This window comes from Rhea americana, unplaced genomic scaffold, assembly GCF_003343005.1.
Source record: "Rhea americana isolate MKP2758 unplaced genomic scaffold, rheAme1 scaffold_645, whole genome shotgun sequence".
NCBI lineage: Eukaryota > Metazoa > Chordata > Aves > Rheiformes > Rheidae > Rhea > Rhea americana.
Window position 1 is genome coordinate 1 of NW_028186807.1, and position 60826 is coordinate 60826.

General features: G+C 48.2%; 3 protein-coding genes across 4 annotated transcripts; 2 read left to right on the forward strand and 1 right to left on the reverse strand.

The window, feature by feature from the left end:
* Positions 1-2987: 2987 nt before the first annotated feature.
* MYRF (myelin regulatory factor) lies at positions 2988-38293 on the forward strand. 2 transcript variants are annotated; one of them, XM_085320623.1, is made up of 23 exons: positions 2988-3277; positions 3794-3966; positions 4294-4417; positions 15980-16175; positions 17059-17135; positions 17439-17549; positions 17914-18004; positions 19822-20022; positions 20675-20783; positions 22709-22818; positions 23936-24096; positions 24564-24636; positions 24966-25054; positions 25709-25777; positions 28667-28752; positions 28983-29144; positions 30028-30133; positions 30233-30321; positions 31444-31531; positions 31905-31979; positions 32477-32579; positions 33702-33776; positions 34151-38293. In XM_085320623.1, the coding sequence occupies exons 1-23, from the start codon at positions 3003-3005 to the stop codon at positions 34235-34237; spliced, it is 2730 nt and encodes a 909-aa protein (XP_085176749.1). In that variant the 5' UTR covers positions 2988-3002; the 3' UTR covers positions 34238-38293. The 2 variants fall into 2 exon arrangements, with proteins under 2 accessions (XP_085176749.1, XP_085176748.1); XM_085320622.1 differs by having other exon boundaries at positions 30028-30321.
* Positions 38294-40215: 1922 nt separating this feature from the next.
* On the reverse strand, positions 40216-41758 carry TMEM258 (transmembrane protein 258). Its single transcript, XM_085320621.1, has 4 exons — positions 41650-41758; positions 41303-41412; positions 41045-41192; positions 40216-40348 (listed from the first exon to the last, which is right to left on the reverse strand). Exons 1-3 carry the CDS (start codon positions 41650-41652, stop codon positions 41066-41068), a joined length of 240 nt encoding a protein of 79 aa, XP_085176747.1. The 5' UTR covers positions 41653-41758; the 3' UTR covers positions 40216-40348; positions 41045-41065.
* Positions 41758-43348, forward strand: FEN1 (flap structure-specific endonuclease 1). Its single transcript, XM_085320620.1, has 2 exons — positions 41758-41860; positions 42018-43348. The coding sequence occupies exon 2, from the start codon at positions 42064-42066 to the stop codon at positions 43210-43212; it is 1149 nt and encodes a 382-aa protein (XP_085176746.1). The 5' UTR covers positions 41758-41860; positions 42018-42063; the 3' UTR covers positions 43213-43348.
* Positions 43349-60826: the final 17478 nt, after the last annotated feature.

Consider the following 60826-nt stretch of genomic DNA (forward strand, 5'->3'; position numbering starts at 1 on the left):
GAGTGTAGAGATACTTGAGGCTGAGTGGAGTAATGGATATGAGAGAGAAGCTTCTGTAGAGCCCATCATTAGTCATGGGGTTTAGTGATTGCAAGGAATGTTGTGGTCAGAAGAGGAGGATCTGGTAGATTCAAAGCCTTCCTCTGTCCCAGGCTTCCTGTGTGAGCTTGCATGAGTCATTGATAGGAGGGTTCACCTCACCTAACATTCACTCTCTAGCAGTGAAATGTTGACACCAAAGACATTTTCTGAGGCCTCCTTCATAGTCGCTGCAGAGAAGGATCTCTTCCACCTGTCTTAGGACTGTCTTCCACCAGTCACCCTGCAGAGATGTCCATCTCCCTGGAAGGCCTATAGAGATTAGGCAACTCACTGGGATAAAACACCAAACTTTCAGCTGGCCAGTGCTGAGATTAATTCCACTGTTAATTTCTTAAAGCTTTTTTGACAGGGGAGAGTCTTTATTTCATGGCAGGATGTTGTGTCTCATAGTTGTGAGGCGCTCTGGCATCATGAAATGGAGAGTCCCTTTAGGCATCCCTGGCTTGTGGTAAGCCTATTCTTGACTGTGTCAGTGGTCTGTCATCAGGGCTAGTAGGGCTTAGCTATAGACACAGAGCAGGATGGAGCTATGGGCATAGCATCTCAGATACAAAAACAAATTCTCCCACATGCTTTCTGGCAGGATGTCCTGTGAGCCACAAATAGTGGAGAGGTACTGAGCAGATAGGCCACTGGTTGCACTCTCAAACCCTCACTCACTGCTCTGCATCCTGATACCCACCTCTTGCATCCGCAGGGGCTTGTATCATGTTAGGCCGTATCACATATTTGTATAGTGCCTGGTAGGACTTCAAGAAAGTCAGGGCCTGGGTTGTGTCTAGGACATGAGAATCAATATTCACAGTAGTGCATCCTGGCATTCAGCGAAGCCTGTCAGTTAGATGCTTGGCTGTTCTCCTTGAAGAGACCAGCTTCCCTGTGCCATACCTAGAATCAGTAAAGTCAGGCAAAGATCAGGTGCTTCCTCTCTAGCTCTGCATTTTCCTAGCATGGTCTCAGAAGATGTACAGTAAAACACCCCTGGTTTCTTAGAGCATCCCTTTATCTGCTGACCAGCCAGGGCCCTGCTAAGTCTATGCTCTGTAGATGCTATGTGGATACATGCTTGCATGGACAGACTATGTCTGAAGTTGGTAGACAATCTACTGCACAATTTACAAAGGAAATCATGGATTAATGGTCCTCCTGGAGATCAGTTTCCATTAACGCCTCTTCAAATGATGGATGCAGAATGAGAATAGGAAGGGTATAGAACAGTCAAACAACTATTAGACTGCAAGACAAAATAGTGGTTTCATATAAACACATATTGATGACCCAAGACATTAGCAGGGCTTTGTTCGTAATCTTAAACCATGGAATTATTGTACTTGCCAAGACATCTACCATAAAGGGATGGTGGGAGTTACCTACCACCACAATTATCTACTGATAAATTGGCCCCATAGCCATATCTACTGATAAATTGGCCCCATAGCCCCCATTCCTGCTCATGATAGAAGTAACCAAATCCTTTACTTTGAGCTGTTTATTCAACTTATTCATCAGTGATGTGGATGAAGGGACAGAGTGCACCCTCAGCAAGTGTGCTGATGGTATGAAAAAACCAGGAGGAGTGGCTGATACACCAGAAGGCTATACTGCCATTCAGAGAGACCTTGACAGGCTGGGGAGATGGACAGACAGAAATATCATGAAGTTCAACAAAGGGAAGTGCAGAGTCCCTCACCTAGGGAGGAATAACCCCCATGCACCAGGACAGGCTGGGGGCTGACCTGCTGGAAAGCAGCTCTGTGGAGAAGGATCTAGGAATCCTGGTGGACAACAGGTTGGCCATGAGCCAGCAGTGTGCCCCTGTGGCCAAGAAGGCCAATGGTATCCTGGGCTGCATTAGGCAGAGCATTTCCATCAGGTTGAGGGAGGTAATCCTCTCCCTCTACTCAGCCCTAGTGAGGCCACACCTGGAGTGTTGGGTCCAGTGCTGGGCTCCTCAGCGCAAAAGAGACATGGAGCTACTGGAGTGAGTCTAGCAGAGGGCTTCTAAGATGATGAAGGGACTGGAGCATCTCTCATCTGAAGAAAGACTGAAAGAGCTGGGCCTCTTCAGCCTGGAAAAGAGAAGACTGAGGGGGGATCTTATTGATGCATTTAAGTATCTGAAGGGAGGGTGTAGATGGGGCCAGACTCTTTTCAGTGCTGCTCAGTGCTAGGATCAGAGTCAACGGACACAAACTGAAACACAGGAAGAATATAAGGAAAAAACTTCTTTACTGTGAGGGTGACTGAGCACTAGAGCAGGTTGCCCAGAGATGTTGTGGAGCCTCCCTCCTTGGAGACATTCAAAAGCTGTCTGGACACAACCCTGTGCAACGTGCTTTAGGTGGCCCGGCTTGAGCAAGGCAGGGGTGGACTAGATGATCTTCAAAGGTCTCTCCTAAGCTCAAMCATTCTGTGATTCTGTTCTTTGGGAGCCTGACTGGAGTGTTTTCTCCTTCCGGGTCCCTCAGCCCTTTTGCTGATGAATGGTTTGTGGTGAAGTCCTGTGATACTGATGATGTGATAAAGGATAGTTACAGTTTCCTTGCTGGGAATCCCTGGAGGTCCATATGAGATGCTGGGGCTGTTGAATAACCTAGGAGGAGAAGTCAGCTCAGAGCAAGGTGGCCATTGCAAGGAAGATAAAGTGGCTGAAGGGGCACAGCCTTGCTGAGGCTAGCCAGAATAGGCAAGTAGGTATGGATTCATGAAGCTAACCAATACTGGAACAGTTCGGGGGAGAGAGGAATGCTTGAAAGAAATTTCCAGTGGTAGATTGGGAGTAAGGGTTATGTCTGTGCTGGACCTGGGCTTAGGACATGCAGAGCATTGTCCTACCTGTTGGTCTAACAGAACCATCATTCATTCTTTCTCTCTCTCTAGATCCCCACCTTCTTCGGACCATGACCCCTGAGAATATGTGCCACATGACTCCCCCTTCCCGCCTGGAGCACCCTCCTCCACCTCCTCCACCTCCCCACCTCCAGGGTCCTCCCCCACCTCACCCTCACCAGCAGCAGCTCAACACTCATTACCCGACTCTGCAGCGGGACATGTACATGAAGGCTGAGCCACTGATGCCACCATACGGCATTGGGCAGGGCATGTCGCCAGGTGACCTCCACCATGCCCAGCAGTCACAGATGCTGCACCAGCTACTCCAGCAACATGGAGCAGAGTAAGACCTTAGAGCACTGGGTCCCCTCAGAGTTATTTGCATGATTTGGAGCAGTGGGAATGAGGGGCAATGGGAGCTTGAGGCTTGCAGAGCGTATGAGCAAAGTTACTGGTTAGGGAACGTGCCCTCTTTCTGTGCAAACAAGCTTAGGACACATCAAGGTGGAGATGAGATGACACAGTGTGGGGCAGGGATAGCAGTGCATAGCTTGGAATTGAACGATGGGGATAGACAGGAGGAAAGCAAAGATATGGCTCAGTATGCTGACACAAATGGCACCATGTTTGGCAGTCACAGAGTAGGTGGGCAGAGGCTGGTGGGAGAAGGTGGTGCTCTGAAAGAGCCTGTGGCACCCTAAATAGAAGTTCTGTTTTTTTATGTGAGATCCCAGACTTTTCCTGGTCACTTGCAATAGGCATATTACAACTTCCCCCTCTATTCCCCTGCCTTGCTGTGCTTTGGCATCAGCTCATTCTTTTGCTAGCTCAGTCTTTGCTTTTCTGTTGGTCTCTCTAGCCTCCCAATGCACCCCACCAAGAAGAGGAAACACTCCGAGTCACCCCCCAACACCCTCAATGCACAGATGCTCAACGGGCTAATAAAGCAGGAGCCAGGTATGGGGTCCGTGCCACTCAACCCTGACAGAGTCCAAACGCCTCCCTGGCACCAGCCGGGGGCGCTTTCACCAGGTATGTGGTTTTTGCCCCTCTCTTCCCCCCCCCATGCATGCAAACCTCTGTGGCCAATCCAGATGCCTTGCTGGGCCAGGGTGCCTGGGAGGAGGGCAGATGGGCACCACAGGGTGCCAGCCAGCAATGCTTACGCCAGCTGGGCCACCAGGAGAGCATGATGTTGTACTTCTCCTGGCCTAGATCTAGTGCTCACAGTGGTACCCTGGCAGTCAGGAGGCAGGCTTCAGGCTGGCCATGTGGGCACTGCCAGTAGCTTCCTTGTGCTCTTGCCCACCTATATGCCTTGTTGGAGTGATTTAAGTGCATATTTCCATCTCGCCACAGGCCTAATTCAAGATAATGACAGCTTGAATGGCTCCTACCTGGATCCCAACTACCAGTCTATAAAGTGGCAGCCACATCAGCAAAACAAGTGGGCAACTCTGTATGATGCCAACTACAAAGAACTGTGAGTAATTCATTCACCTTTGGAGAAAGTCAGATTCACCTTCTTTTGTCATCAGTGGCAAGGGGCTAGGTTTGCAGCGAGCCACTCACAGGATGGGGCAAAGGTCATCTTGGGCTCCCCTTTGTCCTCTCCTAGCACCTGAGTATCTTTGCTTGCCTACACTGTGATGGAGATGCTCTTCCTCCTTTAACTTTGCTCTTGGGAAAGTTACTTCTCTACACTTCTGAAAGGCTGGTGAAGGATTAAGAAATGGGGTTGTCTGTGTAGGTCAAGGCAGTGGAAAGCAATTTGGAAGCTTTGGTGGAAGCTCTTCTAAATGCCACTCAGACCTTGATCTGCTATGCTTAATAGGTGTCTTTTTCTGGCAAACAGAGCCTTGCCTGAGGATGGTTTGCACTAGCAGGACCCTTTTCTCCTGCCCAGGCTGACCCAAGTCATGGATTTTAAAATGGATTTTAGGATTCACCAGACAATGTATGGCATGGGTGGCTGTGAGGGGTAGTCCAGAGCCACTTCAGCATAGCCTGGGAGCAGTCTAGAAAGGAGCCTGATGAGGAATGGGAATGGCTGATGGGTAGAAGAGGAAAAAAGGAGAGAAAGAAAGCAAGAGGGAGAGAGGAAGAGTGCTAGGTGAAACTAGGGAAGCTGGGAGGGTCAGGGAAGTGGCAGAGAGGCAAAGATAGTGGGTGGGGAGGAAAGCTGGGGTGGCTGAAGCACACGGGGAAGCAGAGAGAAAAGCTGAGTGGCAAGAAGCTGCAGTGAAGGGCAAGGCAAAAGTGGGAGGGTGGGTTGGCAGGGTCTGAGCTGGACTGAGAGTTGGAAGGAAAGGCTGGGGCAGAGGGAGGATGAAGGCAGTGCATGGACGCAACCCGTTAGGGGAAAGATGAGTGCTCAGGAAGAAACCACTCTGAATCCTCCCTGCATTCCTCAGAGGTGACAGAGAACTGGCAAGCAGCAGGCTGGCTTCCAGGAACCGCTTGCCGAGTAAACACTGCTGTTTCCTCTCCTCATGTTTCTACACAGCCAGTATCTAACATGGGCCCTCCTGTGAGGCGTGGAGGAGGAGGATGCTCTGTTTGCCATACAAAAACCACAGTTATTATCATAACTTGCCTAGATGGTGTTCTAAGAAGCTAAGGACAGCTGACCAGTCTTGGAGGCAGAAAAGGATCTGTGACATGTAGGGAAGCTGCCATTGCAAGGCCCAAGCCTCCTGTTCAGGGATCTCCCGGTCAGCCCAGCGGTAGTCCCTGTATCATCTTTAACTGTGTCTGCTGTTACAGCTGGTGGTGACTTGGGCGTATTGTAGGTTATTCCCCTGCGGAGCAAAAGTGGCTGATGGCTGATTTACTTTGATGACATCCTGTCATTTGCAAAGGCTATGTGTGTAGCTGTTTCCCTGACTACAGCAAAAGAGGGGATATTTTTTTTGTCATAGTTACATCTGTTTTACTGAAGTATTACCATAAAGGAACTTAGATCCTTACAGCTGTGTTAGTGAGGGATAGCTGTTATACTGATTGTTGTTCCCTATCTCAGCATCTTCCACCTTCAGGTGGAATAACAACACTCTTACTGACCTGTCCCTGGCAGGGCAAAGGAGAAGAGGGGAAGTGAATGACATGACAGTGTGCAATTTCTGCAGTCCTTACCTGGAACAATAGGCTGTTTCCTTCACGAACAGCAACAAACTCCATGCTACCCTGCTATCGCTCCTCTATCTTCCACCGATGGTTTACTTCACTGCTTTCTACATCTGCACTGTATTTCACCTTGTAAAAATTTATGAAGGTCTCTCTCCATCTGGATGTTTTAAATCCATCATATAACCTTAAATCCTCCTTTTCAGGGTATTTAGTAGTCTGCTGAAGCGTCTCCTCTGGAAAACTTTATTTCAAACTCGTGTTTTCTCTGTGGCCTGAAAGTTTTTTCTTAGCATATTATGGCTTGGCACCTTCCCAATGGGCTCCATTTGCCAAACTATTTTCCCATTACGTGTTGAATTGATATGAGGGCTACTTCTGGGAACTTCCGAGTAGCTCCAAAGTCCAGTCTTGTAGCCCTGCCTCTGTTCTCCATGATCAATTTGCTTTTGTGGGAAGGGGGGACCTGGCCATCTCTCCCTGAGTGTGCACACACGGGAATCACTGTTTCCTTGTTCCTGCTTTCCTGCATAAAGTAGTGTTTGCATTTGAGTCCCTCATTCCCCCCTCCCTGGAGTACTGTCTGGACATGTCATCTCTGTTGTTTGAGTCTGAACCAGGGCCTGGGCATCATTGGGAAGTTATGAATCTGCAGTTTTTCTACCTAGCAAGGTGCCTCTCAGAATTACTGAGTGTGAAGAGCTCTTACGGGAACATGTGGCCTGCTTTGACTAGGACTCCTCATATTTGAGTGCAGAAAACACTGGATGGCGCTGTCATTAGGAGGTCCTTTCAGTCAGTGCCATTGTTCTCTCAGTCCATCTTTTTTTCTTTTTTCTTTTTTCTTTTTCTTTTCTTCTTTTTTTTTTTTTGTCCATCAATTTTTGCTGCTAACCATGCTCCTCCTAGACTCTTACCTTTTTGCATCAGTACTGCCTTTGGCTGTGACCATTAGTATTTTTGCCCAAAGTCAAAGGGACTCTGGAAGGTAGAGGAGTCAAGAGAGAAGCAAAACCCTTTTCAAACTCAAGCAATGCTTGATCACAGTCTCTCAGTGCCTGAAGTGGCCTCTCTTCTGTTTTCAATCTCAACAGTGCTTTCACCATATGGCAGAAGTGTAAGTTTACCTTTAGTAGTAAGAGTAGGAGCAGACCTTTTGCATGGCCTTGCTTTTCTCTTTGATGTAATGAATTCCCCTTTTTCTTCCATCTTACTTTTTACATGTCCTGGGTAAATGCTCTCTCATTTAAAACATGTCACAGCTCCCTGGCTCAGTTTCTTATTGGCAGATTTCAACTTGTCACGGATCATTTGCCAGATGTTACAGTTCCTATACCACAGTGTAAAATAAGCAGTGCTGGTAGTCTATATATTTTACTAGACATAGAAAAGCTGCTGGAGTACTGTAAGTCATAGCTTCAAAATCCCACAAACCTAGCCCCCCACTGCCATTTTCTTTGGATCTATGTCTACTTGCTAATATCTGCTTTTAGGATTTAGTGTGAAAGCCCAGGTAAACTCGCTTTTCCAGCATTTAGGTCATCATTCAGTTGTGTAATTGATATAGTTGTAGACTTGACTAGAATTAAGGGTTACAGTCAAGAGCTGACGGACAATTTTTTGTTATCATAGAATCACAGAATGGTTGAGATTGGAAGGGACCTCTGGAGATCATCTAGTCCAAGACCCCTGCTCAGGAAAGGTCACCCCAAACATGTTGCACAAGATCTATGCCCAGGCGGGTTTCGAATATCTCCAGAGGAGACTCCACAACCGCTCTGAGCAGCCTGTTCCAGTGTTCTGTCACCCTCACAGTAAAGAAGTTTTTCCTCATGTTCAGATGGAACTTCTCGTGTTTCAGTTTGTGCCCATTGCCTCTCGTCCTGTTGCTGGGCACCACTGAAAAGTCTGGCTCCATCCTCTTGACACCCTCCCTTCAGATACTTTTACACATTGATAAGATCCCCTCTCAGCTAAAGAGGCCCATCTCTCACAGTCTTTCCTTGTAAGAGAGACGCTCCAGTCCCCTCATCATCTTTGTAGTCCTACGCTGGACTCTCTTCAGTAGTGCCATATCTCTTTTGTACTAAGGAGCCAAGAATTGGGCACAGTATTCCAGATGTGGCCTCACAAGGGCTGAGTAGAGGGGGACGATTATCTCCCTCAACCTGCTGGCAACACTCTTCCTAATGCACCCCAAGATACTGTTGGCCTTCTTGGTCACAAAGGCACATTGCTGGCTCATGGTCACCTTGTTGTCCACCAGGACTCCCAGATCCTTCTGCTCAGATCTGCTTTCCAGCAGGTCAGATGCCAGCCTGTCCTGGTGCATGGGTCCCCCTCAGTGGATTCTTCCTCCTTTGCAGGGGGCTAGCAGTAAGGTAGCTCTAGGAGAGCCTGTACAAGCTGTACATACATCTCTTTCTAAATGGAAAATCACTTAGACTGTTCTCCTAGAACAGCACTGCACCAGAACAAATCTGTGAGAAACTCCAGAAGGTCTACTTTCCCATGTTTCTTCTGTATTGACATTCTTCAGATCTATCTACAGAATTCATGTATTAGCAGCTATGAGACTACTTCTTCCTTTTTACCTTCCAGATATATTCCGCAAATGAGCAGCAAATATCTCTTTAAGATCCACGAGATCAACAATTTAGGTTCTTCTGAAATCTTAAAACAAGTAACAGCTATTTCTGGTCTGTTTTCTGCTGGAAACTAGGGAATGCCTGGGATGAATCTCAAGGCTGTATCCTCCTACCAAAAGTCAGTGTTCCGTGGAAAGGTGTAACTGCTCACAGCCTCCCTGGAAGGGATTTCTCAGGATCATAATGCTCACTCTGCCTCCCATTCTGCCTCAAGAAAGCCAGTCCAGTGGTTACTACTGCACAGGAGAAACCCAGTTCTGCTCCTGTGTCTAGACATGACACTTTCTATTGGGCTAGTGGACACTATTTTATTAATATATTTTTGAACTTATACAGAATTTTCCAGTCTGTTGCCTGTGCTCCTACAGGGCAAAAAATACAATTAAATCATTTCCCATGCTTCTTCTCTTGCACACACAAAATTGGGTCCCCTAGCACTCTTTCTGCCAAGAGCAGGACAAAAGTGTCTCAAAGTCTGTCATGTTTGGAGATCCATCAGCTGAGAAGATTTTTCCAGATTTGACATACAGATGAATATTGGTCTTTCTGCTGTGAACATCTTGCAGGGAAATACTGAAATGTGGTGAGACCTGGGTGGAAGAGTTTCTTTGTGATCCTAGAATCTGTACGTGTCAACCAGTAGTACCATCTTGTCTCATTATACTATTTTTTGACGGGAAACTCAAGTTGCTGGGCTCTTGCCAGATTTTTGACAGGACTTTGCCTACTGGCTGTCTGATCTGCTCAGCAACAGAAGAGGGTACTTGAAACAAACTGTGAAGAGATGTCCCCTGGGAACAGATAAAGGTTATGTGATTCCCAAACTCTTTGGCTAAGGATGAGCAGGACATGTACAGAGCTCACAGAATCCTCCTTGTCCTAAGGTACATTTTGTAGTCAGAATATGCAAAGAGCTGAATCCTGTGGGTATAGCTGAACAGGTTCACCAGCAGCACCTGTGGATCTACTGACAGCTATTTGCCTTCCCCTTCCAGTGGCTTATCCTTCCACATATGAGAAAGCCAGCTGAGGCTACTAGGAAGGTGAGACCACCTCTTCCTTAAACTCTGGCTTTTGTTTCCAGTTTCTTGCAAAGAGGCTTTCTAAAGAACTAAATGTGCTCAAATTGGTATTGGCTGGTGTTGGGATTTGAGGAACCTTTTCTTGCACTGGTTTCCACTTGTGCTGCTCTCAGTGAAGATGGTAGTCTGGAAAGTCATGGCTAAATGCTGATCATTGCTGCCTTAGCTACACACCCACTTACCCAGGAGAAGCAGAGGGGAACAGGGCCCACATGCTGTGAACTAGAAGTGTTTAGTTTTGACAGAGTCTTCCTAGAAACAAGCTAGATTAAGGAGGGATGTATCTGAAAAATGGCATACACAAAGAGAAGGCTTTAGTTCTTACATCTCCCACTGAGTGCTGACACAGGGCTATCAGGAAGAAGGAGAGCTAGCTCCCCAGTGGTCAGTAATATTTCTCCCTTTTATTGTCAGAATACTTCTGATGCAGAGCTGGGGTCCGGTCCAGTTCAGTCCAGTGCTCATAGCTGCTGTGAGCACTCTCCCTAGAAAGCCATACTGCCCATCTCTGATACAGAGTCTGGTGTATTCCTGTCTCACTTAGAAGTTGAGTCATTTGCCTCTGGGCAGGATGAGCAAGTCCTCCTGGCCCTCCTCAGAACTACCTCCTAATCTGAGCACAGCACAGATCTGATCTGCCACTCAGATCTGCCATTCCGCACAGCCCCACTGCTCTCACTGTGGCACGAGAAGCAGAACTTCTCTCTTCCGCTTAAATAAACAGTGTTTCTGTCACAACCAGGCCAGAGTGCCTCACTGCAGCCGTTGTGGCATTACTGAAGGTGCTGCGGTCTGATTCTCCTGCACAAACAGAGGAGGTGTCACCTATTGTGCATGACCAGGCTTCCCGAAAATGGAGGAAAGGGAGGAAGGGGAGTGCTGTATGAATTTGAATTGAGGTGCCTGGAAATCTTTGTCTTGGTCTCAGGCTTTGCTTATGTGGGCTGAGGAATCTGTTAGTTTAAGAAACCAAAGTCTCTGGATTAGTTTTATTGATAATATATTTCTTCCTAGCCTTTTGCACTAGTTTTGTGGTCTCAGACTCACTTCAAAAGGGTTAGTTGATTTCCAGCAATAGTGCTGAAGAGGTCTGGAACAAGGTAGTTCACTAATTTACTCCTGGGAACAGGAGTAATTCATATCTCTGACAGCATACTCTGATAAATCTCAGCAGGCTCCTTCCTCCCTCTCTCCATTTGTTTACAGTTTGAAGTAAGGCAGCTGGTGAGGAGTAGAGCAGAGCTGAATGGAAACATTTCCATCCTGAGGCTAGAGCCTCTGTGCTGTTGCCCAGGGAACTGGGCTAGTGTAGTCCCCTTCCCATCAAGCACACTGGTACTTCCTATGTCTCCTATTCTGAAGCGAGCCACAGCTTAGGCCTTCAGGCTGAACCAGAGCTTTCATGTTTGCACTCCTTGATTGGAATAAATATCCTTGAATACAGCACCAAACCTGTCCTTACTGCAGAACTTGGATCTCAGCAAAGAGACAGAGTCCAGTGTGACATTAATCAATCCTTCTGGAAGGGCTTTCAGGTTAGATGACACATAGTGTCCTGGGCAAATCCCAGCTGGCCAGCTTGCACCTAGAGGTACAGTAGGCTTGGCAAACCCCTTGCTGATTGACCACTGAAGTCTTGATATCTCATGCAGTGAGTGTGTCTCAGGCATCTGAAGATGGACGGGTGCTGAGCCTTGGACAAGCTGGTGTGGTTGTGTCAGTCTAACACAGACTGGATGAGGTAGCATGCTGGTGCTGCTCAAGAGTAGGTTCCAATCCTTCTGCTGGCATTTGTATACTGGAAGAGAAACAAAGTGGAGACTGAATGAAATTAGTGAATGGCCCTTGAATTAGGGGGTCTCCAGGCATTATATCACAGGAATGGATGAGATATTGGGGGATCTAGAAAGAAGGAGGGAAATAAGGGAAAGATGGAAGAGATCTTTTTCCAGAGAGGAAGCAGTTGATGGCATGTGAGGATCCTTCTGACAATCCTGGTTCTCAGCCACAAATGCAAATACCTTTTTTGTCACAGAGATGTTCCTCTCTGCAGTGCCTTTACTTTTGCTCTGCACCTTAATATGGAGGATGAGGATGTTTGATTCTCCCTGCTATCTTGTGGCTCCTCTAAGTCTTGATGCTAGACACTGCCAGTGGGGAGTTTGTAACCTTTCACTCTGGCCTGGCAATAGGAGAAATCTCTCCTCTTCTAAGTCCTGAGTTAATCTGCTTTTGTTGGTAGAGACCTTTTGGCTAAAATAATCCATTTGACCCCAGACCTTTTATTCCTGGCAGTTTGCTCTCCGGCCATTGCACTCTCACTGGAAGAAGCCAGCATTGCTCTGGCTGCTGCCAAACTGTTGACTGCTCAGTAGAGGCCAGTCAACAGCTAGCATCATTCCTAATCCCAGTAACCAATTCTGATTCAGTGTCACCTGCTGCCCCTTCTGTTAATGCTACATTTGCAGCATCCACCCAGAGACAATATCTCAAGAGGGATACAATGCCCAGCCTGCCTGCTTGAAAACTAGTATCTGGGGCAGGGAAGAGAGGCTGGGTGGCAGTAACTCTAAAGGACTGGGCTGAGATGAAGTAGAGGATGTTTTTAGAAGTGTCACCTGAGTCCTTACAATGCTGGGGTAGTGATGTCCCCACAGCACAGCAATGGAGAAGTGGCTCTGTTGCTTCCAAGTGACACTTAGAATGTGAGAGTAAGCAAGCACCAGAATAAATGATTCAGTGGATATCCTGGCCTGCAGACAATTTGGAGTGGGATGCAATCTCTGAGTGCAGTTAATTGGCTCAGGTAGAGGTGGCAGGCTGAAGGCAAAAGGCTGGGTAGTTCCCTCTCCTCTTTTGTATTGGGAGGCTAGTTCTTGCCTCAGATCTATGCTGAGGAGTTTCCCTACCCACCCTGGATGGGCAGGGATCCCACTGTGAGGGCTGCAATGAGTCACTGCCAATTATAAAGCTCTGTACTTCAGGAATGCAGGGGAAGGGGACTTCTGAGAACAATAGTCTGGAGGGATAAGGCATTTCTGGAAGACAGAGGAAGGGGAACCTGAGTATCTGCTCTCTCAGCACATGTTTAGCAGCCATCAGTTTGAGTGGATGTTAACCAGAGCACAGTTTGGAAGCATTGCTCATTTGGTCAATCCTTCCCCCTCCTCTGCATTTTCTATTTAAAAAAAATCAGAGGAGTGAGTTGTTAATGATCAGGGATTTTGGGAACTCAGAACCTGTGGCATCTCAGCAGAGCAAGTGGTGGTGAAAGGATTTGGGAAGGGCTCTCACATCTGCTGGGGGGTGCCATGACCACATGGGTTGGGAAGAGGCTGCTGTGTTTGTGTAGTGAGTGGTGAGAGGGAATAGACATTTATGCTCTTGGTGAGGGTAGTACTTCCAGAGACACAAGCCTCAGGGAGGTTGTCAGCTTGAACTGCATGAAGGAGCAAGGAACCAGCGAGCAGGAAGAGAAGGACCAAACAACAGAGCAAGAGAGGGTACAGGAACAGGCTGCTTCCTGGGATTTCTGCTGCTCACTGAGAAATGGCTGCCCCAGTGGCGGGAGTTGGTCAGACCAGCATTGGCTATGGTTCCCTGGTGAAAAGAACCAGCCAGAGAATTTGAGGCTGAAGCTGTGAGGAAGGCAAGAGCAGAGAGGAATTCCTGTCATACTTCTAGGCTAAGGTAGTGCTCTGCTTCCACCATCTGGTTTGTGTTCAGGGTTCATCACAGGCAGCCCAGGTCCCTCAAGTGCAAAAAATAAGTAGTTACTTACAGAGCTGCCCAGGCATTATTCATGGCAGCCTGGAAATACCCCATAGATTTCATCCAATGTTAACCCCTTCCTACCTGGGGAGTCCCAGAGGGATCATGCCCAGGAACATAGTGTGAGGTGATGTGACTGGTCATGGTAGCTCTGCGGGAGTAAGTGACATAGATGGGGAGGAACCAGCCCTGCAGCAGTGCTGGATGGAATAGACTGTAGCTGGCCTTGTGAGAAGATCTGTGGGTCCCAGAACATTGTATTGCTGTGTTAGAGTTCAGGATTGGGGTCCAGTTAAAGCTGGACTCTCAGTATCACCTTGAGCTAGACTTTATCTATCTTGACCTCAGCTCCTTGCACTCTTTAGTCTGGGTGCTGTCCATGCAGCACGAATGCCCCAGTGAGACCAATTCACCAGATTCTGGACACAATGTCTTGAGCAGATGATCTGTATCCTGTGTGCCAGCACACTGAAGGACTGCTCTTAGCACTAGGTGACCATGGTGAAGCACTTATCCTGGCATACATCTAGCTCTTGAGAAATTCCTCATACTTGTTTCTCTCATCCTGCTCTAGTCTGATTGCTTGAGTGGGTGTGTATGTACAGGGGTGGGGAGAGGTTAGAATAGCATTTCATCCCAGAGGAAAGGAGACAGTCAGCCCAGGGACAGTGGGGAGGGGGGAAGGAGATAAGTGAGAGACTGACCTTTCCATATCTTCTGCTCCCTAGAGACTACTGAGATTGCTAGTCTGATGACTTTGGTCTCATCCGTAGCTGTCAATCTGTTTGCCGTCCCTTTCCATTGCTGTACTCACTGGGCATTATCTGTCCATTCTTGTGGTTAGCTCTATAAAGAACTCATGGTGGCAATTGGGGGTAATTTTTCTCTGTGGAAGAGCGCTCAATAACTTTTAAGCCTGAGGTAAGAGGCAAGGCTGCCTCACATGCCTCCCTTTTACCTCATGCAGATTCTTTTAAATGAAGGAATGGCAAAAAAAAAAAAAAAAAAAAAAAAAAAAAAAAAAAAAAAAAAAAAAAAAAAAAAAAAAAAAAAAAAGGTGGGGTTTGAGTGTTCTGCTAGAAATTCTTGATGGGCAGCCTAGATGAGAGGCACCTCCCTCACCCGCATGTGTCAGACAGGCAGCATGTACCAGGGGCCCACCAACCCTGAGACTGGATTTTTGGTTTGTGAGAGAAAGGGGACTTGCTGCAAAGGCCACATAGTTCCTTTGTTCCCATGGTAACCAACCCATTAAGGAGATGTGGATTAAACCTTCCCAGCTGGTATGTGTTTCTTCAAAGCAGTCAGGGTTTCCCTCCTCCTTTAGCCATGGCAAGGTGGGAGCTGGAAGCTATTAACAGCAGCCAGAGCAGGTGGTTCTGATTTCCCCAGGAATCCACTGCACAGATGAGTACTGCCTGGTAGTAGGGCCAGCATAGGTGACTTAGGTAACATGACAGATGAAGCAAGCAGAGGTGTGGGAGTCCTCCTTGGTTGGCCTGAGATGCTTCTTCCAGCAGTCAGCAGTCAGAGTTTGATAGAGGCCTTGGGCAAGCTGGCACTGACCACTGCAGCATTTGGAGCTCTGTTATCTCCAGCATGTATTGAGTGAAGGCTAAGGATCTGCACTTTTTAGTGCACCTCAGAAAAGAGATGATAGCGTGTTGTGGCTAATGGTTTTGAGGGTCCTGTAGCTCCTTTTATAGTAGAGGGGTATTTGCCCCTGCATCCTTATCAAATCCTCATCACAGGAACTGTGTTTCTTTGCAGTTGAAAATCCTCCTAAAACAATACTTGCGATTTCAAGGGAATATGGGACTTCTCTGGATTCTCATCCCCATACAGCAAGATGGCTTTGTTGTGAGGGCTTAGGCAAGATGTGTTCACATCAGGCAGTGCCTCCCTGTGCCACTCAGCCAGGGAGGCACTTTAGAGCAGCATCAATATAGCCCAGAATGGACTGCTTGCATGACCTGTGCAGCATATGCTGGTTCTCTGAAGAGCTAATGAATGAATGAATGGGCTAAACAACACTGCGTCTTTTGCCTCAGTGCAACCTCATTCTCCTCCTGGGTGCTTGCTGTGTCTCAGGAAAGTTCTGTGGCTGTATGTGTGAGTAGAGGTGGCCTTCACTGTCTGTGGTAAGGTGGGACTGTTTGTGCCACAGTTGCTGTTCGTGTGTGGCTGGACATGGAAGTCATCTGCCCCCCTGCCCTTCACACCTCCTGGTAATGGAGATGGTGTGATTCATGTTCCTCTGCATCATGGCACATGGCCATGTACCATGCCATATGGACCCCTTGCTCAGACAGGGCCTGCAGCTGTTTCTGGGGGTGTGGCTCATCCTCCCCACCCCTAACATAAAACTGTAGGGTTGTGCACAGGGCTTTGGTCTAATGCCTGCTGCCTTTTCCACAGCCCTATGCTCACATACCGTGTAGATGCCGACAAGGGGTTCAACTTCTCAGTGGGTGACGACGCCTTTGTGTGCCAGAAGAAGAATCATTTCCAGGTCACAGTCTACATTGGCATGCTTGGAGATCCCAAGTATGTGAAGACTCCCGAGGGCCTGAAACCCTTAGAGTGCTTCTACCTGAAGCTGCATGGAGTGAAGGCAAGCAGGAGCTAAGGTTGCAGCAGGGAGACGGGGTGCATGACAGATGGCTGGGATCAGACAACACCATGTCTTTCACACACTAAGTTGCAGGGTTATGCACAGGAGAGTGCTGAAGGTCAGAACAAGGCATATCTCTTGACTGCGCTTTTTGTGAGGCTCACGGTTGGACAGTAGTCATGCTTGCTGGGTCTGCTGGGTCAGCAGATGAGGGCCTGTACTGTCCCAGGGCCCCATGGTTGTCTTCACACCACTTCACTGCTAGCTGACTGAAGCCTGGCTTCTGGCTTCTGAAGACAAGATGGGAGTGAGCAAAGCCACTATCTTTGCAGCTAAGAGGCACAGGCAACAAAAAGTGCTTGTTAGGGAATTAGGCTGGGCTTATACCTGGGTATATCTATATCCAGGACAGTACCTGGAAGAGGCCATTTGGCCTGAGCTATGCAGAGAGCTCCAGCCTCTCTCTTCAGATGATTTATAGCTGCAGAAGAGGACTAGAGAAGGGAGCAAGGGAAACATGGCATTTTCTGAGCACTGGGTTTGATGTAGTTTGGAGAAGGGCCCAGTCCTGTATCCCAGGACTGGGTGTAGATGGACTGGGTATCTTCAGGGCTGCCTGTCAATCTCCACTGACTGCAGAGCAATATGGGCATGGGCACCTTGAGAAAATCCTGTCTCTTTTCACTTTCAGCCTATCCCCTGCCAAGGGAGGCACTTGTGCTTGAATAGTAATCACACTGAAGTTATGTGTTGTAAGTTAGTTGTACGAGGTCATAGGAGGGCATAGGCAAACACTTGGCATATGTAGAGCCTGGGAAAAGGAACTGGGATGCAGGAAGTCTCAATTTTCCACTTTGTCACATGATTGGATCTTTCTCTCCAGCTAGAGGCCTTGAACCAGTCAATCAACATAGAACAGTCACAGTCTGATCGCAGCAAACGGCCCTTCAACCCTGTCACGTGAGTATCACCACTGATATGTTCAAATGAGGGAATTGCTTTTGGAGAATAAGAAAGAGGGTGGGGAAGGGGGATGAACTGGAGTCCTCAGAATAGTACTGAGGGTATAACACCCTCCATTTTTCTCCTCTGTCTCCTACAGCAAACTTTTCTTCTCTTTGTATTCCGTACTCCACCCTGCACTACCTGAGCCTTTGCCTAGTTCATAGGCCTGCCATGGCAGAACAGGCCAGGAGACAGCCATTTTCTGAGGATGCTCCTCTCTACCAGTGTCCTCACTTGGGTCTGTTTTCCCTTCCCCAGGGTCAACCTGCCTCCAGAGCAGGTCACTAAGGTCACTGTGGGGCGGCTACACTTCAGTGAGACCACAGCCAACAACATGCGGAAGAAAGGCAAACCCAACCCGGACCAGAGGTGAGGAGTGGAGAGGAAGCTGTGGAGAGGCCTTCTCCAGGCTGTTCATGGCAGTGAGGGCCTGTGGATGTTCCATCCCCTAGCTTGGAGACTGTGGCTGGAATCAAGAGGTCAGGGTAATGAACTGACCATCCTTGTCTGTGTGAAGGAACGATGGTGTCTCCTGTGCCCCCAAGAAGAGCCTCCCCCACTGTATGAGGTCTTGGGGACAGTGGGTGTGCCTCACAGCATAAGGGAAGGTGACATGCCAAACCTGCCAAGAAGGCAGGCTTGCAGCCTCCAGAGATGAGCTAGGCTCAAGCAGTTCCCAGTGTATTGCCCCTGCCAGAGGAATGTCATCCTGACTTGTCTTCCCTCTTGTCAGGTATTTCATGCTTGTGGTAGCTCTGCAGGCGCATGCCCAGAACCAGAACTACACGCTTGCAGCTCACATCTCCGAACGCATCATCGTCAGAGTAAGTCATTTGTTTGTCTCTACCTGACTTTTAAGATCCCTTTCTCCTCTCTCAGCTTCTAGAGTGTTCCACAGTCCTTTGCTGGACTGCCTGCGCAATCCTCCTACCTTTCTCTGGCTTTTCAGTGCTTTTCCCTCCCAGTCCTTGCCTGCCTTCTCCAAAGCATCACTGCCTTGCCTGTAGCTATGCTTGTCTGGGCCTACATTTTTACTCCAGTCTTTCCATACCTGCTGAACTCATGTGCTCCAGTCTGAGGAGTCTCAAAGCATGCAAGAATCTGTTGCAGGGAGAAATGAACAAGGAATGCAATCCATTCTCCCAAGTTTGAACAGATGTCCAAGGTAGATCTGTTTGGAGGATTGTGGGACCAGTGTTGTTGGGATTCTGCAACAGAGACAAGCCTCTAGGCACAGGGAAGACCAGCATGCCTTCTGAGAGCCACACCCTTGTGCAAGTACTAAGACAGCTGTGCTCAAATGTGAATGCACAAGAGCAGGGAAATAAAGATGCTATCCCTAGACTCTCCCAGCGCTCTGTTGAGAGAGTTCTCAGTCTTGGGACCTGAAGACAGGAGTCCGTGGCTTCTGCAGGACAGGCTGTGAAGCTGTGATGGACTGTGTCTGCCCTGCACCCTTTTAAGTGCTTGTCCATTTCTTGTAGCAAAGGGCTGGTGTGGGGATAAAGCACAAGCAGAGAACAAATGGGGTCCCTAGAGTCTGCAGACAAGTAACTATGTGATGAATTATGCAGTCTCCAGGATACTCAGTGCAAAACCTTAGGGAACTGCAGACAGCGTGGACTGCTCAGTCTCAATCCAAGTTGGTCACAGCTACAGCAAGGCCTGCAGAGAACTCTAGTAGTGGGCCAGGACCCTAGGATTCTGGGCCTAGGAGCAACAGCCATGTTACTTAATGGTCTCTTCCTCCAGACTCTATAACTCTCAGTCTCTAGGAGATGAGCCTGTGCAGTTCTGGTTGGAGTTGTTGAGATCATTAGAACAGCTCTGAAAACTGAGATAACAGACATCTCAAGAGAACCAGGTCTACTCTTTTAGGGAGAGGAGCAGAGCAGGCACAAGAAAAGGCACAGCCTTGGTTCCTGAGGACAGAAGCTTATACAGGGCCAGCAGATGAATACCAAGACTGTCTCTGTTGTAAGGGCAGGCTGGGTTCTGTTCCTAGGACTGGCAGTGGAGCTCTACGTAGCCCTGCCTCTTTGTACTGCTGCAAAGCTCTGTCTCATACATCCATGGCCATGCTCCTCCTCTGCTGTATCTGTCATGCCTGTCTGTCTAACTTCTTGCTGCCCCTTCTGTGAGGCTGGGGACACAGATCAACCTCAAGGTCATCACAGGATCATAATTCAGGTGCACTGAGAGCTAGAGAGGGCACTTCTGCCAGGATCCCGAGCACTTGATCCCAGTGGAGTCCCAGTTTCATCTGAGATCTTCCCGATTCCTGGTTCCTTTCTGCAAAACAAGGACACAGCTGTGTCATCAGGGTGTTTATGCTTATGCCCAGCTTTATTTTCCAACTGGTTTTGTCCCCATACTAATGGGAATGAGGCTTTCCTGAAATGAGGTGCCTAGGCTGTGCAAGCCACCACAGCAGCTTGTGGCTCTCTAATGTGCATCTGTTGTCCATGGTCCCTCCTGCCCTGTAGTCCCTCTGGCCAGTGCTTAGTGGGCTGGTCTGTGGATCTCTCCTGAAGTCCTTAGTCTGTGTCTCAGAATGCTGCTGCCTAGCAGTGCCTGAGTATTTTTCTCCCTTGTTTTGTTACTGCTGCTTTTCAGTCTCTATTTTCTTGTCTCTCTACAGGCTTCAAACCCTGGCCAGTTTGAGAGTGACAGTGATGTGCTCTGGCAGCGGGCACAGCTCCCTGATACTGTCTTTCACCATGGTCGAGTTGGCATTAACACAGACCGCCCTGATGAAGCCCTTGTGGTCCATGGCAATGTTAAGGTCATGGGTTCACTGATGCACCCTTCAGACATCCGAGTGAAAGAAGACATCCAGGAGGTAAGAGTTGGAAAAAACAGGCTACACTCAGGATGATTGAGGATCCAAAGAGGCACCACAGACAGTGTGAGTGTGAGCTACCTCTGTTGACCAGATTGGAATACCTCAAAAGTTCAGATGTTTGTATCTGTCCCAAACACAGCATGTCCAGTGTGTCCTAGGGAATATTGGCTCTTCCACTGCTAGCCAGAAGTAGGAAATGCAGAAGTGACAAACCTGGAAATGGCTGAATACATCAAACAGCACACTGAGACCTGAAAGAGCTTGGGTGAAAGACTCAGCTCTACTCTACTCTTAAATCCTTTCAGATGGATGTAGCCATACAGAAAAGCTGGATGCAATGAAGTTTCATATTTATGAGAACTGTCTCTGTTCTGTGCCTGGGTGTGTGATGGGGCGTAGTCTTCTCCTGGCTTCACTATCTAAAAAATGTGTCCAGTGAGAAGAACTGGAGATTAATGCCTGTGCAAATGCTGTTTGTCCACATGACTGATCTCGGTGGGGTTTAGGGCTGTCTCATGAAGTGCCTCGTGCCTTTGGGACCAGTTGCATTACCATAAACCCTACTGCATTTTGCTGCTTGGGGTCAGGGTTATGGGAGCTTAGGAAACAGCATTGCATTTATGCATTGCATGTGTCTATTTTCTCCCAGGTGGACACCACAGAGCAGCTGAAGAGGATTTCCCGTATGCGGCTAGTACACTACAGCTACAAGCCTGAGTTTGCAGCCACTGTAGGCATTGACAACACCTCTGAGACAGGTAGAACACGTGCCTCACACTGTGAAGCACCACTGTGTGGTACCCTGCTTATGTTTGCAATGCTGCACCATGCATTTTGCAGTCTACAGTGACATTTTGTTTGCAGTGCCCAGTGCCACTGCCCTGGCCTGCCTGACAGCTGTTGCATGGCTGCCAGCTTTGCCCTGGAGCATCCACCAGAGTGGTAGAGACACGTGTGGTATGGGGGTAGGAGAGAGGGGGCTTCTCATCATCTCAAGTTTAGGCATCTAATGAAGCTTACTTTTTAATGAGTAGGAGAGAAAATGGCATCTGCCTCAAGTAGCTCAGAAACCCTCTCTTGGGCTGTGAAAAGGCTCCTTCAAATCTACACTTCTTTTCAGGGGTACAGAGGGAGCCTTGACACAGCTGTGCACTATAGCAGGGTGATGCAAATACCCCTATTTCCATAATACTGCGTAACCAATCTTATAGCCTTCTGTGATGGAATGAGTAGCTGGGTAGATGAGGGGAGAGCGGTGGACGTTGTGTACCTTGACTTCAGCAAGGCTTTTGACGCTGTCTCCTATAACATCCTCCTACATAAGCTCAGGAAGTGTGGGTTAGATGAGTGGACGGTGAGGTGGATTGAGAACTGGATGAAAGGCAGAGCTCAGAGGGTCGTCATCAGTGGCGTGGAGTCTAGTTGGAGGCCTGTGGCTAGTGGCGTCCCCCAGGGCTCAGTACTGGGTCCCATCCTGTTCAACTTATTCATCAGTGACCTGGATGAGGGGACGGAGTGCATCCTCAGCAAGTTTGCTGATGATACCAAGCTGGGAGGAGTGGCTGATGCACCTGAGTGCTGTGCTGCCATTCAAAGAGATCTGGACAGGCTGGAGAGTTGGGTGGAGGGGAACCCCCTGAGGTTCAACAAGGGCAAGTGCAGAGTCCTGCACCTAGGGAAAAGTAACCGTAGGCACCAGTACAAGCTGGGGGCTGACCTGCTGGAGAGCAGCTCTGCACAGAAAGACCTGGGAGTGCTGGTGGACAACAGATTGACCATGAGCCAGCAACGTGCCCTTGTGGCCAGGAAGGCCAATGGTATCCTGGGCTGCATTGGGAAGAGTGTTGCCAGCAGGTCGAGGGAGGTGATCCTGCCCCTCTACTCAGCCCTGGGGAGGCCTCATCTCGAGTAGTGCGCCCAGTTCTGGGCTCCCCAGTACAAGAGAGACATGGAGCTAGTGGAGAGAGTCCAGCATAGGGCTACGAGGATGATCAGAGGGCTGGAGCATCCGCCCTCTGAGGAACAGCTGCGAGAGCTTGGCCTGTTTAGCCTGGAGAAGCAAAGACTAAGAGGCGATCTTATCAATGTGTATAAGTATCTGAAGGGAGGGTGTTAAGCGGGTGGGGCTAAACTCTTCTCAGTCATCCCATGCAAAAGGAGAAGAGGCAGTGGGCAAAAACTGAACCACAGAAAGTTCCACCTGAATGTGAGGAGGAATTTCTTCACTGTGAGAGTGTCGGAGCACTGGAACAGGTTGCCCAGAGAGGCTGTGGAGTCTCCTTTTCTGGAGATATTCAAAGCCTGCAACCGTGGATGCGATGCTGTCTAACATGCTGTAGGTGACCCTGCTTGAGCAGGGGTGTTGGACTAGATGATCTCCAGAGGTCCCTTCCAACCTTACCAATTCTATGATTCTATGATAATATGAGAACCAGCTGTAGCTCAACAGCCTCTGGTTTCACTGTTCTTCATCGGCAAACCTCAGTGATGTATAAGCTACCCAGGCCATAGAGCCTCCAATGAGCTCTGCATGACCATGCAGAGGCCAGGATGAGTGGAGGAGTGTGTCTGAATCACTGCTAGCGCAGAGGGGTCCTGTCAACAACACCATGGGCAGAGACAGAGTTGCAGCAGGACGAGCCCTGCCTAGACCGCTGTGACTTACTATGCCATTTCCACCCAGGTGTCATTGCTCAGGAAGTAAAAGAGATCCTCCCAGAAGCTGTGAAGGACACTGGGGACCTTGTCTTTTCTAATGGGAAGACCCTTGAGAACTTCCTGGTGGTGAACAAGGTCAGTGGCAGCCTGAAGGGAAAAAGAGGGCCAATGAGGATGGGGAGACCATTGAACCTGGGTCGGGAGGTTGCAGAGAAAGTTTCTTTTCTGTTTTTCTCAGCATAAAATTGGAAATGGAAGAGTGAAAATGTGGTGCCTGTATGAGTTTTGGATTTGGTTGTTCAGTCTTTCAGGTGTCAGGAGCAGACCTGAGTGGACAGCAGAAACTAACAGGAAAGAACTAGCCTGATGTTGGTAGAAGTTGGCAGCATATCCCTCAGGAGGGCTTCTTGTTGGCAAAGCCTCTTGTAAGGAGGCTCTTACTTATAATCTTTCTTTTCTTGATAAGATAAAGAGGTTATGTCAAGATAACCCAGAGCACCTGCAGCCTGAGCTCTCCCTAACCTATGGCAGTCTGCTTGCTGCTCCGGATGTTGAGCCTCCCATGGCAGTCATCCATGCTGTTCTCTCAAAGCTGCCAGCTCTCGCTTGCATCACTCTGTCCTTGCTGCGCAGAGCAGGAATGGCCAGGACTTGAACTTAGTACCTTGTTTCTCTTTTGTGAGAAGCTAGACCCCTGCAATTACATCATCAACTAGTAGCAGCTGGGAGCATGAGCTTTTGAGTTTTCCATCCCACCTGCACATGGCCAGCCTATTGCTGTTGGACAGCCCTCAAACCAGAACTGGACAGAGTATTCTTGCATCATGCAAATTGCAAAAACGCCTGTTACAACAGGTTGTGTGGTTTGCCCTAGCTGAGCTCTTCAGCCTCTAAAGAGACATCGTACCTGCTACTGCAAATTATCCATGACATCTAAAATTCTTTGTTCCTCGCACTGAACCAGCAGGCAAATGAAACATGCTGMCTTAGGGAGTTCTGTGTGGGCTCTAACATTTATTGTTTTGGTGGAGTTTGAAGAGAGTATCTCTTGTGCTCACAATCTAAGTGCTGTAGAGATCTAGCTGTGCCATGTTGTGTGGTTCCTCCCACTCCTCAACGATGGGTATTTTTGTGTAACCTTCTCCTGGGGGGCAGGGAATGGGATAGCAGTCTGAGTGGCTGAACTCAGGATGAGAAGCAGGAGTGCCCCTATGTGCCGGCTCACTTAGAGTTCAGATCTGTTCCCTGGCAGGAACGAATATTCATGGAGAATGTGGGAGCTGTGAAGGAGCTGTGCAAACTGACAGACAACCTGGAGACCCGTATCGATGAGCTGGAAAGGTGGAGTCATAAACTGGCCAAACTCAAGCGGCTGGATAGCCTGAAGTCAACTGTGAGCTCTGGGGCATTCAGGTACAGGCACACTGAAAGAAAGCAAAAGGAATGTCTCCCTGCAAGCCCACGCAGCCTTATATGCCATCTCAGTTTGGGAAAGTGAAGCTGGGAGGAATTGGGGGGAATCTTCCTCCTCGGTACTGTCAGCTCAGCCTGGCAACGGTGGGGTATTGACAGTTGCCATTTGTCTGTGGTAGATTTCAAGGTTCTGAGACTGACGAAACAGATCTGCCATGCACTTCCCAACATCATTCTCTCAGACTAGCTCAAAGTCCCTAGTCTGCTTATGTAGGCTTGGGGAAGGCTCTTTGGGCAATGCACCAGCACTGCATCTGCCCCTGGAGTAGACTGAGTGACAGTGAGTTTGTGACCATCATGTCACACAGAGACTATTCCCTTAGCATACACATTTTTTTTTTGTCTGAGAATTGCCCTGAATGCAATGCCCTGCACAACTCAGCATAATTCCTCCTTTCTCCTTGCAGTCAAACAGGAAGCCAGTTCAGCCGTGCCGGAAGTGTACCCCCAAAAAAGAGGCCACACAAAGTAGCTAGCAAGGTAAGGAACTGTTCCCAAAGAACAGTGCTGTTCTGGAAGGAGGTTGTCTGTCCAGAAACAGTCATCTGTATCGTTCTCGTATCTTCACCTATGCATGTTACAGAGGGGAGAACATGTTAACTCCCATTTTCCTGCTCTCTCCTACCTGGGGCAGCATTTTAGTCCATGCATTACAAAAACATTATCTGGCTTCTACACTGAGGGGTTCAGAGCTTTCAGGGAAGCAGAAAGAGAGCTTTGTATAGGCTAGGTGGGATGGGCCATACTCTGAAGCAGAGGACTAGAGCGGTAAGGCGCCCTGAGCAGATATTCTGGTGTTTCTTTTGCAGTCACCATCAGTGATTCCAGAGCAAGCTTGCATCAGCCAGCGCTTCCTACAGGGCACTATCATTGCCCTGGTCATCATCATGGCATTCAGGTAAGACTGCATACCCATCCTGCCTCTTCTCCATATTGATTAGGAAGGATTTCCTTCAGACCTTCCAGAACAGTGAGAGCTAGCCTTGAGAGATCCTCCTAGCCCCAGCTGCAGAGGGCTGTTCAGGGCCACCCTCTCCCCAGCACACTATACTGCTGGGGATCCCTGCTGCGAGCTGGAGGAATGAGACAAAGCAAATGAATCACTTCATTTGTTCAGCAGCAGTCTCCTCCCTGTCATTTGTACTGCTGAGCCATGGGATGTGGTGAACAAACAGTCAATATACCTACAACAATTACTTTGGCCTGAACCAGTCTGACCAAGCTGTCCATGCTGGAAGCACTGGATTTGCTTCAGTTCCCAGAAGTGATGCCACTTCTCAGTGCAATCTCAAGGGTTCTCAGCACCAGTTTGTGTGGTGATAGGGACACATACAGGTGCCTTGTAAGATGTCTTTTCCTGTCACATCCCTACTACACTTCCCCTCCTCAGAACAAGCAGGCCCAGCTTTCACTGACATCCATGGGGTAGGCAGTAAGAGGCAGTAGCTACAGCTACTGTCATGGGCTGAAAGCCCTTGGAAGCAGATCAACACTATGACATGTCCCTTGCCCCATGCCATTCTTCAGGCTATAATTCTGTCCGTCTTTCCAGTGTGGTATCCATGTCCACCCTCTACGTGCTGAGCTTGCGCAATGAGGAGGACCTTGTGAATATTGACGGGTAGGTACCTTTGGGTTCTGTGGGAAAGATGAGGTGATGGGGTGGGAAAGATGAGGTGATGGGATGGGGAAGGAGCTCTGAGACACAAATCACTGCAGGGTGACTGACCACAGTTCCAGTCAGTCAAGCTGTAAATACAACCAAATGCTTCCTTGCATCCAAGTCTGATGTCAGGAAAGTTGTCTGGAGTAAAAAGTGAGGAAGAAAGAAGAAAAAGAAAATATCCTCTTGTTTGGCTGCTCATATATCTCCTCATGACCTATCTAAATGTTATTAGGATGCCTCTTCAATTGGACTGAAACATCATGGCTGCACCAATTGCTGTGGGGCTGAAGCAGTCTGTGCTAGGCAAGGGTTTTTCTTCTATAAACTGTGTCCTTAGTGTGGGAAGAGCAGCCAGGGAATTGCCCCAGCCCTGCAAGCTTGCACATAGATTGCCTGTGCTAGGCAGCACACTACTCCTTTTGGAGCTCACATTCATTATCTAGTGATAATGTTTCTTTTTCTTTCTCTCTCTGTTCTATTTCTCTCCTTCCTGTTCTGGTTACTTCATCTAATCCACTTTCTTTCTGTTATCTCTTTTATTTTTCCCTTTCTTGTTTTTTCATTTCCATTATCTTCTGTATTCCCTTTCATTCTCTCCTGTTCTCTTCCTCTACCAACCTTCTTTCTCCTTTCACTACCCCATAGCTCTTTTGCTGTGCCCACTGCCTGTCTCCTGGCACTCTTCCGGCACAGGGGTCTTGGGGTCCCGGTCGCTCTATGCCCACGGTATGTTACTCTTTCGTTATGCTGGTATCTAATTGCTGTATCCCTTCTCTCTCAATTCCTATTCTTTTTCTTCCATCTGCATCACAAAAAGCAAAGAATCTTGAGAAAAAATGTGAAGGCAAAGAGAGTGATATGAATATCCTTCAGCAAGTGGGACTCCAACAGGAAGGATCATGGACTTCATCAGGCAATATGGAAGGGGCATTAAGATGAGGGCATTGAAGAACGACTTAATCAAAGGCTGAATAAAAAAATGATGTATTCTAGGTAGAGCAGGAATGGGCAGTCTGAGAGGAGTGAAGACAATATGTAAAAAGGATAGAGACTTCGAAGAATTAGCCAAAAGGATGTTACTACCTCTTTGTATGTGAGTAGCTTTATTGTGAAGGGTCACCCTGGAGTAGGGGACAATTTAGTGGGAGAAAAAAGGACAGAAAAAAAACTAAATTATTTCTTTTTTATAAACCATCACCACAGAGAATGTTTGGAAAGATACTGACAAGTTCTTCTGGTATCTGATCCAGGAACAGGCAAATTACTAAAGTGCCCAGCTGCTCAGTAAACTTGGCTTCTGTGTTTTACAGCTTCAGAAAAAGTATCATTAAAAAAAAAAGGAAAAAAAAAGAGGAGTGTCTTTGGGAGGTATATCCTTTCACATCTTACTATAAAACATGGAAAGCTGGCTCAGTTACTAATTAGGAACATAACTATAAAACACCTGAATTAATTAACATGAACTGCAGGGTTGCAGCAACATACTTTCCTTAACAGGAAATTGTCGTATTGTTTATCAGAATCCTTTGAACAAGTCAGCAAAATACTGCATAAAATGCAATGCAAGGCACAGTTAATGTGTTCTTTTAAGGACTCCGCAGCAGAATGTTTCACAAGAGGCTATTTAAAAAGTTAGTGGCCATGGAATGCAAGATAAAGCCATGTATGAAAAATGCTGGCAAGACAGAGAAGGAATATGAGGGAGAGAAGGAGATTTTCAGCTGGGATAAAAGTTAGCATTGGAAGGTGATGTCCGCACTGCCTCTAGGAGACTAGTGTGTCTTCTTTCATGAGGAAAGAAATACATGTAGTGAAGTATGTCTTCCACGTGACAAAATGATTTCTTTAAATGAGTGAAGACCGCATTTATCTTTGAGAAGCCTTGCATTGGCACAGAACAAGCAAAATGTGTGAGAGGAAGAAAATAAACCTCTGGGGCCCTGGACAGGAAATCTTGACATCTTTGTTAGGAGTGCAGTAAAAATCTCTGCTCAGTCTGTCAAGGTGAGATGCTGCATTCCTCCTACCTCTCTGCAGGCAAGAGCTGAAGTGCCCAGCATTGATGTTGCTCTAGGCTGCCTGTATGAACAATGGAGAGAGACATGGCAGCAGGAGACAGTAGCTGCTTCCCTTTTAGATCCGACTTGCCCTCTGGAGATTCCTGTTGCAGCTCGGCTCAGGTCTTAAAGGCTTCAGTGAAATGCCTGAAATTATGTAGGATGAATATGAGTTGGATTGTTTGTATTTCTAAAAAACAAGATGAGGAATAATCTGTCTCTCATTAATAAAGGACATTGCTCTTAAAGAATGGTGAGTGCTTGGAGCCCACCATGGCTTAAGAGTGCTGAGATCCTGGCACTGGGCATTGAGCATGAGCATAGAGGCTCTCAGACATGGGCATTCTAAGTGCAGCTGTATAGGGAGAACACTGTGCCCTGGGATCTGAGCTCATAAAGCCACCCAAGAGATCAGTATTAGAAAACAAGGTCCCTGAGGACAGATTATTCCACAGTGAGCACTGATGGAGCATTAATACTGTCCTCTGAACCAGCTGGGACTAGTCCCTGACAGTCATGCAGAGCTGCAGCCAGTCTGCTGGGGCATTTTCTAACTCTCTTTGCTGTCTTTGTGGTTTGTATGCCTCTCTCCCCTTTCCTGCATTGCTCTCCTTTCCCTGATTGCTTCATTCTGTCTCATAGTCTGCTCCTCCTTGCTGCTGCTCTCCTTCTGTCTGCTGTTGCTCCACATACCATGTTCCATCGCTAGTCAGTGCTACAGTCACTTCTCCATGTACATGTTGTCTCCTGTGCTAGAGGTTTTCACATATATTTTCCTGGAATTTAGGTCAAATCAGAATTTTGATAAAACTCAGTTGGTGCCATCCACAATTGCATCAGACAGAGCCAGTGACAGGACCTCTACACACCAAGGTAGGTCACAGCATGGCAGAGTGCCAGCCAGAAAAGCACTGTGATATGTTGTGGTGCAGGGTAATGAATGCACCTCTGTGCCAGAGGCTTGCTGGCACTGTCCTACTGTTATGTTGGGTGGTCCTGAGGCTGTGGTTTTGTGGAGAGGATTCTCAGGGCTCTCAGTGCTACTGTTGTTAGATGTCCTCTTCCTTGGCTTACTCCAAGTGTCCCTACTGTTTGCCCTGCAGTCACAGTGAATGTGCATGACTCTCTCTACGGCTTATCTGGCCAGAGCGTGCTAGCATGCTTCAACCCACCATGTTTCTCCATGTGCTGCTCTGCTGCTCCCACCAATGTCTCCTCCACTGCCCTCTCTGAGACCAGCCCCACTCATGCTACTAACCAGACAGGTAAGTACCAGTCCAACAGGTGGGAGGTGCTGGGATAGGGCTGAGGTGCATCAGTCCCACTGTTGCTTCATCTTGTGGCCCCAGCCCCTCTCAGTTCATTTCCTACCTCTGCACCTTATGAAAAGGACATGCAACCCAGCCTTCCAAAGATACTTGATTTCACCAACACCTGCTGCCTGAAGGTGTTGAGACCCATTCCAGCAGGCAGCCTGTAGGACAAAGTGTGATTGCCAGGCTGATCAACCTTCATTGCCAGTATGGCATGTTACAAGCATCCATGGTCATGCTGCTGGGGTAAGTAGGTACTGGAAGGTCTCTGGCAGTTGCCTGCTCTGCCAGCATAGGGCCATGAGAGGCTAAGCTGGGCTGGCCAGCATGCCTGAGCAGCTGTCCCTTGCAGCCGGGCCTCGATCTTGTGTTCACCATGAGCAGTATTTTGACAGGCCATGAGGTATGCTGCTTCTTGGCTGCCCAGGCCATGCTTTCACCAGCTTACTTGCTCTGTTGCTGTTGCAGGAGAAACAGCGCTTCAGGCAGTCCCTGTAGAGCCCTAAAACCCCTGAAGTCATGTTTTAACCCTGTTTTAAACAATGTGTCTTATCAGATCATAGGTCTCTAACCTACTTTGTCCTACAGCCTGTTGTACCATCCCTTTCCTGCAGTGATCCCATCATTCCCTTCACACAGAGGGCTGGGAAGCCTCAGCTGCTCATAGGGGTATAAAGTGGGGATAGAATGAACTCCTGAGCTTGTAGCTGTTCCCTCTGCACTGGCTCCTTCCCTGCAGGTGAGCTGAGGCTCCCTGGGGCCTCAGAAGTTAGGAGGGCTGCCCAGCTCTCTCTAACTCACCTGAAAAGACTCTCTCCATCTCTTTTCTTCACAGACCTAAGTCAGATCTCACTTCTGCCAGTGACAAATATTAAAGGCAAATCCAGAGGTGTCACCGGGAAAGTGACTTCCTACGCCAAGTGGCCAAAGACACCTGACAGGTCTCAGAGCTTCGGCAGCCCCAATGCCAGCCCCTCCTCCCCTTTCACCCACATCCAGGGCAAATCCAAGTACATCTCCAACCTCTCGCTCTCCCGCAGCAACTCGCCACTGGGGCAGGCCCGGCAGCAACGCAGCATCAAGCAGCCGGTGAGCGAGTGGCCCCATGCAGAGGATCTTGACACAGATGGTAGGTGGACCCTCTCCTCTTCCATCCCTGTGACAACACTGTTTTCCTAGGCTGCCTCCTGGCATCCTTCTGCATCCTCAACCAACTGAGGCTCATCTGTCCTGCATGGCCCCGTCACTGTGGCCCTCTACTATGGCAGAGCCATGTAGGCCTCAGCCTTTCCAGTGCAGCCAGATTCAACCTCCAGCCCTCCCCTTCCTTCCCGGCATGACCTGCCCTTTCTGGCCATATTAGACAGCTACATAGTTTCCATCTTGAGCTTTCCCAGTTCTGTTTTGAGACTGCAATGCCAACATCACCTTTCTTACTCCCATCACAGCTTGCTCAGCTATTTCTAAATCAGACCTAGAGAAAGACATACGCAGATTCAGACATGCTGGCACCCAAAAAAAGTGCTGATTACCAGTCCACAACACAGTCTGGGACATCTCTTCTCAGGTGCAGGAGGCAGGCCCAGGAAATGCCCCTTCATCTATCCCCAACTCTGTCAGTGAAGTGTGAGCAGCAATAAAATCCTCAGAGCAACTGTGCGGTGACCTTGCTTAGACAAGGTACCCCGCTGCCTAACATGGGCCAAACACCCAATGAGAGAGCAGAAAACTCCAGGCTGCAGGAAGAGGAGCACATGGCAAAGGTGTAGGACCATCTCTGGAGCTCAGACTGACAAGGGTGCCATGTCTTCCTACCAGGGGTGAATAAAAAGATGTATGCAGTAAGCAGTGCCTGAGGGATTTGACAGCCCTTCTTTGTCACCAAGCAATTGCACTCTTCACCGTGAAGTTTCACACTCAAGTTCAGGTCTAGATGCCAAGAGCAAGAGGGATGAGGGGCTCAGCTGCCTGTATTGTCCCAGGGCGGATGAGCCTGCAACCCCTCCAGCAGCCAAGCCAAGCCATAGCAAAGCAAGGTATGACCACTGAGAGCAGAATGCTTTAGCTCAGCAGGAACCAGTACTGCATGAGTGAGGCTGGGTCACCCAGACCATGACTGGACATAGTGTTAACAGTTAAACAGCAATCTGACCTCCACCTCAAGACACGATGAGAAAAGGCAATCTCAGTGCTAGACATCCCTTCCAGCCCTCCTTTTGCTCCTCTTAAATCATCTGTTTCATACCCACAGGGCCAAGCCCAGTGCTACATTCCATCCGGATCTTGGAGATCAATGTAGCTATCAAGTCCCAGTACTGTGCAGCCAGCGATGCATGCAGGTGAGTGAGGCAGGGCTTGCTGCCAGTGCTCTGGTGGCAGCTGTGCTGTGGAAGCTCCAGTAAAACGAGCAGATAGCCAGCACCTGGAGCCTAGTGCCTTCTTCTCTTCTGTTACTGTCCCAAGGCAACCCATGCTGCCCCTTGGGCAGAGTGCTGGGACTCTCTCTGGACTCAATCCCTACTCCTTTGCTAAGAGTGCCAGCAGGAAGGTTGCTGCCCCTTCAGATAGTGATTTGGTGATGAGCTTGGGAACTAGACTGGGAACCCCTGCCCTCTGAAGTCTCAGCCATAGAGACTCTGGGTTCTGTCCTAGGCCATCTTATAGCTGGATGAACTGATGCTGCAATGTCTAATGCTCGTTCTCTGTCCTCAGGACTGGAAACTTCACCTACCGCATCCCTGTTAGCCAGCTCACAGCAGTAAACACCAATCTGACCCTGGAGATGAAGTGAGTGAACTCTTTTATGTGTTTCTATTCCTGTCAGAGACCAAGGACTGCAGACCATAGGGTGGGTAGGGATCCACCAAGATCTGCTCAAAGGGAAAGGGTTTGCAGGGTGTCGGTCAGGAGTGCATGGAGAAGGAGGGGAATCCAGAGACTAAGAAAAGATTGATGAAGGAAATAGTCTAGGAAGTGGAATTGGGAGCAGAAATTCAAAGATAATGGAAGTGATAAGCAGAAATCACAAGAAAGGATCACGAACAGCTATGAGCAGGAGTTTGGGGGGRACTGTCACTCCTGTGGCTTGCAGTGGGCATGTGGGGTTTTGGGAGTAACAGGACAGACTGGGAAGCTGCTGGGATTAGATTTCAGGATAGCCAGTCAGCTCTCTTGAAGTCAATTGGGTACTATGCCATGTGGCCATGCTATCTCCTGCACATGTTAGGAAAGACACAGTAGAGCCTGCTCCCTTCCATGATCTTACTGTGTCTTTGTCTCTCTAGCACTTCTTCTGTTGTGTCCATCTCCCTTTGTGGCCTTGTCTCTAGTGACCCATGCCAGGATGCTGCAAACATGGACAACTTCATCAATACCACAGACACACAGGTAGGGAGGTGATGGCTCACAAAGTCCACACATTCACAGGCAGACAGGTGTTGTATGTCATCCTGGCATAATGCAGTTACCTCTGGGGCAGGGGAGTTAGTAGGGGTATAGCAGTTGGGCTAAGGTAGTATAGAAGTTGCTTGAGGGAATTCATGCTCAGATAGCCTTACTCTGCAATTGCTTATGTAAATGTACATCAGACATCCCTGCATGCACCCCAATAGGGAACTGTTTGCCAACCTTATATATGAATCATGGATGCTGTAGTCAGTCATATGAAGTCATCCCACCCAGCCCCTGTGTCTGAGCCCAAGGACTGGCCCAAGGGAAAGCCTGGGCCAGGCTGTATGTTGCTGTAACCTGTCCTAATGAAACTCTTTCAGGGGTATTCCCCACAGATCTCTGTGTGCTGAGTCTGCATCAGATTCTTCATGAGTCATGATTCCCTCTGGACTTTCAAAACATTGTGTGTAGGGGAGATGCTGGCAGTGTGTTAAAGGAAAAAAGTAGTACTAGGTTATGGTCGTTCACTCCTTCCAGAGCAAGGGTACATGACATGACAAAAAATTAGAAGTGCTAGCAGTGTTTTTAGTACCTCAGGAGGTGCTAACAGTATTTTTTATTTCAAACAGAAGCTCAGTTCCCTCAGGCCAAGGGAGAATTTACACTTGCTATAATTACACCTACTTTCCCCTTTTTCTATGTTGGCTGAAGTAGCAGCGCAGTTGGGGAGCTGCAATTCTGAGAAGCTGAGCAGGCTAAGAGCACAAGGGTGATGGGGAGAGGGCTAGCTTCCTGAAGAGGCAGAGCAGAGTCAAGGAGCTTGGCAAACATTGTGCTCTGCATAAGCCCAGTATTTCGTTGTGTGTTTCACCAGCCTTTTCCACAAACTAAAGCTGTGGGCTAAGCCAGCTTCCATGCTTGTGATGCTTTTGGAGCTGGGTGAAATGGTTGAACATCTGTTTGTTCCACTCAGTCCAGCTCCATTGCTGATCCTGGCTCCTCCACAAAGATAGAGTCATTCAACAGAGCAGGGTTAGGTATTTTTTTGCCAGTCAGCCGAGGAGAGTCCCCTAATGCTCAGGACTAGTGTCATCCCAGCAATTGTGTTTTCTTCCCCAGGAAACAATGCACCGTTGGCCTCTAGTGATGATGTCTTTCCGGGAGTTCACATACCACTTCAGAGTAGCCCAGCCTGTGAGTACAAGTCGTCCTTTCCATTGTCCAGGGCTGAATAGAGAGTGGGCTCTGCTTATGGGTTTACCCACATCATGCTAAGAGCCTTCAACAGCCCTGTATATTGTGGTTGTTCCCTTGCAAGCAGTTACATGTGTAATGGAGGAAGGTAATTTACTTGGGGAACAAGTGCACACTCATGCACTGGGAAAAGAAGGGCAATGGAAGAGCAGATCTGCTCACATCCAGGTCTAGAAGAGAGTATGATTTGTGTATCTTGATGCAGTGTGTGAATCTAGGGGCTCACCCTTCACTGCCATAGTTCAGGCATGATTCCCTTAGAGTATGTAACCTGCTCCTATTTGTAAGCTGTTTTTCTTGCTCTATTCACATAGGGTCGAGCCAACTGCAGCACTGCTCCTGAGCAGATGGGACACCTTTTCACTGACTATTATTTTCAGTTTTACTGGCTCTGTGAGTGAGTCCTGGCAGTGCCAGTGCCCTCTGGTTAGAGAGAGGAGGGGGACTGATGACACTGGGGACACTCCTGTACACCCTTTTCTGCTAGCCCCCAGCCCTACCTTATCCCTGACTTCTGCTTTGGGTATGGAGCTGGTTTGGTTGCGGTCTGGTGATACAGTGAAGTACAGCACAAACAGAGCATAGGACTTATGCCACAGAAACACAACCAGCCCTCCTGGGCTGACCCTAGCATCAACTCTCATCATCCCCTACTGCCCAGAACAACTCTCTCCTTCCCTTATGGGGACAACTGTGTCCTCCATCACTTCTCCCTCCCCTGCTACGCTAGATCTCAAAGCTTTACACTGGATTGTATGGGGATGGGCCTGCCACATCCCAGAGTGTGACTGGGAACTCTACTCTGTACTGGCCCAGTTGTTCCAGATGTGGTACCTTAGCTCTCTACAACACTGGAATTGCTCAACACTGGAGGCCTTTCCAAGATTGAAACACTAGTATTTCTTCTGGAAAGGAATGCTGTGCCTGGACATACTGGAAGTCATACACTGGAGATGCTGTTCCTTCTAGTTGGCCCAGGGTCATCCCTGGCAGCCCTATTCTGCAGATTCCTGGAGGCCCCAGGATCCATGAATTGCATGTTCTCTGCTGACAGCAAGAGAAAGGGCAAACATCACCACTGCAGCTTCTCTCCCTCTCCTCACTATACCCTAACCTCCATAGTATACAGGTTTGGATGGATAAACTGAAGACCTCACTAAGACTCTGCTAAAGCTGTGCCGTGGCCAAATTATGTGTTGGAAACACTTGTCATCAATGCATGGGAGAAAAAATACCCCCGAGTCATCTGCCTTAAGTGTTGTGGGAGCCCGTTCTTTGTTTAGCAGCAGTGTGTGGCCTCTCTCAGTGGATGCGGAGCTGCTCAGCTGGCTGTAGAATCAACACAACCACTTCTGCCCAGATGTGCTAAGGGGAGGTCACTAGCAAAGCCTGCTGCATCCTGCAGAGCAGGACTGGGGTTGTTCTGGACATGTGGGTTGGTTTCTCTGCACCACCTGGTGAATGCAGCTCTGCTGTCTGATGGATTGCTGCCAAGCAGTGAAGAAATATGGCTAATGTTCTCCCACCACAGAATGAGAAATGGCAGGGACTGTGGGCCCTCACTCTCACTGTTGTTCTCGAAAAAGTAGTTATGTTGAGTGTGTTTTGGGTATTTTTACTGTTACAAGTTCTTAACTTGCTAAACCATTGCATTTTTTTAAGCTGTATAAAAATGGGCCTTTTAATTCTATTACTCTTGAGCTATATGTGTCTCACATAGGAAACCAAAAGGGGCCTTTGCTAAGCTCTGTGTTAAAGCTTGACTGCTACAGTGGTGCTGGGATATGTCAGACTGACAGCTACTAGCATCCACATGTCCTTCTCTTCATCCCACTCCAGCACCTCTTAGTAAAGAAGGAAACATCTACACTCCTGGAGACTGAGCCACTACCAGGTTAATATTTTTTGAGACTCTTTTTTTAAGGAAATAGTAGCCTCCACTGGGGAGAGGAAAGGAAAGGGCAGTGAGAGGAAAAATGCCACTCTTCCTTCCTGAAGCAAACTCGAAAAGTGACTTAGCCAGAAAAAAAGAAAAAAAGAAAGAAAAAAGAAAGAAAGAAACTTGCACAGTCCTGTCACTAGATATAGGCAGCTCTAACCAGATTAGGTTTGGGCAACCACACCAGGGCCACAGCTGTTGGTCTTTGTGGTCTTCAGTGGAGAAAGCTGCAGCAATCCATTTACCAGCTGCAGGCTGTTTTTACCAGCACTGAGGAATGCATGGTTGACATGCCCCAGTGCCACCACGAGCTGGTTCTGCTGCACCAGAGAAACAAGCTGCAAATATGTCTTAGCCAGATACAGAGATCGTTCCTGTATGGATCTCCTGGGATCATTCTGCAGTCTGGGGAGCAGTTTTATCTCCCTTGTGTTTCCTGTCACTCATTTCAGAATTTCTGAGCCTGTCCTGACAAAGCAGTCCTGCAATTCTTGGTGTCATCACTAGGCACTTGCATCTCTGCTTCCGAAGGACTAGGCCATTTATTTGCAGGGTGGTCTCAAGGTCAGATCTTTCCTATTCTGTGCTTTTGGGCAGCAAATATTGTTAACACACTCTAGTTACTAAAATGCACTGTAGCTGGGAAGCAGCATGAGCAGGGAATTCCTGGCAACCAAGTGAGTATGCAGCTAGAGGACAGCCTTCTGCCCAACTGTGGGGAGCTCAGAGGAAAAGCAAAAAGGCCTAGGACTTGGTAGTAACTAAGCACAAACAGATCAGCTCTATACTCATTAGGACTTTCTGTTCCTGCCTGCAACTTGTAAGGAAAGCCAGTGCAGCTCTCTGGAGAGGACACTCAGTGCTCTTCCAGTTCTTCCCTCCACCTGCCCTGAGCATTTTTGCTTGGCCTTAAACTGGGGAGTTAACTTTCTTGGCAGCTTTTATTCTCCACTTGGCAATCAGTGGCCCAGTGTGGCAGGTCCATATTCACATTCCAGGTTCATATTCAGGTGACTGAATATGTGCTCTTCTAGGTCTGCTCATCTGAGAGTTAGTGTTCTCAGGTTCAGCTGCTACTGTTTCTCCTCTGCTGAGCTGGATTGAATGCCTATGCTTTCATTTAGCAACAGAAGAGGTTAACTGGCAATGTCATGAACATCAGAGCTGAAACACTGCCTGCAATCACCACCACCCAACCGATCCCCTATGAAGTTTTCAAAGGTAATGGCTGAGGTGAGCTGAGATCTGCAAGTGCATCTTACCCTCCTGCAGGGGAAGCCATTCCTGGAGGGAAGGAATCAGTCATCAGAAATGAGTTAACATTCATGGCCCAATAGGAGATGGAGAGTCTCTCAGGTATCCCTGTGACACTTAGGCATGTAATTTACAAGGGGCCCTAGCAAACCAAGTGCCTAAAGGCTACAGGAACATCTCTAGTGCCTTTTTCTGCTAGTAGGACTGTATGAGAGAACAGTGACTTCCCACATGTATGGTAATTGCTGAGTGCCTCAAAAGTGGTAGTCAAAGTAGTGACACAAAGCAACACCTAAAATGCAAAGACCAGTCCTACTCACATACAACTATTTCAAGCAGAGTATTGAAAGAAGACTCAGAGATTCAGAATGCAGTTTTTAGTGTCTTATGTCACAAGAGTATCCTTTATCTTAAAGTTATGTCACAAATCACATGCCAGTAGTACCAGGCAGCAGGCAGCAATACCAGAGCAAGGCAGAGACTAGACCTTAATAGTTTTCTTTAATGCTGAAAGGATAGCAGGATAGCTTCTAAGTCCATGGAAACAACTGCTTGTAGAGACTACCTGACAAGCTGTTTCTGCCCTACTCACCTGTAACTAAAGATGTTCTCCTCATCCTCTTCCCAAATCGGTGACAAGAAAGAGTTAACCATCAGGCCTTTCCCTGTATGAGACAGAGAGAGCTCTGAGCCAGTATCTTCAGCCTTCCAGCTTAGGAAAAACCCTCTTTTTTGTCCCAGCTGAAAAGGAGAATCTTCATCTCTCTAGACATTCTTGGCAGGAAGGATGACAAATATGAAAATGAGGCCAGTTTCCAAAGTTTGGCTGTTCTGCAGTTTGTTTCAAAAGCAAATTCACAAACCTTCTGTCCTACTGTTAAAGCTTAAAGCCTGTAAATAGAGACTATGCCATCACTGCAAGAATTAAGAAAAAGTAAATCACTAATTTCTTTGGTTTAAATGTTCCTGTCACAGCTTTAATCAGTGTATATTGCCAGCAAGTTTGTAGAGTTGAATTCTTAGCAGGTATTATTGATTATTGGTTTTTATTTGTGGGGAACAAGTAATGTTTCCTTCCTTCCTTTCTCATTTATATTTATATTTTGCTGAATTTGTGTGCTGAGTCTCTGGATTCCCCACATTTTTGTTTGGCTTATTTAGACTTTGTTTTATGCTGGAGGTAAATATACCCATATAAATAAAGATATAAATACTGCTTTGTATCCAAGGATGACTCCTTGCTGCATTCCTCCCTGGACCTGAAAAAAGTCCTTCAATTAAGTAGTTATAAACTGCTTCTCACAAAGCACCAAGACTGAACAACATTAGTGTCCGCTTGAGTTTCTATAACTGCCCAGGTGGGGTATATTCAAGGTCAAAAGTGGCTTGCTTACTGTTACGCAGCATGCTTTAGAGCAGATATAAAAAGGAGCTATCATTGCTCATGCTTCAGAGAGCAAGGGCAGATCCAGAAGCATCTATGAACATCTGCACAGGGAAAGCTTTCTTCCAAAATAGAAAATTAGAGCTTTAACTCTGTAAGCTTCCTGCTGAATGTCAGATTGTAAGAGCTGGAATACAAATACAAAAATACCTTTAAAATGTAGTTATGCTTGCCATAAATAAACCACTACTTAGCTGAAGACCACAGTCAGCTGCAAGGTTATCGTGTTCAGTACTTTTCAAGCATTCCTCTGAAACTCTGATTTCCCACAAGCATCATTTGTGACACTGCTGCACTCAGTAGACAGGTGTTACTCTTGCTTTGCATCTGAGGATCTACACCAACCTCCTACATGGTAACTCTAGTCAGAGGATGTTTTGCGAGTGCAGTTTTACGTAAGCCAAACTGTACATTCTCCGGGCCGCTGCTGCTCTGCCATCATCTGCTACTGAGTCACCTCAGAAGCATGGAGCCTGGCTGAAGAGCAAGACCAGATGCTTCCATCAGCTTGATTTCTAGTACAACAGTTCCCAGCTGCACACTACAAATGGTAAGTGAATCACTTCAGAGTGGTCCCTGTTCCCCTCAGCCTCTGCAAGGGGCAGTTAACATTGCTGCCCTAAACTGAGCTGCTAGCTCAGGATGGCTCAACACAGGGTGAGAAAGGACACTGCTTGCCAGTAGGAGGGTAAGGAAGGCAGATGGCAGCGAAGGTTGAGGGATATGAGCAGGCTTAGGAAAAAGAAGCAGGAAGCACTTGTTTTCTAGGACTCTCTTCTAGGACTGCACTAAGGCACAAGGTGGCACGAAACTGCTTTCCAGGCATATACAGCAGTGGAAATCTATGATCAAAACCAAAGGAGTTGGAGCTGCACTTTAAAGTCCTTGGAATCAAGCTGCAGCTGATTAACATGTTCTTTTTATAACTTTGGTTTTGAACTTAACATTTTTTTTTCTGTAATGCTAACCACAATACTATTTTGGGCCGAGATATGTATAGAGGTTTAAATATTTAAGACTTCAGAAGTGTAATTCTCAAAAGCAGAGTTCCTAAAAAGGAACACTGAATACCACAAGATGATCACACTTTGGAAGAAGTCAGCTTTGATTTAGGCTTCTCCTGCACTGATGAAAAAGATTAAGTACTGCCACCTAGCAAAGACAAGCAGTCTTTTGGACAGAAGGCATCCTTTCTTTATTCCCCCCCCCCCTTATATTACTGCAAAGGAATTACAAGTACTTTGTGCAGCACATTTCTGTTCCTGCCAGACCTGTGGTTCCCAGTCTTTTGGGGTCACAGGACAATGCTGATTTTCAAGACCTGTCAGAGTGATAATACCACTGAAATCTATCATAGAAGAAAAAGCCTGCATGCAACAGCTAGTTTCATTGGTTAGTTGCAAGCCACTCACTACAGCCTATAAACTTCATTGCCAAAGAAAACTGTTGTCAAGTCGCTTAAGTTCAATGTCAGTGATGCTTGAGACATCACCAGTTAGTTTTACAGAATTAACTAATTTCTCCAGTGGAATGCCTGTTTAAATTCCAGTTAGGTGTTAAACAGCCTAGAAGGAAATCTGAACTATGCTTGATTCCTTACAACAGAGCTGCTTCTGCTGCTGGAAACATCCTATGAAATGGCCAGTTTACTATTGAGTGCCATACAGGGTCCATCCCGATCAAAGCAGTTTCGAAAAGCTAAGTCAAAAGAATCTAAAACACGGAGTAAGTACAAAAGCAGGTAGATCGCAGAATAAGTTTTATTTAGTTTTGGCTTGTTGTGCTGGCAGAAGTCACCTGACAGGAGCACAGTCCATATAGGCTTTGTTGTTGACATATAAAAGAAACATAAACAGCTTCTGCGAGGCTTCACACCTAGAATCAAGTAAGATATGAAGGCAGTCAGTCAGGAGGTCCCCAGAGCGGGACCTGTGACCAGACTTGCTGTTGCTAAAGCTGCAGCCTGTCAGAAGGGATACATGGTAGAGGTGAGTTTAGAGAAAGTTCCACATGCACCCTGAGGGGCTGATCCTATATCACATTTGTTCAAAAATGATACTGCTAGGTTCAAAGGACTCCTTGAGCAAAGGGCACTTAATGTCTCAAACTGGGATTAATCCCAATTCTGCATGTGTAATTCACGGAAAAGGGTGGCTGAGCACAAGAACACTCTTCAGGTATATTATCCAGTGGTCACTTTGTAGCTCAGGTATTGGCAGAAGTGCAGCCTATGCACTCCCTGTGCTGTGAAAAGTGGTGTGCAGCTCTGCATCTGCATAGATGTCCTGCTTCCAAGGTAACCACGCTTCTCAAACCAAAGGGCAGCCCTGTAGGGGCTGCAGCAGTACAGCTGGTATAAGACGCTACTGTTTGGTTGTTCTTACATTCTGAAATTTATCCCTAAAGGAAGGTGGGTTTTATAACAACCTCTCCCAACTTGTTACAAAGTTACATTTTGAGAAAACCCACATATGCACAATTAGCATAAACAAGCCTCATTGAGCTTGCACCTATACAAGGTTTATCCGGCTGCTAAGCCCTTGTGCCCCACATGGGCTGCCCAAGCTGTACCTGAGATCCTTTGGTCAGGCCTCACACGTAGATACCGACCCACAACAGCAGGAACAGGACCCCAAAGCCCATGAACAGCGAGGCCACCAGGGAGATCAGCAGTTCCTTGTAGATGTCTCGTGTGTACTTGGTAGATGTCACCTCATAACTGAGAGCTGGGAGTTAAGGCAAACATGACCACCAGCAGTGTGAGGGCAGCTAGGGGCAGGAAGGCTCTAGTGGTGGCGTGGCACCTTCCCACCCCACCACAGTGGATACACGAAGAACCAGGCAGTGAAGAACATGCCAATGGCAAGGAGCACCACAGTAAGGTGTGGGAACACGGCCGGGTTCACCGGGCTGGTGTATCTGCTCATGGTTTCCAGCTCCTGTGGGGGTACCATGTGGCTCAGTGGCAGCACCTCTGGGGCTCACCAACAATGGTTCCCTCCTCCCCCCCCCCCCAGCTCCCCATGCCTCCTCCTCCTGGACCGACTGCTCCACTTACCATGCCCCTCTGCCGCGGCCGCGCTTCCCCCAGGACCGACTCACGCATCCCCTTCGCACACTATGCCCCTCGCTCATCATGGCCTCCCTCGCGGCCTCCCCTCGTGCCCTCCGCTCACCATAACCCTCTCCCCGCAACACTGCTCCCAGCAGCTCAAATACACGTTGCCGCCACTCCCGCTGTCCCTCTGCCCCCTCTCCCGCCGGAACCGGAAGGGTGCGGCACAGGGCATGCTGGGAGCCACTGGGGGAGGACCCTATCTTCTTTGGCGCGGCGGCTCCTAGAGCGCGGGGGTGGTAGCGGTTCTCGGTGGCGGAGCAACGTGGCAGGTAACGGCGGCCTGGGGCTAGCACTGTCCCCCCCCCCCGCGTCCCCTTGTCTCCCTGAGGCGCTCCCGGGCCGGGCTGCCTCCCCTTTCAGCCTCCTCGGCCGGCGCAGGGGCTGCGGCCCTGCCCTCACGTTTCGGCTTCTCTTTCTGCCTGGCAGCTGTGAGGCCAGCCCTGGCTGCACGGGCCCTGCCTTGCTGTCCAAGATGGGAATTCATGGCCTGGCCAAGCTCATCGCTGACATGGCCCCTGCTGCCATTCGGGAGAATGACATCAAGGCTTACTTTGGCCGGAAGGTGGCTATTGACGCATCCATGAGCATCTATCAGTTCCTCATTGCTGTGCGGCAGGGAGCTGAGGCACTGCAGAATGAGGAAGGCGAGACCACCAGCCACCTGATGGGCATGTTCTACCGCACCATCCGCATGGTGGAGAATGGTATCAAGCCCATCTATGTCTTTGATGGTAAGCCACCTCTGCTGAAGTCGGGGGAGCTAGCAAAGCGAACAGAGCGCCGTGCTGAGGCAGAGAAACATTTGCAAGAAGCTCAAGAGGCTGGAGAGGAGAACAACATTGAGAAGTTCAGCAAAAGGCTGGTCAAGGTGACCAAGCAGCACACTGATGAATGCAAGAAGTTACTAATGCTGATGGGCATTCCGTATGTTGAGGCACCAGGAGAGGCTGAAGCCAGCTGTGCCACCTTGGTGAAAGCTGGCAAGGTCTATGCAGCTGCTACTGAAGATATGGATTGCTTGACCTTTGGCAGTCCGGTACTGATGCGACACCTTACTGCCAGCGAGGCTAAGAAGTTACCAGTCCAAGAGTTTCACCTGAATCGTATTCTGCAAGATCTAGAACTGACCTGGGAACAATTTGTTGACCTGTGTATCCTTCTGGGCTGTGACTACTGTGAGAGCATCCGTGGCATTGGACCTAAGCGTGCTGTTGAGCTCATCAAGCAACACAAAACTATCGAAAAGATTATTCAGCACATAGATACCAAGAAGTATCCTCTGCCTGAGAACTGGTTGCACAAAGAGGCCCAGAAGCTCTTTCTAGAACCTGATGTGGTAGATCCTGATGCTGTTGAACTGAAGTGGACTGAGCCAAATGAAGAAAAGCTCATCCAATTTATGTGTGGGGAGAAGCAGTTCAATGAAGAACGGATCCGCAATGGGATCAAAAGACTGAGTAAGAGCCGACAAGGCAGCACTCAAGGCCGACTGGATGACTTCTTTAAGGTGACTGGCTCTATCACATCAGCCAAGCGCAAAGAGCCAGAATCCAAGGGATCAACAAAGAAGAAAGCAAAGATCAACAATGCAGCAGCAGCAAAGTTCAAAAAGGGGAGATAATTAGGCTTCCCAGACCATTATGATTGTATTTTTATTTTTATTCTCAGAAAAGGATTTTCTTTACATAACCTTTTACTATAACTTGTCAAAGCAAGTGTGCTATTTTTTGCAGAATAAAATTTACATACAAATACAATGTTTCTCAGACTTTCCCAGAGAGGTAGCTTAAACTTTACTGCTGAAGGCTTTAGTTGCACAGCTGAAATAAAATACAAAAACAAAACAAAACAAAAAAAACCCCACATCAGTTACAGTGGTTAACAGATCAAGTGTGGCCCTGAGTGCCTGAATGTAGGAAACAAAGTTTTAATCCTGGCATTCATAGTGGCCTTCTGATAAGACACCAGTTTTCAAGATCTTGAACTTGTCTCACAGGGGAGTCTCATAGCATTGTTAAAATAATATTTGATTTAAGTCTGGGAACATTCAGAATGTTTTGTGAAATGTACTATAAACAAAAGAAGCAATTGCTGCGTGTTGCAGRCATACAGCTTCTTAAGTTGGACATCTTACTCGACTATGGCTGGAAAAGAGAGAAAGAGAGTATATGGAAGTATCTCTTCTTCCGTTTTGAATATTGCTTCTAAATTGTTCTAATCTGAATGCTGAAGTTCAGGGCAGGGATAGCTGTCACTATGTTTGATCATTATTTTAACACTGTCTGATCATGTTTGATTTCTTACCTGCTGAGCCAGTCTAGGTATTCTGGTAATGTTTTTTCTGGGTCTACACGGAAAGCTTTAAGGACCTGTCTGGAGCCTGATCTGACATTATTTGAAGCAGCTGAAAAACATGAGAAGGAACACCAGAAGATTGAGAATAAGGTAGTATAGAAATAAGAGAACAATGTGGGGAGGATGTTACAGCCACAGTGAGGTTGGCAGGTAGAAGATGACTTTTGGACCTCCCTCTTTTCTCCATAATCTTCCTCTGTGGTACCAAACTCTCACTTTGGTTGTTACATGGAAGGCTGAATGAAAGGCTGTGGTTCTATTCAAAAGATATAATCGATCTGTAGACTTTCCTACATGTGTGTGCATGCACACGCACACATATAAAAAATGCTAAGGTGTGTTTATAAACATCAGGAAAGAGAAATTGGAGTTCACTGTTTTGATAGTTGAAACTTTTATTATGTTTCTGCCAGTATTACCACCCCTAAAAGTAGGCTTATTTGCAGATTGCCTGTAAGGAGCACCCCAAAGCCTACTGCATGCCTGTCAGGGGTGCTGTAGGGTTTTCTGCCATGCATGTTGGGGCATCCTGGGCTCCTCCAGGTGTCTTTTGAGGATACCTACCCCATAGCATCCAGTCTCTGCCATTCCAGTGTTCTAGGGCCTCCCTAGCCCACTGGTACCTAGATTCACATTGACCCATCCAGCAGCACTAGGATTCCTGTCTAATTTCGAGCACCTTCAGCACCCCTTAGGACCTCTGTCCCCCTCCAAAACCCTGGGATCCCCTGCACTCCTGGGACACTCACCCTCAGGATTCCCAGTACTAAAAAGATCTTTGGGACCCCCAGCATTGCCCGCATTCCTAGGACTCCGGCACCCCTTAGAATTCTTGGGGCCCCAGTACCCCTAAGACCCACAGAACTCCCAGCTCTCCCAGGGTGTGGAGTACCCAGAGAGTAGGGGTGAGGGGGGGAGGTCTGGTGGGCTTTGAACAAGGGGTGGTGCTTAAAGGAGGGGGTTGTGAGATACCTGCCCCAGCCACCAGCATAGCCAGAGCCTGTCCATGGCTTGGCCCTGACAAGGGGGCCCCCATCTCCTCCTTCAAACATCTGCCAGAGGAGCTCCTCTGAATCAGCCATGAGGCAACTGGTAGGAGTGTGGCCAGGGACTAAGCAGTCCTTTCAGGCACAGACACTGCCTTTCACTCTCCCTGGCTGTAACATGTTAGAGAAACCCACTGTGTTGCACATCTTGGGGCTGGGGCCATTTTGTGCTGGTAGTGGATCTGGCCAACAGCTCTTCTGTGCAGAGGCAGAAACAGTCATCTGCACAGCAGCCACACTGACCCCCTTTCTCACCATAAGCTCGGAGCAGCTGTTGCTGAGGCCTTCCCATCTTCCTTCCCTGTAGGAGGCTGCCTACATGTGAGAGCTTTCCATCCAGCTCTTCTGGCACAGGGTGGCAATTGTGGTGGCCTCCCAGAAAGAGCAGATGAGGCTCTACTGTTCATTTATGCACATGAGGAGATCGCAAGTGTGATGCACGTGTGTGGCCACATCGGTTGTGTGGGGCCAGGATCGTTTTTTCTGTTGGCCAGGTTTGCCTAGCAAGGCCCCTGCATTACCATCCCTAGGGGCTTCACAGCTGTCCTTGCAGGCATCTTAGGCCGGAGCCTTGGGGAGCTCTGTTCTGCTGCCCTGAGACAGTGGTTGCCCCATGTCTCTCCCCAGGATGTCAAAGCCTAATTCGCTCCCCACATGCAGCTTCCCATAACAGACTGGGGAAGACTCTGAGCCTTGCTATGGTGTAGGGCAGGCAGCCTGGGCAGCAGTGGCATCTCCCGGTCTCTGCTGTTCTGCAGGCCTTTCAGAAAGCCCTTCTCAGTGCTACTAAGCTCCTAAAGTGGCAGCAGCTCCTGCATCTGGTTGAGATAGTACAGACATGGCAGATTGGCGAATGCCTGGTAAGGACAGCCCTAAAGCCCCCAACACCTGGCCCGCAGAAGGCCTGTCACCCTTGCCCCCTCACCCAATTTGTTGCTGTGGACTCTGGAGCTGCACATGTGCTCCCCCTTCTCCAGCACACTGCCCTGGCAGGCTTTTCTCTAGGGCCATGTCCCCTCACTGCCCCCAGGATGTACCTTGGCTTAGCTGGGCCTTGTGAGGAGGAGGGCACCTCAGCCTACCTGGGGAGTGCTCTGCCCTCTGCTCCCTCCATACCTTAATACCACACAACACTCCTGGCTAGGGACTGTGAGTGTCCTGGCATGAGGACATGAGGAGGCAGTCCTGACAGGAGGAACTGGCCAAGCTGGATGGAGAAGGTCTATACCAAGCCCTGGCCCTTATGCTCTGTGCAGCTGGTGAGGAACAGGAACACAGCAGATGAATACCAGCAGCAGAGCCTGCCCTACCTGAAGAGCCCAAAGGAGTCCTTGTGGGAGGTGGCTGTGAGGTTCCTCAGTGAGCCCTGCTTGGGTCTCTCTCTGTCCCAGGGCAGCTTGGCTCCAGTCCTGGCTGCTGCGCTGGCAGCAAGAATCGTCCTCAGGGCTGCTGGAGCCCTGCTTGCCTCATGCAGAGCCTGCTTAGCCAGGGGTAGCATGCCCACAGTGGGGTTTGTGATGGGCTATGTGCACCTAGGGCTCGTCAGATGGCACATGAGTGACCAGCATGAGGATAAGCTGCAGGACATCTGCACGTGTGAGTGGGGGCAGCATGGTGTTAGCTCTGGCACAGAGGAGGGCATAGCCTGGGTAATGAGCTCCAATCTCCTGCCCTGCACTGAGAGAGGGTGGATATTTCCAGGGCATTTAGGGCATCTATGAACTGCGTCTTTCTCCAGCTGACCCATTAGCCCTCCCTTCTGCCTGCTGGCAATGGGAAGGACAGGTTGGGCTTGGCCCTGTCCAGAGGGCATCCATGGGGTCTCCACAGACACAGAGGTTTCAACTCTTCTCTCTTCCTTTCTGAGCCCTCCAAATCATGGCGACACCAGCCCCTCCATCTGGTCTCTGGCAATTCAGACCATCCTAGTCCTGAGAGCTCCAGGGGAAAAGGCATCATCAGGATTCACCCTTTGAGTGCTATGGTACTGGTTCCAGAGAGCGTGGAACAGGTGGCACCCTTCTCCATGAGACAGCTATCTCTAACCATAGCAAGAGCAGCATGAGTATGAGTATGCCAGAGTACTCTGCCCACTGGGGCCCCAAAAAGTGCCAGAAAGCCTTGCTCATTCCCAGTTGCTCCCCCTGTGTGAGCAAGCAAGTAAGCAAGCATATGGCAGGACATCCCCATGTTGCCTACTGCCCCACTGCTGCAGGCACTGCATCCTTACATGTGCCAAATAAAATGCTTGTCTGAACTCTCCTAAGCTTGTTTGAGCCTGATTGAGCCACAGTAGCATAAATGTGATGTTCTCCATTTCTTTGACAGCTTTTGCCTTTCAGTTAGATTCCAGAGTTGGAGTAGGCATTCAGGTCTTTGAGTTCCCCACTTACCACTGCAGAGGAAAACTTGTGTCATAACTGGCTTGTAAGCAGCTTGTTTTAAGGCATATGTAAATAGCTCTGTCAGATTGTTTCTATGTTCTCTCATTTTTTGTAACCCATGATGGGATAATGACCATAATATAAGGCAGTGGCTGACTGGTGACAAGGTGGTTGCCCTGCTCAGCTCGGGGAGCAGGAAGGATGCTGATTTTGGGGACACTTCCCCTGTCAGAGGGTTAAGGTTCCAGCTCCAAGCCTCATTTTCCCTACTCCCAATATATGCTTGCCTTTCTCAGGCCAGCGTGGAACTCCCACTCTCTCCATTGCACTGTGGGCACATGCAGCTTTTATGGTGTGGCTTCTTGCCCAAAGAACTCTTCCCCATCATCTCTGGCAAAGCTGCTGAGTTGTGTTCATCTTGTGTTGCCAGCTACAGTACCAGGCGGTGAGCACTCAAAGGCACCATTCCCTGTCATTCTTCTCCTGACCCCACTTCCCTGACCTCTCCGCTGCCGCTCGGTTTGCAGCCAGCACATGCAGTTCTTGGTAGCCAGTTTCCTGCTCTTCAGTTCGGTTGACAAGCAGTGCATGTGCGCTGCTTGGAAGCAGCAGTGTGTTGGCTCGCAGTGTTGATTCTTCTCAGCTGCGACAGGTGAGGGCCAGGGTTGCCTGGCCCCGAGGTCTCAGGGAGCCGATCATGCAGGGGCCGAAGCTGCATTGAGGTGGAGGTGCGGGGTGGGAAGGCAGAGCAGGGTCTGCTATGCTGTGGATTTGACTTTCCCTTTTCTGTGTGTCACCTTTAGGCCCCTGGTTCTTCCCCAGCACAGGCCAGGGCATGCGCTTGGTATTGTGGACACAACCTGGAAGCAGGTAGAACCCAGAGCAGGGTAGTGGCAGGACATTTCAGGGAGGATGGTGCTTGTTGTGGCAGACATGCCCGAGAGTGCTGTTTGGTCACAAGGAAGCTTAAAAATCACTGGACCAGACAGACTTAAGGTTACTTTGAGTAAGGCAAAATTAGTATAGTGCCAGGTTACTTGAGCATTGTAATTAGGGAAACAAAAAGAGGGATAAAAGTAAGACACAGCTGGGCACCCAGAGGCTTTTCCCACTCCCAGGCAGGGATTGTTGGTGTCAGCCAACCTGGGTACCAACAGATTCAAATCCACACCAATCCTCCCCAAGACTTGTTCACCCCATACATCTGCCCCAAAGCTATGGGGCTACCCAATCCATGTTGGTCCCACATGGCCTCTGACATCTCCCTGGGTACTCTATGCACCACGTGGAGGTTTGGATGTCTCTAGCACTGGCACAGCAATGTGATGTCTTCTCCTCCTTTGAGATATTAGGTTCCTCACAGCTCTTCTGAGACATGGGGCCCTTGGTGAGTTCTGTGATACATTTTCTGGTGTTCTCTACAAGTTCCTTGACAGATTCTCCTCCCTCTCTGTAGTCCGCTGTGGCACCTCCTGCAATAACGACGGCCACATGCAACACTCAGCACTGGAATGGGACCCCCAGTCTTGTCCCCTGCTGAAATCCACCCCTTCCATCCACCCTGCAAACCCACTCCCCCATTGAGGGCCCAGCAGATGCCCCCTCCTTCCTCAACCTGCCCCAAATCACAGAATCATAGAATGGTTGAGCTTGGAAAGGACCTTTACAGATGATCTAGTCTGAAGTTTCTCTGCAGAGTTGCTTTCTGACAGGTCAGCCCCCAGCCTGTCCTGGTGCATGGGATTATTTCTCCCTAGGTGCGGGATTCTGCACTTGCCTTGTAGGGCTGCACTTGCAAGTTTATCTGTTTGTTATAGAAATGGAAGCAATGATAGCAAAGTCTGACAAAGAGAAAAGATGGATGAATCACTTTTTTGTGATTATATATATGTAAAAAAATGTATCTAGTGGACTGGATGAAGCAAGGAAGCGAAAATACAGTTTAGCAGACCTTTAATACCAGCAGAAACTGCTACAGAAAGAGGTGCTCTAACCCGGGTAACTATCTCAGAGGTTTGTCATCAGTGGCGTGGAGTCTAGTTGGAGGCCTGTGGCTAGTGGCGTCCCCCAGGGCTCAGTACTGGGTCCCATCCTGTTCAACTTATTCATCAGTGACCTGGATGAGGGGACGGAGTGCCTCCTCAGCAAGTTTGCTGATGATACCAAACTGGGAGGAATGGCTGACGCACCTGAGGGCTGTGCTGCCATTCAGAGAGATCTGGACAGGCTGGAGAGTTGGGTGGAGGGGAACCCCCTGAGGTTCAACAAGGGCAAGTGCAGAGTCCTGCACCTAGGGAAAAGTAACCGTAGGCACCAGTACAAGCTGGGGGCTGACCTGCTGGAGAGCAGCTCTGCACAGAAAGACCTGGGAGTGCTGGTGGACGACAGATTGACCATAAGCCAGCAACGTGCCCTTGTGGCCAGGAAGGCCAATGGTATCCTGGGCTGCATTGGGAAGAGTGTTGCCAGCAGGTCGAGGGAGGTGATCCTGCCCCTCTACTCAGCCCTGGGGAGGCCTCATCTCGAGTAGTGCGCCCAGTTCTGGGCTCCCCAGTACAAGAGAGACATGGAGCTAGTGGAGAGAGTCCAGCATAGGGCTACAAGGATGATCAGAGGGCTGGAGCATCTGCCCTCTGAGGAACAGCTGCGAGAGCTGGGCATGTATAGCCTGGAGAAGCATAGACTAAGAGGCGATCTTATCAATGTGTATAAGTATCTGAAGGGAGGGTGTCAAGGGGACAAGGACAAACTCTTTTCAGCTGCCCCGTGTGACAGGACAAGAGGCAACGGGCAGAAACTAAAGCACAGAAAGTTCCGCCTGAATGTGAGGAGGAATTTCTTCACTGTGAGAGTGACGGTGCACTGGAACAATTTGCCCAGAGAGACTGTGGAGTCTCCTTCTCTGGAGATATTCAAAGCCTGCAACCGTGGATGCAACCCTGTCTAACATGCTCTAGGTGACCCTGCTTAGTGGGGAGGTTGGACTAGATGATCTCCAGAGGTCCCTTCCAACCTTACGGATTCTATGATTCTACGATAACAAATGTTTGATATTTCTGTCTCCCAGGACYAGCACTGAGGACTAAGTAACCTATTCATACTCTGTGGATATTATTAACTGTATCTGACTTAGTTTTACTTTGGTTGTTTCTGTTTGATGTTGTTATCTTATATGCATATATGAAAAGGGAAAGATATAATATTTACTTCTTAGGTTAATTCCCACTGTTGAGGTTGAACAGACCAGAAAAAATGTAAACAAGCTGAAGTAATAAAATCAAATGGATCCCACTGAAAGCTGTCTCCATCTCCCAGCAAGTGAAACTCCATTTCTCCTGGTGAGGAAGGATCACTATTAATAGTGATCATGTTAACAGATCACACACACATAATAGAAGGTCTGTTTGCATTACAAAAAGTATGCTACATACATATATGTATGTGTGTGTGATTTTATCTATCTATGAAGTGTCATATTTTAAGAGCTACAATACACCAAATTATTTTCTTAGGTGAATGATAGTCAAGTGATAAGAGTTAATGAAGAGGAAGTGAGAGACAAAAGTATCTGAATTGTAAAATTGAGAAACCAATTTCAGGAAGGCTCAATTAGTGTAACCCCAGGTAAATTACATGGGAATGATACTTGGGGAAACAGGAAGACAAATAGGTAGAAGAAAGGTTAAAGGTTTGTGGAGTTAAGACTCCTTGACAGTTCCAATTTAGAATAATTTTAAGAGGATTTAATTTCTTACCATATGTGTTACCATAGCTTTGCTGGTATCAACAGATCATGGTGGAAATTACTAGAAAGGAGTCAGGAATGGAGTTGAAAGAAGGAAGTAACATTGCTTTCATTAACTGAAAGAAGCAATTGTAAAATTTCCTGCCCTAAAATTCCGATACAAGGGAAGCATTTCCACATCTGCTGATTCTGTGGGAGCAGCACTGCTACAAACAGCAATAAGGGGAACATGATTGCCAGTAACATCAGCCTTGCATCCCCTTTGCGGCCAGAACAAAAATTCTCTGGCTATGAGAAAGACTGTTAGTAGCAATCTGGGCTGTAATTGTCTTCAAGACTTTTACCTTTGATAGCACCGTTGCAATCCAGTCAGCTCAATTCCCTCTAAAGCAGCTAATCTCAGGGAAATGAACAGGCAGTGGAGTATCATCTAAGTGGCACATTAGGCATTAATTAGGCACTGAAGGATTGGGAGATGGAGGATGGCAGAGGTGGCACGGGGCCAGCTGGCTACCGTGCTGCCTGGTGGACAAAAGAGGTATTCCTGGTGATAGCACGCTGAATGGGCAGTGGCTTTTGGGCATAGAAGCGAATGTTCACCAGGGCAAAGGTGCAAAGCAAGTATGATGGCTGGACCAGAGCAGGGAAAACTGCACTAGGGCCAGGAGAGGGGCGGGGGCAGTAGCAACGAGGTGGTAGGTGGCCTGTGCCGAAGCTGGGTGGGGAGGAGGCTGTGCAGCGCAGTGGTGAAATGCTGCTGGAGTGCTGGGGCAGGACTGGGGGGACTCATAGCGCGTGTCGGAGTAAGGCAGGATCTAGGAGAGCTCGGTGAATGAGGTTGGGGCCGCGACGAAATGGCAGGTGTGTGCAGGACCTCGGGGGATCTAGATAAGGGGGGGCATTTCAAAGGAGGAGGGGAGTTGTTCCAGGTTGAGCTAAGTGAGATGGAGATCGTGCCGAAGAGGGGAAGGCTGTTGTTTCTGGGGGACCTAGGTGAGGTGGAGGCCGTGTCGAAGTTGGGGAGATTCTCCGGGGGAAGCCTTGGGGCGCATCATGGTATGGGAGGTGCGCACCTCGGGGAGGGAGGTTCGTAGTCGTACCGGAGGCGCGGGGCGGTATCAGGCAGGTTGAGGGGGTAGGTAGGTAGCTCAGTGTCCAGCTGAACTCGGGCTGGCCGTGTGGTCCCGGGCCGGTGATGGGGACCGCAGACCGCGCTCGGGGCTCTGCAGTGGCTTCCGGGTTCAGGGGGGGAAGGAGGGGGGACGGCTACAGGTGATGGACGGCAATGGCATAGGGTTAAAACTGTGCGAGTGCTAAGTCCCGAGGCATGCCGGGAGGTGAAGTTTTTCGGCACTTATCTTCCGAGAGGCCATTTTAGTCTGCGAACCATAACTTCAGGGTATGCCGGGAGGTGTGGTCTTCCGGCACTGGGCTTCCGGTCGACAATGTTGCTCTGCCGGCATGCCGAGAAGTGTTGCCCGAGAGCTAGTTTGGTCTGCATAGCATGCCGGGAGCTGTAGTCTTCCAGCGCTAAGCTTCCAGTCGGGCATTTTAGTCTGCAGACATACTAGGAGGAAGTCCACACTCGGTCTTCTGGGAGACCATGTTGTGCCTCTCAAGGTATCGGGAGATGCACTTCTCTCTCAGCAGGGTTCCCAACCAGCTGATCATGTTGTGCTCTGTGGCACACCAAGAGCTGTAATTCTAGAAGCCTGTGTGTTCTTGGTTCTGCAGCAATGGCCTGCTGTGTCTATTCCTTACTGGACGTGCTGCTTGCAGGGGAGTGCCTGGAGGTCATTAGGGAAAGCAGAATTTCCCTGTTTTTCCCTGGTATGGGGCAAGAAGTGTTTTCCATCTCTGGCAGGACTGGGCAGGTTGTCCCCAGGGGCTAGGGCTGTTCTTGTTGGCAATGGAGATGGGGGCAGGGAGAGTGTGAGTGGCTGTGCAGGCTCCTGGTAGTCATAACTTTGCCCAAGATTGGGGCCAGGTGGGCAGCAAATATAAGCAGTGGCAGTGCTGGGAGGGGACAGTGCAGAGCTGTCCTGTCATGGCAGCACAAGGGAAAGCGTTCAAAGAAATGTTATCCATGCTGTTTATGTCCAGGTACCTTTAAGCAGCCAGAGAGCCTGGAACAGCTGTGGGTACCTCACAGCAGCCCCAGACACACCATGTCACTGCCTCCTGAGGTCACTGCATTCAGGTACCTTTAACTATGTGGAAAGAGCCTGCAGGAGCCTGCCCAAAGATACAGAGTCCCCAGTTGCCTCTAAGGAGCTGGAGCTGTACATATTTTCTTTACATGACAGGATCTCTTTGATGCCTTGCAGCTTCTTCTGTTTTACCTGGTGTCCAGGTCCACTATGATCAGATTCATCTTCCTTGCTGTCCTCTGCTCTGAGCCGCTGGCTAGATCAAAATGGATGTGCAGCTAAGAACTAGGCAAGGGTGTCTCAGCTGTCTGCTATAGGACAAACAGAAGGGAGAATCAGGGGCAGGACATGAAAGTACATGTGAATGAGAAACAATTGTTTTAGATGCTTTTGCATCTTAGCAGGGGCAACTGAGAGGATTGGAAATAGCAGGAGAAAATGGTGATGAGGAAGGTGTATTGTGAGAGGCAGTATAGTGGAGAAGAGAGGAAAAATGGCCCCAATGATGGAATAAAAGCTGTTCTTAAGAGATACTTTCTTTTTGCCCTCCACATTATGAATCTACATGACTTCCTGAGAACTATTCTGAGCATGTGGTGTTGCAGGTCACAACTGCCTAGGCAGTAATCTCCAAGTTGTCTTGCAAGAGTACACAACAGCTGACAGCTGCCTGTGGAATGAAAGCAAAGGCCAAATTCTCTGAGCAGGAGGATTATGGCAGGTGAGTTAATGCCCCAGAACCTTTAGTTTTCTGCCTTGTCTGCCCAGGACTCACCCATTTATTCCCTATATCCCTCAGGACCTATACATTTACCATTAGGCAAATGGCACTCTATTTGTTCTCTTGTTCCTTCAGAAGAGTTTGTTTCTTGCTAGTTCCTGCAGGATTACTCTGCCATTTGGTGTCTGTGTGCCTTTGGTAGCATCAAGATTCCTATTTTTGTCCTCTTGTCCTTAAGTCCCTTCATTTTTCCCTGTAATCCTCTCAAAATGCCTCAATTTGCCATTGGTGCATGACAGAGCCTTCATTTTTTCCCTCTAGTCCTCTCAGGATGCCTCTGTTTGCCCTCTGAGCCCTTTAGGGCCCATCTCACTGCCTTGTAATCATATCAGAACTCCTCTGCTTGCCACATATTCCTGCACTCAGGATACCAAAATTTTCCTTAGGGGCACACCAGAACCCTATGCATCAATTTCACCCTTTCAGTGTGCTCTAGAGCCCTCCTCTTCTATTAGTTACACTGCAGAATCCCCTGTGTCCTATCCCTATGACCGTTCTGTGTGCCCTCTGTGCTGTCAGGTCCCCTTTCCTTCCAGTCCCTTCAAGACTCCTTTCTTTGTTATACCTCAGAGCACTCCTTGTGTCCTTTAATCTGCTCAGAATCAGTCCATGTGGCATGTAGTCTCAAAGCTACTGGCCTCGACTGTACTCCAGCACTCCTTTATATCCCCAAATCACCCCATATCTCCTGCTTGGGAGTTCTCTGTTTCTCTCAGATCCCTTTCTGTCCTCTTTGCTTGCCTCTTAGTTCAGTCCCTTCATTTCCTTTGTGTGGTTCATGCCCTCTCAATTACCCTCTACTCACTTCAGAACATCCTGTGTTCTCCTTTTGTGCTCTAGAGCTCTGTTTGCACCCTAATTCCATCAGGACGCCATTTTGGCGTGCCCCACTGCCCCCTGTGTGCTGTCTGTTCCCATCAGGACGCCCACATTTGCCCTCTAATCTCCACAGAATGCCTCCTTTGGCCTTTGGGCTCCCTTACAACCCCTTCATGAGCTGTTGGTGTGCACCATAGACATCCTTCTGACATGCTATACTTGAACCCAATGTGTGCCCTCTAATCTGCTCAATATTTTGGGTTTTTTTCAGTCTAGTTAAATGAAAACTGCTCCCAAAGCCTTTATTTTATCTTAGAGGCCTTTGTTTGATGTCTAGTCCCTTTAGGACAGCTGCATTCCTCTCTAAAGCCCTGCACTGGCCTTCATTGTGCACCAGAAGTTCTCTTAGGCATATAGAGTCCTTAGGATCCCTCTAGGGCACTCAGAACCCTTCCTGAGGAGTTTGTAGTGCCCTGGAGCCCTCTTTTGGTCCAGCATCTCTCTTAGGTCCTATCTAATTCCCTCAGTACTTCATTGTGTAAGAGCCCTCTGTTGGCTTCCTAGCTGTCTAAGGACCGCTCTTGTCCCATCAGGACCCTTCCTAATGCCTTTGTTGTGCCCCATAGCTTCCCACATACACTTCTAGCATCTTTACAACTCCGTAGTCTACTCTAGATTCCTCTTTTGGCTAAAATTGTGGCCCAGAGCCCTCTTTTCACCCTCCAGCTCTCTTATGGCCTTACTTTTCCTCTCGGTACCCTTTGGGAGGCCTTCAGTGTGCCTTGGAGACTTCTGTTGATTTTGTAGACCCTTCCAGTGCACTGTAGACTACTCTTTTTTTCCTTCCTTGTGCCCCAGTACTGTCTTCTGTCACTGTAGACACCTTTGGACCCTTCTTGTCCCCTGTGCAGCCCTCCTGAGGCCTTTGTTCTTCCTTGGAGTTTTTTGGGGAGTGAGGCTTTTTTTGGTCATGTAGACCCCTTMGGAAACCTCTGGAGTGTTCTGGACCTGTCTTTTGGTCTTCTGTGTGCTCCAGAGACCTCTGCTGACCTGAGAGCCCTCTTTGGGCCCCTCTAGTGCACTCTGCATTAATCATTAATCCTTCACTGTGCTCCACAGCTGTGTTTTTGCCTCCCAGCCTCCTTAGCACCCATGAAGTTCACTCAGTACCCCTTGAAAGGGAGGCCTTCCTTGTTGGCAAGAGCATTTTTTGGCCTTCTAATCCCCGCAGGACCTCTCCCATTCCCTCAGGATGCCTCTCTGATGCCTCTGCTGAACCAAAGGCTTTTTCTGACCTTCTATCCCCCATGAGAAAAAAAAAATCCAGAACAGTGGTTACTGAGAATGTCATGCTGAGAAAAATCACTTGCAATCACTAAACCCCATGACTAATGATGGGCTCTACAGAAGCTTCTCTCTCATATCCATTACTCCACTCAGCCTCAAGTATCTCTACACTCAGCTTGAGTCTAAAGCACCAAACAAGGTTTGTCACTATATTTGAGTATTACTGTGCAAGGATAYTCCCTGTGTTTTTCTCCAGTGAGTAGAGATAGGCATGAAAACAACTAGAGAAAAGAAGGTCTGAATATCTCCAGCCCTTTGACATCYTCAGTGAACATTTCTGCAGTTGCATTTACTTGTTTTTAACTTAAAACAGAAGATGACTTTGATCTCTACATTTAAATAAAGAAAAGGAGACATTCAAATGTTACYGTACCTTCCTGTTCATCTATGTGTAATTGGATACTGAAGTGGTGCCATAATTAGGGTTGATTTTACTACATCACTGTGAATATACATACTCTGTGTGCAGAGGTGCATGCAAATCACTTTCTGCAGCTCTGTTAAAGACTCCAGTTAGCTACAAGCCCAACGCACAGCAAAGGGCTTTCGTTACAACCGAAACATTTCTGCAAGCTAGAAGCAATCCTATTTGGAAGTTCTGTATAAAGCTGAGCAGCCCATCTCACTGGTTAATCACTTGCTTGCATTGCTTTGTACATCATCCTTAGTGGTTTCTTGCTCTAGCTCAAAAAAAGCCAAAGTGGCTGATAACACTGCCAACAGACAATCAGTGCTCACTGAATATCAGTACAAACAATTTTTCTGGCTTCATGAAAAATATTAGATGCATTCACGATGTGAGTCATCTCATGTTACAACAGGAGTCTAAGATAGTGGAAAGGAATTTATTTCTCTCCATTGAGCACAAAGGGGCCTGCAAAACTAATTTGGACTTCTGCAGTGAAATTTCAGATGTGTAAAGCTAAGCAAGATGGTAGAATCTCGCTCACCATGCCTAGAAAATGTCTAGGAACTAGAGACTTGACCAAAGGAAATAATATTTACAAACAATTTTCCTAAAGGAAAGCACACACCTTGGTAAGAAAGCTGGATGCTGACAAGACTTGAAAAAGCTCCATGCTCATCTCAGATGGAGCAGGAAGGAATCTCTGGGTCTCCTTGTGGTCAGATGTGTTTGTACAGCACTGTCAAAGGAACTGGTGGACTAGTCACATTGATGACTGCAACTGTGAAGTTTTTGTGAAGTGTCATCGGAACTCAGCCATGATGACAATATTAGGTATCTGCTCCAAACTTTCCAGAAATATCAACTTTGGTATCATTCATATTTATCTTTTGATGCACCCCAAAATAGAATGGGCTTTTTGCCATGTGTAAATGAAAAGTAAAGACCACAATCCAGCTAATTGCAATAATCTTCTACRCTAGCTTTTCTATCCCTACTCCAGGTCAAAACAAACAATGGAAAGAGGAGCAACATTATTCACCCAGAATGTATTTTTTCATTTTGGGTAAAATCAAACTCTTCCATATCAGATACYACAAGTGAAGAAATGAGCTAAAAAATACAGGAACACTAAAAGAATTAGTGCTAACTTTAGTGCAAGACACATATGAGAAATGACTTGACAAAAACTGTAAGAGGATCTATACAGGAAAATCTACACATGGAGAAATCTTAATATCGACCATCTTACATCTGAGGAAAAAAAAAAATCCAGAACGGTGGTTGCTGAAAATGTCATGCTGAGAAAAATATAACCTGAAAGCATTTGCAAATTTTCCACAAAAATCAAATAGAAGAAAAGCAAGTGAACATCTTGGATGTAGGTGAGTGGGAATTCAAGGCATTAACAGGTAACTCCTGGAGAGGCAGATAATATCTGAACCTTAGTGTGAATGATCTAACACCTTCCAGCATGGAATTCCTTCCCTTCAATCCCCCTAGCATTAAAACTGAAGATCTCTATTCCACTTCAAAATCTGTATTTGCAAAAGAGATAGGCAGCATAGTTCCTTTAAACAGTGGATAAAAGATAGCATGAAACAACAAGAAAAGAACAGCTAAATTGAGGTTATCCTCCTGATAACTTTCCAGAATCCAGTCCACCAAGTCTGTGCCAAGAGAGCACACTCATACAGGTTTAACAAAATGTTCATAGAAAGCCAGGTCCTCAAACTAGTCATGTCCAGCTGACAGCACATCATCTAAGAAGCTGGAACTGAGAAGCACGACCTAGTTAGTCAGAAAACGTGGAAATGAGCTACTGAATTCAAAATAAGAGCTTTTCACTAAGTTTCCGGATCTGTGGGAAACACGCAGCAAATTCCCCAAGCCCTCAATGGAAACCAACTTTCTCTTCATAATCCTGTAGAGCAGGACTCCACTAACCTTTTCTGCAATAGAACAAAGCTCATCTGTTTCCACAGCCTTTGCCTAATGGGTGGAGAAGGCGTGTCTGCATTACCTGCAAGTTCAGGTGTCTCTGCAGAAATTCAGGCACTGGCTCCTGGGGTACTTGGTCCTGGAATAGGAGGAAGCAAAGGGGTTGGGAAGGAACAGTGATTCTGCGGGTGTTTCAAATGCAAGGCAACGCTTCTTTGCACCCCCACTATGAGAGAGGATGAAGAGGATGTGGACAGCAAGGACATCTTGCTGGACAAATAAGGCCAGCTGAAATGCCAACTCCACTGCACCGAAGCTGGTCTGAAGATTCACTCCTGGCTTCCAGTAGAGTCCAGTAAGGGACTCTGCTGTGACACTGTTACTCAGGATGACGAAGCAGAGTACATGGAAGGTGCCAGACACAAGAGAGTACTGGTCCAGCGCTACTCAGAGAGGAGGGAGTTTTAGGAGAAGGCTTGACTTCTGACAAAGAAGGAAGTGCTAGCATAGCTTTTCCATTCACAGCAAAATGTAGCATAGGATGAGATCAGCAAAGTCACTCCATACGTCCTCACCACTCCTCCTGTCTCACTACGGCTCACAAGACAAAATCTAGGTAAACTCTACCTTGCAACCAGGCAAGAAAAAAAAAAAAAAAAAAGAAGCCTGGGCATCTGAAAAAAAAAAAAAAAAAAAAAATAAAAAAAAAAAAAAAAAAAAAAAAAAAAAGAGGAGAAAATGCATAAGTCTGTTATAGGCTGTCAGACCACTGGAAGCAATAGCAGAGAAGAAATCTGCATATTCATTACTAGAGAGCTTGCCTAAGCGAGAGCCACCTGCCAGCCTTGAATCAGAAACTGATTTGGATGAAAGTTGGTCATTCAGAACAACCAGTCAAGTCAGTGGTTGACTGATGAGGCCAAACCACTTGATCAGAAATTAGAAAACCCCTCTCATTCTGGGGTCTGGAAAAGTGTGCAAACAGAGCCCTTCTATGGAAGGCTATCTGAGAGGAGTGTGAGGGGTGCTTCCGCATATTCAGCCATTCCGCTCTCTTCAAAGGCTTTTTGCTACTCACTGAGGTCTCTCAGTACCTTCTTCTGACATGCATTGTATTGGACCATCCTGCCCATACTAAAACACAGGGTTCCTGCTCCCACGCCAGTCTGCCTTTTGGAGCTGACAATCTAGCCGAACACCAGCCCACACTGCTGCTGCCCGAGGGAAGAGGGGGGTTCTCTGCCCAAGGGAATAGCATTAGCCCACCGGGACTGCGAGCTGTCAGGGGCCTCTCTCCCTCACAGCATGCAGCAAGCAGGGATCTATGGTCTGGGCCTGGCAGAGGCAGGAGGAGCCACATCAGGAACAGCACACAGGCTCCTTGGAAAGGGAGGAGTTGGTTTATGGCAGCAGCAATGGGGTACAGAGCTTGCTGGGAGTGAGAATTAACAGCCAGAACTAGATCAAACCACCTCCAGCACTGCCTCATTTCTCTGAAAGACCAGAGAGCTGTGAACTAACCTATACAGCTACCTATCTCCCAAACAAGACACTCCAAACCAGGGCTGAGGCTCCTACAAGCCATGCTGCAACTATTCAGGGACAATGGGGAAAGAACCTCAGGAATTATGACTTCAGGAACAAAGAAAGGCCAGACTTTTCTCTCTTTTTTTTTTTTAATGCAATGGCTGGAGCTGGCAGGTGACAACTCTGCGATACAGTATCTCTCTGCTTTTCAGTCATGTTGTGACAGTACTGGGCACGACATGCCCCTTGCCCAGCTCTGTTCTTGACATCCTGCACAGTGGGGTCCCTGCAGTCCTGACAAGTACTCAACTTCCATCAGCATAATCCTGGACAAAGACTAGCACGGCTCAGCAGCACAACTGGCCAAGCAGTCTCCGCATTGTTCACCCCAGCTGGTTGAGAAAGCTTCTAGTAATCTGCAAACAACCCTTTCAGGGGGTCAAGCCCAGACAGTCAGCTGCCTGAAGGCCAGAAGAGGACCCTCATGTTCTCCTGTGAGAAACACTGCAAGAAATGATTCTTTATAATGTCCTTAGTAAATGCCCTGTCCTTGCAGTACGGCCAGCTATGGCACCGGTAGTTGTTTACAAGCTGGGACACCTTGCGCTGCTTTCAAGGGCCACCCTATGCAGAATTTTCAGAAAACTTGCCCTTCCAGCAGCATACTGGGAGAGCAGATACTCCAGACTTGATCTTCACTATCTCCACAGCGTATCACAAGCAAGTTCCACACG

Coding starts and splice junctions, on each gene's coding strand:
- MYRF (XM_085320622.1), top strand. CDS start 3,003: ATGACCCCTGAGAATATGTGCCACATGACTCCCCCTTCCCGCCTGGAG. Junction 18,005..19,821: donor CCGAACGCATCATCGTCAGA/GTAAGTCATTTG, acceptor GTCTCTCTACAG/GCTTCAAACCCTGGCCAGTT. Junction 31,980..32,476: donor AATCTGACCCTGGAGATGAA/GTGAGTGAACTC, acceptor TTGTCTCTCTAG/CACTTCTTCTGTTGTGTCCA.
- TMEM258 (XM_085320621.1), bottom strand. Junction 41,193..41,302: donor TTCACTGCCTGGTTCTTCGT/GTATCCACTGTG, acceptor CCCAGCTCTCAG/TTATGAGGTGACATCTACCA.
- FEN1 (XM_085320620.1), top strand. CDS start 42,064: ATGGGAATTCATGGCCTGGCCAAGCTCATCGCTGACATGGCCCCTGCT.